Genomic DNA, 71449 nt, shown 5'->3' with positions numbered 1-71449 from the left:
GAGGGAAGCTTTGGGGACAGGCTCAACCCGTGGCATCTATAGTCCCTGCAACATAAAGAGGCTTTCCTTTTGCTTTGTTCCAGGAGGGAAAGTTTTAACTTGGCTTATTCATTTAAATATGAGTCTCTATTCTGCACAGAATCAATCAGAGGGTAGGAGTTTTGTGTGTGTGCGTAGTTTTCTTTTTTTCTTTTTTTTTTTTTAAGCTCCTCCTTGTCCCTCATCCCAGCCCTAGAGATGTGTGGCATAGAATGGAATAACTCTCCATTTGTTCTAATTTATTCCCTGGGTCCTAGGCAAATATAAAAACATCTCCTTCGAAAGTGATGCTGTTTTCAATAACACCTCAGTTCTAGATAGGACAGAAAAGAATATTAAAGGTATGTATTATGAATATAGTTCCCAAACAAAAGCTGACAGAAGATGGACTCCCCCAAAGGCACAGTTACGTTAATGAGAATGATAAAAGAAGTCCACTCAGTTCAAGGGTTGGGGGGATGGACTTGTTTAAAGAGATTTGTTTCTACTAAGAAAACATGGCACCCATTAATAGCTTTTGACGGACATGAACCATTGCTAACTCATGTCTGAAGACAGGTTGCTTCGTGAATACTCAATTGGCAGAGGCTGTGATTTTTATTTTGACCGTCAATCACTTGGGTGATAGGTCATTGGTTTGCATACTACAATATTTGTTTACAAATTTATTACCTGTCTTCCCCGCTAGAATGTAAGCCCCATGAGGACAAGGACTTTTCGAGTTCACTGATGGCTCTCCAGGCCTTAGAACAATTCCTAGACACACTAAGCACTCCTATTTGTTGAACAAAAATGTGGGAGCATTTTGTAAACATTCACCTCTTAAGACATGTCATGAAAAAAGGTTTTAAGTTTGGCAAAACTGCACAGTAAATGACCCTCCACTGTATGTTCATGACATGCTACTGTATTCAATCTCTGGGGAAGCCCTATGTTCTGACAACAACCAAACTTGTTTAACCTTATTTAATGCAGTATTGCCCAAAATGTATATCACACAACAGTAGTTACACAAGATAACAGCGGTTTTCCTTTTAAGTTCCTTGATCAAAACAGTTTATATTTGAGGTTTGTAACGTAGACTGGGAGCTTACAGGTTCAGAGAAGGAGCACATAGCTATTAATATCCCCAGAAGTGGCTTTCTGGGTTAGGTGACCATTTAGCTTATTGTTGAAACTGGAACATTTTTGAGAATGAAGTGGGACACTTAAAAATTATCCCGGGACAACATGAGCAAACCCAGGCTGTCTTTGGCAAACTAGGACATGCGGTCACCCTATTTTTAAAGAATATACTTTGGAACATGCCAAACTGAAAATCCATCCTTCCGTTTCTTTATCACTTAGGTGTGTGCACAATAATGATAAAGGGGGTTGCGTTGGGCTCTTTCTGGTGATAGGAGAGTCTCTCAAGGTAGGGGCAGGCCCTTAGGATCTAGACTGTAAAGGGCGTTTTCAGTGTGGCTCAGGAGCCTTGGTAGTTGAAGGGGTCCCTGGGCCATACCTCACGTCCCCACCACTGTCCCCACGTGAGCCATCGGTTCTTTCTACAGCTTGTGCAGGGAGGACCCATTCCTTGTATTGGGTCCCTCGTCTCGTTCCCAGAGCCTACTGCCTGTTGAGGGTGTGGTGTTTTTCTGCACAGGATAACAGACATCTAGGCTGGGGCTGCTACCTCTTCATGGTCACCTGCGGAGTCACTCTGAACAGCCTGTTGCTGGAGCTGCTCAGTGGGCAGGTTCTCTCACTCACTGGTGGAGCATGTTCTGGAATTCTGCTGCTCTCCACTCTGTCTCCAGGTCCTGCTACCTGATATCCTTTGATATTTTAATGGTCCCAACCGAGGTGGGCACAATTTCTCACATGGATAAACACTCAAAAAATGTTGAATAAATGAATAAATCTCTTGCCTTACATTGATGTCATTCTCTTTCTCCAAAATTATGTCTTAGTCTGCTACTAAAGGTAATGTATAGTGTGATGACAAAAATCAGACACAGAAAAGCTTGACTTTAAATCCCAGATCTGCCACTCCTAGCTCTGTAAATTGACCTTTCCCAAACCTGTTTTCTCATCTGTGAAATGGACTGAACAATGTACCTCTGTTTGAAGGCTTTGAGAAGATTGGATGTTTGGAGAGCACTCAGCACACTGTGCCTGCTCTATAGTAAAGTACTCAGTACATGGTAGTGAATTTGACTTCTGCTGTTGGAGGCTGATGAGAATCTTCTCTTCTCTTGGTGGAGGATTTTGCCAACACATGAGAGTGTCCTGGTGCTGTTTGCCATTCGGCCTCAAGTGTCTTCCTCCTAATTGTCAGCTTGTTGTAGCATGCCCGTTACCCTCACAGCCACGGTTATTGGACATCTTCATGTATACCTTCTTGCAGGTCCTCAGCTATGTAACCAACTGCTACCTTTAAAGTGTTTTCAGCCCATGGGGAGGAAATGAAACCAGAAGTAAAACATCACAGTTTCCAGGTCTCTTTTTGGCCTCAGATCCAGGTCACATAAGACAGAATTGAACACATTTCTACCTGGTGAGTTCAGTTGCTAGTGATAACATTGGCAAACCTGAAGTCATAGGTTCCAGGCCCTTGGGAACCACTTGCAAGGCTGCAAACTTACAATCCTATACAACCATGCCATGAGTGAGTGTCCTGGGTCATACAAGGACAGGCAGACAGCATGCCCTTCCAAACATGACTTCATAACATCTTCTGAAGGTGGTCATTATACAGCATAAGCATCATCGTCCTTACACAACTGTGGCTTGCCATTTTGGTGAGGGGTATTTGGATGGGAGGCCAGCTCTTGCTAATGTTGGCCATTTCACCTGGAGTGAGCAATGGTTTGTGACCTTGGTTAGCCAGACATTCTAATCTATTACCATGTAGACCTTTAGAATGATTTTTTTTTTAAGGCAAGCGTGTATGCCATGGAGAAGTGGTCATTGTTATCCTGTGATTTGATTTACAGCAAAGATCTCCAAAACTCTTATTTCAGCAACGTGCTCTTTTAAAAGCATTCCACACTTTCGATGGGGTATTGTTGGCCATGTCACTTTGTCAGGTACCCAGTGCAGCCCTCACTATGGTGAAATGCTACTCTTAGTCCCTGTATTTTTTCCCTTATAATGGCATGATGTATTAGCTTCCTATTGCTCCTATAATAAATGACCACACACTGGTGACTTAGAACAACACATTTTTTTCCTCTCTCTCCAGGAGTCTGAAATGGGCCTCTGGGAGCTAAAATCAGAGTGTCAGTAGGACTGCAATCCTTCTAGAGGTTCTTGGGGTGGGGCAGGGGAGGAGGCGGGAATCAATTTCCTTGCCTTTTCCAGATTCTAGAGGCTGCCAGCATTCCTTGGCTTGTGGCCCCTTCTTCCTTCAAAGCCATCAGTGTGGCTTCCTAAAATCTCCCTCTGACCCTGACCTTCTGCCTCCTCCTTCCGTCTTTGATGGGTCTTGTAATTATCTTTGAACCACCCAGATCATCCTGGATAATTTCCTCATCTCAAAATCCTTAACTAACCATAATCATAGCTGCCCCTTTGTCGTTTAGGGTAATATAGTCACAGGTTTGAGGGATTAGGATGTCATTATCTTGGGGAGGCCATGATTGTGCCTATCATGGGGAGATGCCAGTATTGAAATACCCATCATTTTGGAAATATAAATAAAGCCTCCTTAAAATGCTCAGTAGAACTTCTTTGCCCCACACTAAACATTAAAGCAATTTTGCTACTAGTTCCAGTTGTTCATGGTGTCCTATTGTGATGATGACTGTGGTGGTGAGTTTTTTCAGAAACTGGGGAAAACTCCACAGTGAGCTACCTTAGGAGGTTATTTAAGGTTTTAGCTGCGGTGATGGAAATTCAGTCAGTCGTTCAATGGATATTTATTGAGTGCCTACCATGTGCCAACCACTCTCTTGAAGAGCTTGTGAAAATGTAGCAGCTGTGGCGACAGGATCTCCTTTCCATTTTGCTGGGATAGAGACTTCTTACTCCCGAGCAACAATGTCATCATGTGGTTAGAACTTCTTTGAAGCTATATGGAAATCCTTTGCTGGCAGGCAGACCGAACAGCCTTTCCGGGCTCTCAGCCTTCTTATTCCCATTGCTGATGGCAAACTTAATCTGATCTGAGTTTCACAAGCTTTTTCAAGGATAGCCCTGAATAAATAGTTCAACTTCAAGCAAATGCACCGGGAGCAGTCTGGGGTGCCTTGCAGTGTCTGTCACAGGGTCGGTATATAGTTGCTCCTTGCTGCTCTGGTTTGTTGAATAAAGATGAAACCCGGTGACCTCAGCTCCATCGTACACCATCTCAGGCCGTGGTTCCCGGATGCTGAGCTGTGGTCTGGTTTCGTGAGCATTACCTAGGGGGCTTGGACCAGCTACTCCTCTTCCAGAGGTCCCTGATTCAGTTTTTCTTTCTTTTTGTTTGGAGCAGGCTCCCCACCAAGTAGGGGGCCCAATGCGGGCCTCGATCCCAGGACCCTGGGATCATGACCTGAGCCAAAGGCAGACGCTTAACCGACTGAGCCACCCAGGTGCCCCCTGATTCAATTTTTCTGCACAGGGCTTTGAATCTTGGGATTTTTTAAAAAATATTTTATTTATTTGTCAGAGAGAGAGAGCACAAGCAGGGGGAGCAGCAGGCAGAGGGAGAGGGAGAAGCAGGCTCCCAGCTGAGCAGGGAGCCCGATGCGGGCCTCAATCTCAGGACCCTGAGATCATGACCTGAGCTGAAGGCAGACGCTTAACTGACCTCGCCACCCAGGTGCCCCAAGGATATTGGGATTTTTCAGTGCCCCTCAGATTATTCTGATGTACAGCCAGGGTAGGAGCGTAAAAAAATTAAGTCCCAGGTCCCACCGCTAGCAATTTTGATTCAGTAGGCCTAGAGCAGGGGAATTATTAAAGTTCCCAATTATTAAAGTTCCTCTGGTGATTCTAATACAGCCCCCAGGTTTGGGGGCTACAGTGTTAGTATCAATCTTCTGGCACTTTCAGATATCCTAATTCTGCTTCCCAGGAGGCCAAGATGCTAACCAGTCACTTGTTATGAATACAGATTCCTGGGCCCCATCTCCAGCCCAGGCTTCCTGACCCAGACTCTGGGGCCTGGGCCTAAAATGCTGCAGGTCCAGCGTGTACTCCAGATGAGGAGACACTGCATAGCCGTTTAGGATTCTGAGGCAAATGACTTCAAGCTGTGCCTTTACTTACATTGAGCAGTGTAGCCCACACACCTACCCTCCGTCCTGACATCTGGCTGATTTGCCCTTGGGGCCAATACTCCTGGGGTGGCTTGGTGGTGTACAAGGGATGGGGCATTCCCAAGTAGCACTGAGTACTTTGGTTCCTGAGTGATTATCCTGACTCTCTGTGGGTTGAGGGCTGCCTGGAAAGTGATGTTAGTTCCCTGTTAGGTCATGTGTTAAGTTATCAGTAAGAAAGGGGGAAGGGTGTTCCAAAGAGCTATGCATAGAAAGAGGCAAATCAGATGCAAATCCATCTGGATAAAAATAACCCAGAAGTACTTAAGAATGCACCAATCGAAATTTCCCTGAAGGAGACAAGATGTTGCCACTGAAGGTTTTAGTCTGTTCTGATTTTGCCAACCTGCACCCAGTATAAACTTTTAAAGTTTCTTTTATATAATCAAATTTGTTAGCAATTCTGGTATAAGAAGATAAAACAAAAAGAATAAAGTTATGAATGCATTATTTCCTCATGTCTTTGCTTAAGTAACCAAGGTCCAAAAATGGTTTCCCTGAAATTATTTCACCTTCTCCCTTCAGTGGCATATAGTAGCTTTGTTAGCCTCCATATGACTCACCGTTTGGATTTTCAGGTGCAAGAATTTTTGTCCAGAGACATCCAAGTCCTCTTTACGGGTGGTATTCAGCACATTACATAGTCAAATCATCAACCCATCGATCATGTCCTCACACCCAACTGATTTGTAAAAACTCAGAGTCATTTGCCATGCAAGGAGTCTCCATGGTCTGAGAGTTCCTTTAGGTCATAAGTCAACCCAGCAGAGATTTTGGCTTAGGTTTGGATATATTCTCTTCTGTGGACCAAAAGTGATAGTAAGCATGAATAGAATTTTATTTTAAGTCATTCTTTTTTTTTTTTTTTTTAAAGATTTTTTTAGAGAGCACAAGAGCGGGGAGGCGCAAAGGGAGAAGCAGACCTCAGTGGGGCTCCATCCCAAGACCCTGGGATCATGACCTGAGCCGAAGGCAGATGCTTAACTGACCGAGCCACCCAGGTGTCCCTAAGTCATTTTTCTTTCTTAGGATTCAAAGCCTTCTCTCCAAGGCTCATTACTGATGTTGCATGAAAATCCCTCATGACAATAAGCCCATTATATGGAAACAAATTTTTGCTGAACTGTTTAAATCGTCAGTATTTTCTCTTTCTTCAAAATGGAAGGCATCCATGCTAAGGGGCCACTGACTTAAAGATATTTAAAAAGAGTCATCAAGTATCTCCATCTGATAGGCTACACCTTGTAAGAAAGACATTTTCTCTAACATAGTGTCATTGCTACCTTCTTCCCTCAGCATTTCTTTATGAGGAAGATGGTTGGTTTCACCGCTTGAGGGTTCCCTATGTTGATCTAACTCTGGGTCAGCCCGTCAATTTCAGGTGGTAGCAAGTGGAGAGGAAGGTAGATTTCTTGAAAGGCATTAACATTAGATGTTGATTTTTTAAATCAACAACCAGGAGCAGTCTGGGGTGCCTTGCAGTGTCTGTCACAGGGTCGGTATATAGTTGCTCCTTGCTGCTCTGGTTTGTTGAATAAAGATGAAACCCGGTGACCTTTCTTTCAAGTGATTTGAATATCGGTGAAAAGAAATGATACATAGGATGGGAACCTGAATTGTGACAAACCTTGTGAAACCCATTCTCTTAATGGATTTCTCAACATGAGCAAAGTGCAAGGTATAGGCAAATTAATAGTTCTAGAATTTTCTTGTTTGTCTAAGGGCAGAGTGAAATGTAATCCTCCGCTGTGACAAATATACCTGCAGTTTGGAGGCTTTGCTTTTTCATCTTCCAATCTGGCTTTTTATTTTATGGGCCCCTGACCTTAAATATGGGTCTTTTTATTGTAAGCTGCTCTATTATTATTTCAACAGCATGGTATCAAATATAGTAAAACCAATAAATAATTGTTTGTTGTCCTGGCAAGTCCATCCTATGGTTTTTCTTTCCTCAGTGATTTTCCAGCCTGTGAACAGCCTCTGAGGTGCCAAGTTGAAGAAGAGGCTCAGTAGAGAGCTTAGAGCTAGAGGGGTGCTAGACAAGAAAATCAAAGGTTGCGGGATGGGGGTGTGGGGGATGAGAGAGTCACTGGAGAGGCCGGTATGGGGGTTTGCATGGAGTTCCACAGTATCAGGGAGGCATGAAACCAAGCCTGTACAGCAAGGCATTCTGGGAAGGAGGAGTGGCATAGACAAAGAACAGTTTTAGAACAAGTATGTGTAGCTCGGCATGACTCAAAGATAGGGGTCAGGGAGGGGGAAAGCAGGAGATGAAACTGGAGAAGGTGGCAGAGGCCAGATGATGGCAGTCCTTGTTGCCAGACCAAGAAACTTGGGCTTTATCCACTGGCTAGGTAGACAGCTATGGTGGGTGAGAACAGCATGAACAACTTCGCATTGTTAAGTAGGGTCCCATAATCCTGTCCTCCACAGTGTACATCCTACATGCCTGTGACTCCAAGTTTCTGTGCTCTCTTGACCCTTGTAGTGTGAACCTCTGCTACACACATCTCACACTTGTGTTAGTTACCTATTGCTGTGTAACAAAATAACCCCAACATTTAGCAGGTTCACACACCATGTATTTTTCAGTTTCTGTGGAATCTAGGTGTGGCCTAGCTGGGTCCTCTGGCTCAGGTCTGTCACAAGGCAGCAGTCAAGTTGCCGGCGAGGCCATAATTATATCAAGCTTCCACTTGGGTGTGATGTGCTTTCAAGTTCATTTAGTGGTTGTGGGAGGACTCACCATGCCTTACAGGCTGTTGGACTGAGGGCCTCAGTTCCTTGTTGGCTGGTGGCCAGATGATGCCCTCACTATCTTGCTGCATGGTCTTCCCTAACTGTGTGTCCACCCTGTAGGAGCTTACAGACTCTAGCATATATTGAGGTTGGCTTGTCTCATTTTCTATAAGCTTTCCTTTCCTACGAAGATGCCATCCAGTAAATGGTTTCAAAATATTTGCAAGTAACAACAACAAATTGTTGGAAAAAATTTATGTGGTCTTCTCTTCACTTGACTTTGGTGAAGTAAGGAATGATGGACTTTGATCCATGTCAAGAGCAAGGAGTGAGTGAAGGGGTGCCCGGCTGGCTTAGTTGGAAGAGCAAGCAACTCTCGATCTCTGGGTTGTGAGTTCAAGTCCCATGTGGGGTGTAGAGATCATTTAAGTAAATAAGAAAAAATTTAAAAAAAAAAGAGGAAGGAGAGGAGAACCTCAGAGGTGAGTTTGAAGGAAGTATGAGATCACACAGCAGGCCCCAAACCCGGCTCCCTCACTGGTTTCTTGTTATCTTCTATCTCTGCTTCCTCTTTTGGTCAAAACCACTTTCAAATGAATGAACCTAGAAAAAATATATCCCTCGAAGGCATTTGAGCGTGGAAAGGGGGGTCAGTACGCCCTTAGTACTGTTGGCATAGCTTCATGACCTTAGAGAAGTTCATTAGCTACCCTAAACTCCTTTTTCAACTGTAAAATGGAGGTAACAAGAATACTGCACTTCATCTATTTACTCAAGAATGTTTTATTGAGAACACTGTTCTAGACTGTGGCGATTTAGAAGTGAACAAAACAAAATCCCAACCTTGTGCAGCTACATTCTATCGGGGGGAGACAGTAAATATATAGGTAACAGGCTGTGGGTGGGGCTGGAATAGAGAACATGTAAACAGGGTCTGGAAGATAGGGTGGAGGTGGGCTACTATGGATATCTGATGGCCAAGGAAGGCCCCGTGGAGGCGGCGACATTTGAACAGAGACCAGGGACAGTCAGCAGGACAAGTGATGCGACAAGGGGACGGAGGAGCACCGTGAAGACCAGCACAGGTAGATTGGAGATACAGAAGGGTAGCTAGGTAGGCAACACGGTCAGACCACAGGGCCCTGACTATGGCTTGGAGCGAGGACTTGGCTTTTCCTCTGAGTGAAACAGGAAGCCACTGGAGAGTTCTGTACAGACGAGTGTCATCACCTGACTGCTATTTTAAAAAATCATTCTGGAGTTTGGGGTGGATTCAATGAGATAATCCAAGAAAACCCACACGAAACACATAAATGTTTGTTCCAGGGATGAGGGGCCTAGAATCTCAAAGCATCAGGTCTTTGGAAACATATTCATAAAGTTTGGGGTCTTCCAGATGAATGGCCCTAGATCTTAAGAAACTGAATTGTTCTTCTAAAGGTTGTTCACTCCATTCCAGTAGGGGTTATTCCCTTATAGGGGCAGGAAGGGGCATTCATTGTGGAGAAGACTTGGCTGCTTAGAAGTCGGTGGCTGAAAACGGTACCCGTTTAAGGATGCCTTGGGAGCCGCTCGGAACATGCCCACAGAAAGCTGAGGTGGTCCTGTGTGCATTCCTGCTGATGGCTTTGTAGAGATTGCATTCATTAAGTACCACCCCATCCGCTAAGCCCCACAGATTTTATGCTGAGAAACAGCAGATTAGCGCTTGCTCAAGAGGTTTGCTAGAATAAGTGCTTTTTAATGGATTAGGCACTAACTGGAAACTGAAAATGAATACGCAGGAAGAAGTGAGCTCAGGGCAGGGCAACCTGGCTGCTCAATCTCTGGCTTGGGAGGCAGCCACAGGGAGCAGGGGAGGAGAGGATTCTGGTCTGCAGTGTGAGTGACTTTTAAAAGCGGAGGATGGAGTGAATCTTGGCAGCTCACTCCTGTCCTAAGTGAACATCCCGAAGTGTTCATTAAAGGGAGCCCTTGAAAACGGTGGGTCCCGGGATCCACTATGTGCCTTGATGAAGAATTTCTCTGAAATGTAGGAAGTCAGGCAATGGGGTTCTTTTTCTCTGTGCGTAGAATAAAAAGGATCGGAAGGTATCAGAGCGCTGCGTTCTTCCCAGGCCATTTTTGTCTCTTAAGACAGCGTTTGCTACAGAGGCGGTTGGACACACACACTTAGGTGGGTTAGCAAATGTGCAGCGTTTTAAAGAGACAGAGCGTAAACCTGGCGCTCTCCACCGCCCCACTGTTCACTTACCCCTTCTTGCCCCTTCCATTTCCCATCACTTATTGTTCTCTTTTGCTTGCATTCTCCCCTGCCATTCTTTTATGCTAGATTTCTCTTCATTAATCACCTCTGTTAGGTGTTTGAAGCAGTGAGCGATGTGTGTATTCGCAGCTGCCGGTCCACGCCCTGGTCCTTGGCCATAGCGTTACGTTAGCATGAGGGCAGAGACGTGTAGAAGGCTTTGTCTGCCCTGGGGAAGGAGGGCGGCCTCCTGAAGGGGTCTGAGTGTGGAGCAAGAGACTGATAGGAATTCAGAAAGCAGGAATTTGCCTTCAAAGCTTTGGGAAGTTTGAGCGCAGGCTATTTATAATCCATCAGGGGATTAAAGAGAAAATAGGCAGGTTCTGGGATATTGCTATAGATCACCTAGACAAGATGAAAAGATAGAGCAGCTCAGGAAATGTGTTTACAGATAAGAGGCAAGTTGAAAAAGCCGGGCCACAATCATGGAGACTTTGACTGATTGCCCCTACTAAATAATGTATAAATGAATGTTATTCAACAACTACCGATATTGACCGGCAGCACAACGGTGGACAGATGGAGGCAGAAGCCCAAGCAATAAATCTCAGGAGCCTGCCCCTGCGCAGGGTACCCACAGCCCTGACCTTTCCCTCTCAGCCTCCAACCAGACTACTCCCAGCTAGCTCTGGGGGAATGGATTCTTCATTTGTTCACTCATTTATTGCCACACATTTGAGTACCTACTCTGTGTCCGATCGGATATATTTAGGAGACGCAGCCTCAGCCCCAAAGGACCTCATGGGAGGGAGACAGGAAACAGACCCAGCCAGTAAAAATCAGATCATGAAGTTGGCAAAGATCAAGACAAAATGTACTGAAGACCTCAGAGGCACACCTCAGTCTGGGAAGTGTCTTAGAATTAGGACCTGGTGTTTTTACTCTGGGATGAAAGGGTCCTGAGATATTCCTGCATGGTGGTGACGTCCCCCTTCCCCCTTTTATTATCAGGATTAAATTACAAGTATCAGGAGACAGCGTATATCCAAAGTTCACTGAGAAACTGGAAGTGAGTCTGGAAGGAATCCAATCCTCACCATTTCTTCTCCTGACCCATGACATAAGCATTTTTTAATATTCCTTGAGATAAAAAGATCCAAGCAGACCAGACACTCGACAGTTTCTTATTTGTTAGAATGAAAATGTGGCAAAATTTGGGAGTAGATTTTTCTGAAGTTGAAAATACGTTGATGACCAAGGCTGCACACATTGCTTCTATGAGTTAAGACTTTTAGGGTCAATAAACTTGAGGATAGCAGGTAGTACTTGGAAGATGGCAAGGACAACTGTGCCCCAGCGTCACACATACCCTCTCTCCTTTTGAAGTCAGTAAGACTCTCAGCCACTAACCTTCAGTGTTGTGGGAAATTCTTAGAACCCTCTCAGAACAGATTCAGAAAGAACAGCTGGTGCATCTTAGTCTCATTATAAATGTCAGACTTCCCGGGCTCCTGGGTTGCTCAGTTGGTTAAAGCATCCAACTCTTGATTTCGGCTCAGGTTACAATCTCAGGGTTGTGAGATTGAGCCCCTCTCTGGGCTTGGAACCTGCTTAAGATTCGCTCTCTCCCTCTCCTTTGCCCATCCCCACCCCCTCTCTAAAAATAAATAAAAATTTAAAAAATTTAAAAAGACTTGCATTTGTCAAAGTAGTTCCCCAATCTTCAGACATCCGTGTAGGGAATTGGAGATGACTAATTGTTAATTAGTATCAAGGAGGAAATGTAGGAGCTGCTGTTAATCGGGCTGGGAGATTGGTTATAAGCACTCACTTGCTAAAAATAATTAGCAGTGATTGGCTGAAATAGTAAGAAGTCTAGCAAACATTAAAACAACAACAAAAAAATACCACCACCATGGCCCACTCCAGCATAATTAAATCAGAATCTTGAGTGGTAGGGTGCCTGGTACCAGCACTTCTTCAAGCTTCTCAAGAGATTCTAATATGCAACTAGGACTAAGCAGCTCATGGGGGCTGCTAAACTTGGACATGGAGGGAACCCAGTACCCAAGATTCAACACGATTAATTAAGGTGATAGTTGTAAATGTTGCTCAGCGGAGGAAAAATGGGATTGGGTTACTCTAAATTTGCTAGAGCAAGGTCCACAAACAGCACAGGCCATCCTTTGGTGGTAGGGCGTTTGGACTGAAGCCTCCAGGTTGCTGGGGTCAAGAGTCCAAATGGAAAGCTCAAGAGCACAGGATGTGATCCCACCTCTGTGGTGCAAAGGAGTGAAGCTTTTGTTTCTGTTTTGAAAATCCAAAGTTGTTCTCTCAGAAAGACACGTGAAAGGAGTGGGAAGAAAATTTGGAGTGGAAGCCCAAATATTCATCCAGTGGAAGCCAAATATCCTTTCTCATGCACGAGCAAACCTAAGCCAGGTCTGTCTTCAACATGTGACAGAACCAGCTCCAGGGGAAAGGTCACAAATGAGGAGCACAAGCAGGAGCAAAAGCTTCAAAGCCCAAAGCTCTGGTTACCCAAGATGCCTCTCTGAGGTATGGAAGCACAGTGACTATGGTGGCTTAATCTTATGTGTCAGCCTGACCCGGGCTGAGGGAACCCAGAGAACTGTCAGTGAGGGTGTTTCCAGAAGAAATTAGCTTTACCCCGTCTGCTGATTAAGATGCTATCCTCCCTTAGACCAGTGTGGGTGGGCATCATCCAACTCTGTGAGCACCCAAAGAGAACAGAAAGTCAGAACAAGGCCAAAGTTTCATTTCCAACTTCTCCTGCCTTCAGATATTGGACACTGGAGCTCCTGGGTCTCACACCTTGGACTCAGGCTGAGTTATACCCACCAGCTTTCCTGGTTCTCTAGCTTATAGACTGCATATTGTGACAGAGCTCAGCCTCCATAGTCACATTACCCAAAGCTCATAATAAATCTCCTCTTAGATGTCGATCTATATCCTATTGGTCCTGTTTCTCTGGAGAACCCCAACTAGGTCTGGATTTCCCAGAGCGATTTAGATTTCTCTTCCATTATCCCTGTATTGCCTCAATGCCCAGTGCTTTGAAATCCCAGGAACTGATGTCCAGTCAACAGATACCAATGTTTGTTGATCTGAACTCAAGGCTGCGACCCACCCCCCACCGCCACCAAGTTGCCTCTCCTACACAGGACCAAACTAAAGCTACTGAAGACTGTAACCAGCCAAGGAGCTGAGGGCAGGGACGCCCAGGGATGAAGGTCTGTCACGGTGGTGTTCCCACGGGACGTGCAGCGTGGAATCCAGCTTCCTTCTGGTATATAAACCACTGCTGCCCCTGCCTTCTGAAAGCCCAGCTCTGGGTCCTCCTTTTTCCTTCTCTGGGCTTCCTTTTTGGGTCCTACACTTCTATCTGATGGCAAAGATCTGGCTTTGGCTCCCCCATTCGTGTGCATTTGCGGCACCGGCATCTGCTTTGAGATGCTGTGTCTAGCACCTGGCGGTCTCTGGCCCCACCCCGGGACCATCATTCTCCAGCTGTCTTGCCACCACCCCCGAGGGACACCAAAAGCACCTTGTCTGAGCACTTATTTGCATCATTCATCTGGAAGATGGGGTGCCTTGGTCACTCATCTATTTGGGGAGGCCAAGGCAACTGTTTTAAGCTAAACCAGTGGTTCTCAGCCCTGGCCGCACCCACGCCTGGGCGCCACTCCTAGACGTCCAATCGGGCCTTAACAAAACCCACAAGGTTCCTTCAGCTTAAGCTTTTGTCTCTGGTTGGAGACCCCAGGAGGCGTGTTTGTGCACTTCAGGTGGGATCATTAGCTCATACAAAGGTCACAGGGAGGGAGGGACCCCCACTCCTGGAAGGCAAGAGTGGAGATTGCCCCCCCCCCCGCCCCGCCCCAGGACTGTGGCTGGTGATTGCAAGGACCTCATGCAGAGAGCCCCCGAGCCTCAGAGCCACAGGGGACTTGGGTAAGTATCCCAGGCTCAAATGTTCTGCTCTGTTTTCCCTGGAATGGCTCCCGGGCATAAGGGTGCTTTGCTGGTAGTTTAGATTCTCTGTTATGACAGAGGATTCGGTCCAGCCAAGGCAAGCCAATGGTGGGGGTGGGGGGGGGGACGGGGGAGACTGATTGTCAGCACGAGGCAGCCGCTCTTGCTTTTTGTTTTTCTAACTTTTGAAAGTTTAGCCCCGACGGCTCAAGCCTCCAACGATTTCAATTCTCTTCTCTCCCATCTCATTTCACAGAGGGTTCAAGGTGGCCAAACTCCAAGTAATTTTATACCTGAAATGACCGTATTCAGAATATGACATCACACATGGATAAGAACAGCAGGAGTTTTTTTTTTTTTCTTCTTCTTCTTCTTCTAATCAAGATGCAAACTTGACTCTTTCAGTCTGGGTCACAACTCTCCCGCGGGTCGGCGTGTCTTCTCATGGCTCTGACGGGTCGGTTTTCTTCTGTACAGAGAACATCTTGGCTGGTGAAAGTCTGAACTGAAAATACACAGGATCTGTTAAGACAATCCTGTTAACCTGTCATTACACGCCAATTACATTGTTCCTTGTTTTAGAAATCCAGTTGAAAGAAACACACTAAGAAATCCATGAGGAGTAGCCAGCATGGGTTTTTATGGGTCGGGGTAGGGAATCTGCCTGTGGCAAGACATACCAGGGCTGGCATGCCTAGAAAATTCCACCTGGAAGAGGGAATAATTGGTACTTGGCAAAGTTGTCCTCTCGTCTTAATTGGCTAGTGTTGGTTTAAAAATGTACTTTATGTATTTTTTTTTTTTCAGGGAGACATTATGGTAAGCTTTTCAAAGACAGTACCCACTGAGATTGCTCTCTAGCCTGATTTCCTCTCAGGGTGAGGCTAACATTTATGGCGAGTCTCGAGGTGTGGCGGTGGGAGAAGACTTCACCCCTCTGGAGCGGAACAGTCTTCAAGACTGGGCCACCTGCTGGCCTTTCCTACCCAAATCTCCTGAAGCTTAGCCACCATCCAGCCAGTGCCCTTTGCCTCTTGGGCTGATCTAGTGTGTGACAAGAATGAGAAAGTGTGAAGCATGAGCAAACGTTCTCCCACTGTGCAGTGAGGTTTGGTTAGATCAGAAAAACCCACTCCGATTCCTTTTATTGCGCAGATAAGATTCAAAAAAATAAAAGGAGTATCTGTGACATAAATTTCTAGTTTTCCAACTCAGAGAAAGAGTGCGGGGGGGAGGGTCCGGGGGGAGGGGAAGGGACAGAGACAGTGAGCATGCGCAGCAGTATGAGCTACTCCAGGAAATGCTCAGCTGGGTGAGGGCCACTGGCAAAGCCTAATATCAGCGCTGGGCTCAGAGTCAGTGGTAGGGGCTCGGTAAGTATTTGTGGTATCATTAATTGATGTCAATAGGAAATTGCCTCTTTATCCACAGCTGTCAAATTCCTAAGGGTCCTAAGAAGCTTCACAGACGGGATGAATACAGGTTGCCCTAAAGCAAACCAACAAAAATAACATCGCTCTGAAAGATGCCTTTGGTACCTTAGTTACCACAGGTGCTCATTAGAGTTTTCTCTTTTCTTGAAGGTGTGCCTTTGGCTGAGAGTGTGTAAGTGGGCTACGGAGCCTAGCCAAATGCCTTCTTTCTTCTGTACTTGAAACCTATTCTCCCAGGCCAAAGAGTGGGTGACTACAGGGAAAATGTGACTCACTGCAAGTACTGTTATTAAATCACCTTGAAGTGTCTCTTGTAAAAGATAACTCCCTGCATGGTAGCAATGTCTTTGACAAGAGAGGATTAGGGTGAGATTGCAGTTACCTTGACATAAAGGAATGAATTAACTTTCCAACTTGCATTTTTTTTTGCAAGGCATAGATTCAAGCGGCTTGGAATATAAACATAGAATGCACTCATAATAGCTTGGGGCACTTGAAAATTCAAAGGATGGGCCAGGGAGCCCTGGGATGCGAGGCAACTTCAGAGGCGTTCCTCACCACGGAGGGGATGCCTGCCTGGACAGAAACCGCCCAAGTCGTCCCCTCCTGTGTGTCAGCGGGGTTTAGAGGACAGACGGGACTGATGCCTCCTGGGGCTGATGCCCGCAGGCCGTGGCTGCAGGAAGAAGAGAGGGGCCCTCCCAAGATTTGACTAGTTCCAGCAAATATTGATGGAGCACTTACTAGGTGTTGGGCTGTGAGGGGAGGCAGACAGCCTTGGCTGCCAGGGACCTGGGGAAGTCAGACATGCAACCGAGGGGCCATGAACCTCAGTCCACAATTCCTGTGCAAAAACACATTTCTGTTTATTTTCTTGAACTCAAAGCGGACTAAGCTCTCATCCTGCCAGAGCAGCAGGAAATTCCAGCTCGTAGGTTTGCCCTGAAAGCCCAGGGCTTTTAGGAGGATTCTGAGAACTCAGGGCCTCTGGTCCCAAGAGCCTGGGAGCTACTGCAGGCATCCCTATGGGCTCTCGGGCCTTCGATGGACAAGGGGGCTCAGGACGGCAGGCAGAGCAGGGAAGGCCATGAGTGGGTGCTGGCTTCCCAGGTACACCACTCAGCCATCACTCTGAGGTCTAGTCACAGCTCCCCGGGCACGGCCACACGGCCGCCTTCAGTCTCAGACACAGACAGACCACCCCTCCCCATGCGGGGCAGCACCTAAGGCTAAGGGCCCCGGCCACCCATGGGTGGTAGGGGAGGGGTTATCGTCCAGTCCATGATGTGTTTCAGACTCACCCCTAACATCTTTTGGTCTTATTCTTGGCAGAAGCCAGGCCAATATAGGGCTTAAGATGGTTAAAAAGGCCAAATTCTTAGAAAATGGGCTCGAGGGAACCATTGTACCACACTTGGCTACATTTATGTCTGGTTTTGCTAAGCTCAGCCACTGCCAACCATCATCCACTCTGCCATTCTCCAAGAGCTGCTTCTCTTGCTCTTCCTGTCACGGGAGGCATGGCTGTCCCCCTTCATTTCCCGCATAAAGGTTAGTGTTTTACATGAAGAGCAGGCCCTTCATTCAGCTTCTACTTCCCCTCTGGAAAAATCCCCAAGCAAAGGAGTATAAAGCCCGGAACCCGGTGGAAATAAAGACATGGAAAAACAGAAGAACACCACCCGTACATGAACACGGCTCATTAGGCTTCACCACCAGGCCCCGAATTTGAAAATGCATGAAGATTCTGCAAGAGGAACGATCCCAGCCAAGGGGACACACCAGGCTGCTTTGAGGGAAAGAGGGCCTCCTTGAGGAGTCATGATAGGGTTGAGAAGTCAAGGCTAAAAGAAGGTGTTAGGGGAAGCGTGGTTCAGATGTTTTCAGGTCTGGTCCAGAATGAGAGCGAGTGGAGCAGGCCTGGTCTCAGACCAGAGAAAAAGCCCGAAGTGCAGGAGGACAGCGTGGAGATGGTGATGGTGACCCAATGGGTGGCCGTCTGCCCTTTTCCTCCCCAAAGGTCTCCCCCTCCACTGGTTGCCTTACTGAGAGGGCTGTCTATGCGGGGGCAGTACAGAGGAGAGCGAATCCGTGCAGAGCCGGGAACAGTGGAAGAAAAGCAACTGGGGCCCCGGCAACAAGCCCGTGCGCAAACCCAAGAGGTGATGGGGCTCAGAGCTGGCGACCTGGAGCCAGCTGCTTAGGCTCCAGTTCTCACAGGCTCTTGGGAGGCTCTGGTTAGCAGGGCAGGCTCTGCTCGCCCTCTGCTCCACTCCTTCCCTTCCTGCTCGCTCACTCGCTCTGTGCGGCAAGGGCCATCCCGGTGGGCTCCGGCGTCTGCTGGCTCCCCAGCCGGCGGGGGCCTGGGTGGGAGATCAGAGGCGGCAGGAGGAGGACGGCCAGCTGTTTCTTCCCTTTCTCTCTTCTCTCTGGCGCCAGCTCCCTCAGGACAGGGCTGCCATGTCCTAGCTTCCACTTAGGGAGGGACCCAGCACCCAGGCGCCCCTAACACAGACCCTCACTCCCTGCCTTTGCCTTAGACGTGGTAGGAGCTCTCTGCTTTTGCTAATCTCTAGGGCAGTCACGGTTTCTTGTTTGTCTTCTCAGCATCTTCTATCTCCTCTTTGTGTGTGTGTGTGTGTGTGTTTTAAGATTTATTTGACAAAGAGAGAGAGAGAGAGAGAGAGAGAGCGCGAGCGCACAAGCAGGGAGAGGGGGAGAGGGAGAAGCAGGCTTCCCGCTGAGCAGGGAGCCCGATGTGGGGCTCGATCCCAGGACCCTGGGACCATGCCCTGAGCTGAAGGCAGATGCTTAACGACCGAGCCCCCCAGGTGCTCCATCCCCTCTGCTTTAAACACCTAGTGGTTTGGGTTTTCCTGCCTAGACAGTAACCCACGCAGTGAGTAGCAGCACTGCTCTTCCGTGGACAGCTGCTGTGGGCTCAGCTGTGCTCCCCAAAAGATATGTTGAAGTTCTAACCTCCCCCCACCTATGCATGTGACCTTATTTGGAAGTAGGATCTTTACAGGTAGAACGAAGGTCAATAAGGGGGGGCCCTAATCCACTGACTGGTGTTGTTATAAAAAGGAAATTGGGCCACAGACCCAAGCGTAGGAGAATGTCAGGCGAAAGACAGACACACAGAGCTCGCCTTGTGGTGGCAGAGGCAAGTAAAGCAGCTCTACGTCACAGAATGCCTAGGATGGACAGGCACCCCCAGAAGCTGACAGGTCTCAAGAAGGACGTGGCTCTGCTGACAGGGATTTCAGACTTCTAGCCTCCAGAACTGTGACCCAGTAAACCTGTGTTGCTTTAATCCCCCCGCCCCAGACCCCCAGTTCTTGGTACTTGGTTAGCGCTCCTCTAGGAGACCAACACCCCAGCCAGGGCCGATACCCTGGGGAAGCCCCTTAGGTCTAGCTCTCCACACCCACCTTCAGCAGCCCAAAGTACCCCAGACAGACTGCCTTTCCCTGCACAGGGCTCGCCTTCCGGGGGAGGTGTCCCAGCTGGTCTCCAAGGGCACAGCCGCGGGTTGGGCTTGGCCCGTGTGACTCTGTAACCATCAAAGGGAGGTTGGGGTTTATCACTGTCAATGTCTGTATGGGTTTTCATGGTTTGGTTACATCCCCTCCCCCAACAACAGAAAAAAACAGAAACCAGGTTAACTTGGCCTCAAGAAAAAGGTTGGGGGGGGGGAGCGAGACACATAAATCTGAAGAACCCAGAGACACGTGACAAGTCACAAAAGCACTCATGCACCTGTGCCTCTAGAAGGGACTGGAACCGACAACTGGGCGCCCTCCGTCTTACAGAGCACTGGGTTCTGCTGCTGCTCTAGCCCACAGCTCCCACCCCAACTCGACACACCACCAGCCAGAGAGAGACAATGAGCGGATTCGCCTTTGGTTCGAGAGGCACGGTCACAAAGAAGAAAATCTGATTGGCTCAGCTTGGGTCAGGTGTTCAGGCTTTATCCAATCGGCTGTGCCCAAGGGGGCGGGAGCACACGCTCCTTTAAGTCCCGGCAAGGTGCAAGCCGGGCAGGGGTTTCCTACAGGCTCCGCTTGCCCCGGTGGAAAGGTGTGTGCTCTGGGCCGGATGCCCTCGGGGCCGAGGCTGGGCCGGGAACTACGGCTCCAGGCCAAGCTCCGGCTCGCCCCCACAGTCGGGACCCTCGGGACTCCCAGCTGGCCCTCACCAGACCCCGCCATCTGGATGTGCAACGCGAAAAGAGTAACCAGAGAATTCACTCTACCCTAGTTAAACCTGCAAAATCAAAACTCCCACCTCACTAAATGATGTGTGATCCTGTTATGTAATCTGTGGGTAATAATAGCTCACATTTACTGGACACTTAAAACGGGCCAGGCACTCTGCTAAGTGTTAAGAATATTCTCTCTGATGTTCATAATTCCGCAAGATCGGTTTCATCTCTGCGAACCATCCCTCTCCTCCCCCGCAGCACACTCTAGTCTCAAATCACAGAGTAAAACGACTACTGTCTTCATCCTTCTGATCCTTAACTGGTTTTTAAGAGGTAAGGCAGGCACATGGTTCAAAACTCAGAACCGGAAGGGTGGAAAGCTAGTCTCCCTCCCATTTCTGTATCCCAGCCATCCCATTTCCCTCCCTAAAGGCAACCACTGGTATTGGTCTCTTACATACAAAACAAAACACAGGCATTTATGCTTTGTGTATCTGTAAAAATGGCAAATTCCTTTTCACATTATTCTAAAACTGTCACACTCTGTCTTGGTAGTGGTTCCTACCGGCCTGGTTGATGGTTTGGTGTAAGAGGCGAGAGAGAAAGGAGTCCAGGTAACTCTAGTACCACTGGCTACGACAGGGATAGGTGGTGTGGGAGGGTCATCAGCAACAGATTTGGTGGCACAGGGAATCAAGAATTCTGTTTTAGACATGATACATGTGGTGGTGTGGCTTGAATTGCCATAAATCAAGTTGGCAGTTGAATGAACTTGCTCAATGGACAGGTCAGGGCAAGAGATATCAATTGGGGACCACTCCCTATAGAGAGTACTTAGTCATGGGGCCAAGAGAGATTATACACTGAGACTCAGTCAATGGATAGGTCCTTTATTAGATCAGTGCTCCCAGAAGTAGCTTGGCTGGTCCACGCCTTAGTAAGCTCTGAACAAGACACCTGATCTAAGGGGGCTCACAGCCTAAGGAAAGACACAGACGGTTACGAAACAACGTATTCTGTACTACATATAATGAAAGATGAGCTGGGTATTGTGGGACAGCAGAAGAGCAGAAGACTAATAGCCTGAGTCATAAGGAAGACTTCATGCTAAAGATTGAATTTGAAAGGGGCCATGAGGGTTAAGTACAGTTTTCCCAAGTAAAGGAGGGGAAATATGTACAAAGGCGTGAAGGCAGGCCGTATTGAGAAAGTTCCATGAAACCAAAAATATATATCCTCTTCTAAAAGCTGCAGTCATGGTTAATGGAAAGACACGAAAAACATTCCCATTAAAATTAGCAACCAACCAAGGACTTCCAAATTCACTAGCACCTTTCAAGAGGTGTGTCTAGAGACACAGGCCAGAACAACCAGAGAAGACAAGGGGCTAACGAGTTCCAAACTTGCCAGAAGGGTCGGAGTATGTGTAGATGATATGATCATATATTTAAGGGGGAAAAATAAGAAACTAATAGGAAAAAAATACAAAAATGAATAAGAAAATTCAAAAAGGCAGCTATAAACAAAATTTAGACTTAAATCAGTACCAAAGAAATAGCCCAAACTATGGGAACAGTGATCAGTTGTAAAATAGAGAAGAAAAGATCCTACTTATAGCAACCTGAGGAATAAAACTAGAATAAACCTAAGAAATTGGATTTCAATAACACTGGCAAATTTTTTTTTCAAATTATAAATTGCATATGAAAAATATATAGTAACAAGAATATCGCACTCTTCTGAGACCACCCAGGGGACAGTGTGGCCTGAAGGTGATAGGCAGTCAGCCATCATTCTGAAATCACATGCTGTTGGTAGGGTGCTATTTATTGGCAGTGAGGGAATTATATTATTGCCTGAATTCAAAACTCGCCAGTATGTCCTTCTGCTTAAAATTGTCTGATTTGAAAACAAATCACAATTTAAAATGGGGAAGAAAACAAAAACTCTTGTAAATGGCAAAATTTCTTGAACATTATATTGCAGCCAATTGGAGGTAAAATAAGCAAATTTACTTCTGTATACAAAGAGTATTAAATCCTTCCCCCCCCATATCCACTAAATAAATATCAAACAAAGAATATTCAATTCAAGTAGCACCAAATCATGAGGCTGCTCGGGATCCTGCAAAGACTGGCCTGCCCTCAGCTGGCCTCATCTGCCTTAGTTTTTTTCCCAAACCATCATGCCGAGCTCTTGATAAAAGCTGATGCTCACTTAAAGCTTATGAAATGGAAGAGGCAGGTGAGAGTCTTGAATTTTCCCTTGGCATCCAAAGAGCTGGGCTTTTTGCGTTCTCAGCACAGAATTCTCTAAAGGGAGCCATCCAATGTGGACAGTGTACTCCATTCCTTCTGGCCCCTTCGAGAGTTTGTTTCAAGAATCCTACCCAGAGCCCTGCCTTGTGTTTATATTACCCCAGACGACGGAACAGGGTGGCCAGACTCCATTCCGCCTTTTTCCCCCCAAAGCCTGAAATCTTCAAAACCTCTCTCGGGGTGTACTGGAAATCTCAGTGTAGACGCATTTACCATAATTAGATTCAGCCCGCCGTGGTAACTGTGGTACGTGTGATGTAATTAGCAAAGCAACCAGTTGAATGCATTTGTGCAGCTTCTAAGGCGTTCTTCAAAACAAACGGCCCCACTTGGGAGGAGGGGAGATGCTGACACACTCTGCAGAGACTGCATAGCTGCGAACTCTAGGTGGATTGTCAGAGGAACGCACGTTCTAATTAAGACCCTGAAACGGCTCCCCCTTCTCCAGCAGAGATGGTTGCAGAGCCCTTCTCCTTTGGAACTGAACCTTTCAGGGTTAGTCTCCATGCAAAGTGGGACTTAACTTTCTCCAAATCAACATTTCAGGGGGTTGGGTGTGGAGTTCTTCCTTCCAATGGAGGAGTTTTGTTTTGTTTTTGTTTGTTTTTTGGAGAGAGAGAGAGAGAGCGTGCGCGCAAGCAGGAGAGGCAGAGGGGAGAGAGAGAATCCTAAGCAGACTCCATGCCCAGCACAGAGCCCAATACGGGGCTTGATCTCACGACCCCGAGATCACGACCTGAGCTGAAACTGAGAGTCAGATGCTTAACCAACTGAGTTACCCAGGCACCCCCCCCTTTTTTTAAGAATTGAGCAAATAGAGTTAAAAAAATTAAGTATTATTAAGGATTTGTGCCTACCCAGGGGTGCTAAGAATATAAAGATTATTAAAGATTAAATCATCCCAAACTAGAAACACCTGGCTGAGTGTTTGGAGGCATGCGGGTGCTGATGATAGTGGTGACTTAGCAAGTGTGGTCTAAAATCTTCCATAGGGTGAAGTTGTTGCTAAGAAATGGCTGCTCAGGGAAAGACTGCATGTGGGAGACTGAATAATCCAGAAAAGAGATGTCCGCTTCCTAATACCCAGAAGTCGAGAATACGTTAGGTTACATGGCAAAGGGGAATGAAGGTGCTAAGTAGCTGTCCTTAAATTAGGGAGATGATCCTAGATTATGCTTTGGACAAAATGAAGAGAGCAAGGAGAAAGTAAGCCAAAGTTAGCAATGGCAAGAAGGGGTACACGGGAGGCTGGGAAGGTGGGAAGAAAGGGAACCTTCTGGGGGCAACGGGTATGCACTGTGAGCAATGGCTGGTCCATTGAAAATGTCACCGGCCAGGGGCCAGAAAATCGGCTTTCTAGTCCTGCTTCTATCCCTCCAGGCTGTAATCTTTCTGAGCATTTACAAAATAGGGATGAGAGACTTACCCTGCCTCCCAGGGTTGTTAGGATCAAGTGAGGAGCATGCATCAGTTCTTTGTAAAGTGTGATTTTGGTTACAGAACGTGGTGTGACGTCACAGGTGAAGTCTAAGCCTCTGAAGCAAGCTACTTGTCTCCCCCCCCCCCCCCCCCCGTCTAAAACTTCTCGAATGCAGGCTGACACAGTGGAGGCAAGCTTGGAGCTACCAGCGAACACCCCACATTTGGTGAAAACTCTGAATCTGATCTTGCTGGCTGCTCTGGGCACGCCTTCCATAGCATTTGGCGCAGTCAGCTTCTCTGGGACGTCATTAGGAAATATACCCCACCCTGGAGACATCAACTCCCTCCAGGAAGGGGCTCTCTACTTGGAAGAGTCTCCCTTCCCTCTCCAAAGCACTTGGTGTTGGGCCCGAAGTGCCTCTTTTTCCTGTAGGAACTCAGGTAAACCCCCATGAAGCTGGGAACTCGGACAAGGAGCACTCTTGGTCTCCAAGTCAGCCCATCTGCCATCTGTCCTGTGGGTGAACAGGAAAGGCTTTCTGAAAAGAGCCAATGGATGGTTACAGAGCTGAAGGACGAAGTCTCCGAGAGAGAGCGATTTCTATCAAGAAATGAAGCAACCCATCTCTGCAGCCTCATCTTATAACACCTACACTCCAGCCAATGTGACCTTCCTTTGTCTTCCTTTCCTGTACCGAGCTGGTCCCAGGTCATGGCTTTTGCCCCTCTGCCTAGTGAGCCTCTAGACCTATTGGTGACTGCCTCCTTCCTCAATCTGGGGTCTCGGCTTGAATGGCATTTCCTCAGGTCCACCATGCTGGGCCCCCCCTGCAAATGGTGCTGACTCCCACTCCTACAACTCTCTCATGGGATTCATTTTCTTCAGGATCCTTCTTACTACTGAAAGTTGGATTTTTTTTTTCTTTCTTTCTGCCTCACCCCTTGAATGTAAGCCCCATGAGAGCGGGACCCTGTCTGTCCTGCTCAGTGCTATACCCCTAGAGCCTGGAGCACAGCCTGGACACTGAAAGTACTCAATGCGTATTTACTGAATACACACCTTGACTTGGAACTTACCACATACCAGGTACCTGGTGAAGTGCTCTGCGGGCATTCTTATGGATTACTTCTGATAACTCTAGGAAGTAGATTTTGTTCTCTTGGTTTTACAAGCGAGCCACAGAGGCCCAGAGAGACTGGGTGACTTGCTTATGATCCCCCAGCTGGTAAGTAGGAGACCCTGGGTTAGAACCTGTGCCCCTAACAGGAGCAACATTCAGAGTGGTGGCTCCTCGCTCTGAGCATGAGAACCACACACCTGAAGGATCTGTAGCCTGAAGTCCAGGGTGATGTCCTGACTGCAGTCTTTTAAAGTCATGCTTCTCAAAAAGTAATGTGTGTTCGAATTACTTTGAGACTTTGTTCACCTGAAGCTTCTGATTCCATCCATCTGTGAGGTGGGACGCGGGTGTGGAGGGTGGAGTGCGGGGACATACTGCACTTCTGACAAGCTCCCGGGTGGGGTTGGTGACCCCCCTTTAAGAGCCAGGGTTCAAAGTGTCCTCTGATTTGAGAATTCGCTCAGCTATTTGTAAAACAAAAACAGGAAAGGAAGAAGCTGGTAAAGCCTGCGGTCAAATCATTTGCCACAGCTGAGCAAAGAGAACAGCAAGCGGTCCCTCCTTCCCTGGGAGAAGCGGATGTTATTCTAGCACCTTCTGCAGCCCTGTCAGAGGCAGAGTCCTGGAAACCTGGGTCTAGCATGTGTGTCTGAACCTACCTTTGGTTTCCCGCTGTGTAGTCCTTGGCTCAAGAACAACGAAGGGGCTGAGCCCACTATAGAAAGCCATCTCTCTAGCCATAAGCCTTCCTGCCCTCCCTCCTCCCCGACCTGGACCTTGTTCCTGGACCGCAAACACTGTTGTCCAACTCTGAACTCCAAAGAGGCGGCTTGCCTGGGGCTTAGGAGTATCTAAGAGTGCCTACCATTTGCTGGAATTTTCTCTCCATTGAAAACAAGTGTAAAATGTCTGCCCTGCTTATACAGAGGGTGGTTGTTAAGAGTGCTTTGAGAGGTAGAAAGCAGCATTTCCTGCATGTGAGTGGCATGAGTTTGGGATGGGACAAAGACCCAGAGAACATTGAGAAAGTTCTTCCCACCTTCAAGTGTGTTTTGACCCTCCAATTAACTTAGAAGAAAGTCTCACATCACTGGTAGTATTTCTCAATATTTATTTATTTTAGCAGAGAGAGGGGTAGTAAGCAACTGTATCTAGCTAGACTTTAGTGCTATTTTTCCTTGTGCTTTTTCTGTGGTTACCTTCTGCGGCAAAACTTACAGGTGTTCCATTTAAGACAGTTATAGAAGCCTTCTCTTAAAAGATACATTTAAATAAAACAAGAACGACTTTTTTTTTTAAAAGTAAATAACATCATAGGTTGAATGCAGATGTGGTAGAAATTGTGAAGTGAGTCCGTCTTGGCAAGCAGCATAAAGGATCGCAAAGTGGCATGGCTAGATTATTCACTGGAGAAGACAAAGGCCCTGGACAAAGCCATCCCCGTCCTGCCTACTCTGTGGACTTTCCGCGGGGCTGGCTGTGGCCTGGTCACCCCACCAGAGGGTCCTCAGGCAGGACATGGAGAGGAGCCTTGATCCCAGCCAAGAACGTGCAGCTCAGTCCAAGCCACTGGGCAACAGAGGTCTTCAGTCCTTTATCCTTGGAACATTGTGGGGAGAAATAAACAACATAATGATATAAAGGCTCCATCATCTTGCATAAGCCAGCAGTAGGGACAAATCGATTGTTGTACTTTGGGCCTTGAGTTTTTGTGTTTGTTATGGTTAAAAGAGCTGTAAGAATTATAAATAGACATTGTCTATTCTGTGGCTCCTTAAATCACATTGAAATGGGCCAAAGAAGTGAAGGAATCTTTCTGCAATTCCAAGGCAACACAGGGCTATGGAAACAAGACCAGCTTCCAGCATCACGGACTTGAAGCAGAGTCCTGGCTCAGCCACTTGTTCTGGGCCGAATTGTGCCCCCTCTTTGCCGGGTTGAAGTCCTTGCCCCCAGTACCTCAGCACAGGGTTGTATTTGGAGATGGGGTCATTCGGGTGGGCCCTGGTCAAATGGGACTGGTGAGTTGATAAGGAGAGAAGGTGCGGGCACACCGAGGGGTGACCATGTGAAGACAGAGAGATGATGGCCATCTAGAGGCCACGGAGAGAGGCCTCAGAAGAAAGGAGGCCTGCCCTTCCCTTGATCTCAGATTTCTAGGCTCCAGGGCTGGCAGAAATACATACTGCTTAAGCCCCCCAGTCTGTGGGGTTTACGTTCCAGCCGCCCCAGCAAACCAGTTCTAGCTTGCACTCACCATTGGGTGGTCTTGGAAAATTTGTTCAACAACCCCGAGTCTCCCTGTCCTCATCTATATATGGGGATGATAGTTTCGACCTCATAGAGGTGTTCTATGCTGATGCACGTAACACACAGCCGTAGATATGGGCATAATTGACAACGGTTTTACTTTGATTTACTTATTCAGGTGAATCCCTCTTCCTGTCCCATTTCCAAAGGGGTTAAGGCCCAAAGTGATAGCTGTGATTGCCACCTCTTGGCCCAAAACTTGCTAAGACATTAGCCGCTCTCATCATAGAGCCCTTAGCAGAGCTAGGTAGTCACCTACTGCAACTCTCGTAACTATTAATATGATGCCACTGTGCTTGTTAGGTCCCACTTTCTTTAAAAAGCCAATCTCTACCCAATGTTTTCCATAGCTAATCAGCTCTGCTGGGAGAGCGTAGGAAGGGGAGGGTCATTGAAGGGATGTGAGCAGGGGCACAGTGTGCCCGTAAGGCTGGCTGTGGGGCGGTGGGCCCTGCACCAGGCAACGAGGATGCTGGCCACTTCCCACAGTGACCCGGGGCGGGGGAGGAGATGCTAGAATCAGTAGGCACGGTTGGTGTGGTGACTCTAGGATCACACCTGGGCCCACATCCGTGCTCCGCTGCTTTATCTCTGAGACTCTAGAAAGTTTTTTCTGCCCTTTAATTTGGTTTCCTCCTCTCTAATGTAGGAGGATGCAAATAGTGTGGTGTGCTCTCATTTTATGTAAGGATTGCGTTCCCGAAAACCTAGTACAATTCAAAATGTACATGATTAGAACAATTTATCTGTAAGAATATATAGCAACCCCGGCGTTTATTCTGACGGGTAAGGTAGGTTTTACATTATTTGCCCGCTTTCAATTTCCTACCTTTCTGAATGATCTCAACCTCCTAAACTTATACATGTATTTGATATAAAATATCAATGAGGATTATTTGGCTGGTGAGAATCTTTTTTTAAAAAAAAAGTTCTGCTCTATACCTCCTTATTTAAAAAAAAAACAAATTTTATATGTGTTTAGTACTGTGGACTCTTTCTAAAGATCTTTTCTCTTCAGAAAAAAAAAAAAAAGCCCTCAGGATGGATGGTCAGTTTTCCTGCATGCTTCCTAAGCCTTTGCAGAATGCACCCCTAGGACTGTGGGCTGGGGGTTAGAGGGCTGGGGAGGGAGCTGGCGTCCAGCAGTGAAATAGTTAATCTGCCTGTCACTCAAGCCCAGAGACCCAGCTTGAGGCACTGCCTTATGAGGCAGCAAGATATCCAAGCCAGGCCTTCAGAGTGGAAACTTCAGCTAGCTTCTCCAATTGGGTATTTCAGAGTCATCCCACAGAAAACCTGAGACCGACAAATTCATACCTGGAATGATCTTTAACAGCCAGGTCATGAAGTGCAGCGGAGGTTCTCAGGGGACCTCGGGCTGGCCGTCTTGTGTGGCCACTGTCAGTTAAGGATGATGAGGCTGAAGGTCTTCCCAAGTCTTGCGCTATCTGAACTCCCAGAGCAGAAGGAGCTCAGCACACCCACACCCACACCCACACACACTGAGCTGAGAGCCTACCTCCCCTTTTTCGCATTAGCTTCAGGCGGGAGGCAAAGGCCAGGAGCCCTTGAGATCACACCCCAAGGCTCCCCCTACTTGGGAAAAGCATTGGCTGGATCTCTAACCATGAGAAAATGGATTCTTCTGATAGCAGAGCTCAATTACCTATCAAGATAGGGCTGCAGGCAGGTAGAGGAAAGGCTTCAACCCTTGTAGGAGGGAATCACTGGGCAGCTAAGTGCTGGAAGATCTCCAGGGCTTTGGTGCAAACCTCCCTTTGCTGGATTGTTGTAGCAAACCTCCACTTACTCGAACTCACCCAGGCTCTGTGGGCTGGGGGCTATCATTTTTAGTGGACTCCAAACCACGCTGTCAGAATGTGGGAACTCCATTACTTCATTCTGCTCCTGGGAAAGGGAACAGACTTGTGGGATTTTCAATGAATGCATTAAATTTGATTATCAAAAGGGAAAAGTAAAGAAAAATAAACACTCTTCCAAGATCTTGGCTGCAGCACAGGGGCCAGAGTGGAAATCCCTGCTCTCAACCATGTTAGATTTTGTAAGAGACCTTCAGAGTTCCCTTCCAAATCCCTCAGGTTGGCGCGGGGCGGGGGGGGGAGACACCTCTCTTTAGCGGGCATCTGGAATGCATGAAAAGGGGCATCAGCCTCATGATGGTTCAAAGCAGGTTTTCTGCTTTAAAAAATCACGTAGCGGGGCACCTGGGTGGCTCAGTCTTGAAGCATCTGCCTTGGGCTCAGGTCATGATCCCGGGGCCCTCTCCCTCTGCCCGCCACTCCCCCTACTTGTGCTCACTCTCTCTCTCTCTCTGTCAAATTAATGGATGGAATCTTAAAAAAAAAAGAAAGAAAGAAGGAAAGAAAATCATGTAGCCGTATCGAACTTAGTCAAAGTGGAAAAGAAAAGGGGGGTGGCGAGGTAGATATTCTCCCATGCTGGTAAGGGAACAGAGCAGTATGGCCTTTTGGGAGAGATTTTGCTAAACCTATGTCAATACTTTGACAATCCCCATAGACGGATTCAGTCATTCGCTTTCTGGGAGTCGATGTGAAAGAGCTACAACCCAAAGACTGAGGTATGAAGATGCTCTCATCACATTGTTTACAGCCCTGAAGAACTCGGAGGACCTCCGTGTTGGCCGTATAGGAAATCATTGGTTATATTCATGTTGGTCTAGCCCTCCCCGGCATCTTCCTTGATAATTAAAAATAAATGACAGAGGGAAACGCTCAGGGTGTCGTACGAAGAGAAAAGAGGCGGGAAATAAAGTTTAAATTGGTGGTAACGCTTTTGGGAAACCACACACTCACAAGAAGCAAAATGCATCCGTCAACTCCAGGGGCTGGGGTTAGGATTAAATCTTCACTGTCTTTTTCATCTTTTCCTGGATGTTCCCAAGATGTCAAAATTGGGCCTGCCCAGTTTTTGTAAGCAGGAAAAAAAAAAAAAAAAAAGGCTAGCCAGCGTTTGTGGTTCTTCAGCACCTGAGACAAAGTGGGCGACCTGTGGGCTGGTCTGCTGGGGAGGCGCCACTGTGCACTGGGGCCCCCTTCCCTGCCCCAGGCTGAGAAGCCCAGAAGATGCTGGAGGAAGACTGAGCCGAATGAGTGCTTTGTGTTTTGGCTCTTGTTTGCTTTGCTTAGGACCTCTTCAGGGGAGAGAGGAGGTAAAGGAAGCGCTCATCCAGTTTTTAATCCCCTCAGCTAATTACCAGACCTTTCTTGTGGTTTTACCGGGACTCTTTTTACTAAGTGGGTGGATTTACACTGTTTGTGTTTGTATGTTGTACTTGGATTATGCCTTAATGTGTCGCTGTGATGACAAAGAGGTTTGCAAGCAGCGGGCAGGCCAGCTTCCCTGCTTTTAATGGAAAGCACATTCCAACACTTTCTCTGTAACACATAGAGCTGCTTAGAACAAAGCGTTGCCCCTAAGACATGGTCCCCGAGAGTCTTTAATAAGGACCAGACCCCTGTGAAGGTATTAATTAAATATTTGAAGCCGAATGGCTTGAGCTGGCTGGGGCATTTTTATAAGGTGAGGGAGTGTCTTTAAAGTCAGGACTGTTGCTGTAACAGGAACCGGTTTTGAAGGGAATGTTCTTGGGTGGGACTCTCCGGGTACCAGGCTGTCAAACCTCTGGGCCAACTTGATGTCAAAAACAGACGTTCTGAATGTTTCAGACAATGTTTGTGGAGCTTGGATACAATTCTAGGGTAGTTTTAATGCCGAGGAGAATTAGTGAGAGTCTGTGAGGGTAGTGGGCGCGCTCAGAGACGGGGTTCGCACAATGGTCCCGGGAGGAGAGGCTCGGACAAGGCCATTTTACAGAGAAGCTAATTAAGTGGCTGCTTTCCAAGGTCACGAAGTGTGGTGGAGGAGCTAAGCTCCACAGCTCCGTGTAAAGTCCACCAGTCTGTCTGTCTGTCACCTATCTCTAATTCAGAATACTGCACTCTCAGAAAGGAGAAGGAACAAAGATGAATTTATAGAGCAGATCCCGGTCCAAAGGACAGGCTTTTCCCTAAATTCAAAGTGACCGGAGTTACTGAACACAGGGTTTAGTTTACTGTGGAGGCCCAGAGTTAGCGGATTTTGCTGGAAGGCAGCACAGTGTGGTGAGAAGAGAAATGTACTTGGGGCCAGAGGTCCAGGTTTGGATGCTGGCTCCACCCCCTGGGGCACAGAACAACTCCCAACCTGAGCACGTGTCTTGTCTTCAAAATTAAAATAATATTCAGCATCATCTAGGTGCTCAGTGAAGGGGAGTTACAGCTGAATTTGGTTCTAGTCGTGGGGTGAGAAGTAGGGAGGGAGTGGTCTTTCCTTCCCCTGTGGACCATTTTGGGTCTTCAGGGATCATCGTTTCAGTGAGCTTGTCAGGAGCTTCCCCATCCCGGCCAGTGACGGCCAAGTTGACAAACTAAAGTGGAGACATGCCTGCGTCCGATACTGGACACCCCCCATGGGGGTAATCCCGTTCCAGTGAGTGTGAGGCATGTGGCTACTTCTGGCTTTCATTTGATTCATTCCAGATCCATCGGCCTACTTCCTGGCTCTGATGGCGCCCTCGTGGGACCACCCTCCATACGTGCCCACCTGCTCCAGAACCCCATCCTTCCCTGTTCCCTAGCTACTTTCTCAGAGGTTATGTTGCCTTACACATAAAACCTTTGAATCTTCTCCAAATAAAATATGTGTTCATGTCCGTGAAGGTTCTTTGTGATCTGGGACCAAGGGGTACCCACAAGGATGGGCTATTTTTTATTGTCCCTTTGATGCGCCTGCCCAGCACATTCTATGGGTCTTCAGAAACTTCCAAGTTTCCCATGTAGCCATTCTTGTGTCTTTAGTTCAAGAGCCCCCTGCCCCAAACTTTTCTTTCTCTTCCTTCCTTAGGGGGCAACGTTCTGAGGGCAGTTTATGTACACCCCAACCCCCAAACTATATCTCAGATACTCCATGACCGCACATCCTCTCGAGAAAGACGTGAAATCCTATGGGCCTGGGTTTGCCCCAAATGGCCGACTGGCCTCCAGCCAGGCAAAGGGCAAAGGAAACGTGGAATTCAAGGGATAGCTCGCTCTCTGCTCATCTTCTCGTGTCTGGCTAACCTCTGTGCCTCCCTTCATCTTTAAGATGAAGATCCCAATCACATCTTGCTCGGTGCTCTTTGGAAGGATCACATGACCCAGTACCTACAAAGCACTTAGCATAGTGTCTAGTCCACACACTGCTAAAACCTAACGATTAGAGGTAGAACAGTCCACATTAGAAAGAACACATCTGATTTTGAATCTCTGCGCCCTCATTCACTGGAATATTTGGGCAAACCAACCCCGTGGAGCCTCTTCCCTCATCCTGACAATGGACCTGACAGTTGTTCGCTCCCAGGGCGGTGGGGATGTCGAGGCCCCTAGGACGCTGCCCAGCGCAAACCAGGCGTCATGGGTATCACTCACCTAGCGTTGCAGCAGTCTCACCTGCCATCGCTGAATGTTCCAAGGTGTTGGGGGGGCTGCTGTTGCTCTGGGGACTTGGCCTCCACTGGCCCTTGGAACAGGGAGGTATGCAGGGCAAGCAGATGGGGGCTCAGGTCGAGGAATATTGTGTACTTGAACTGACAGGGATTCACAACACATCTGTGCGGATTGCTCAGAATGCAAGACATTTGCCAAAGGGAGGGAGATGGGGGAGCTGTGAGCAAAGGATGTTCCATCCCTGGGAGTATAAACACAGCACCGTCTGTGACCTAAAAAGGCTTGGTTGGGAGGGCCCTTGAAGTCTGTTGTCCGTTGTTTGGACGGTGCTCAGCCTCCCCAAGGAAACACCCAGGGAACTACCTGTGTTGTGTCTGAGAGCTGTCAGAGACCAGGGCCGGAGCTGTTGGATCCAGTACGGTACCTCAGGCAGCTGCCTGGGCTGGGCCCAGCACTGCTCTTGCTTGGCTCCGTGGCTCTCCATGCTGCAGACGGACATGTGCCAGGGAGGCGCCAGCCACTTGAAGGGCCTGGGTCTGTCCCAGACCTGCCACTGTCCCAGGGGGCACATGCGCTCCCGTCGCCGACACACACTCCTTGATGTCAGGGATGGGGTCTTATTTACCTGCATCCTTTAGGTCTGAAACCGAATACCTGTCCAGCAAACATTTATTGGATTAAACTGCAGCTCTTGTGTAGTGACCAGATTCTCTTTCAATTAATACACACTTTTTTAAGAAAATCAGTAAGTGATTTCTGATGTCTATAAATAGAACTCCAGGGACTATACTCAGGTTTTCCTCTTCACACGGACTTGTTTTTCAACATATATCTTAAGATAGTATTGGTGTCTCAGGCCCCCCAAAACGGGCTTTGAGGGGAAGGTTTGAATCGATTTCAGAGACAAGGAAGAGCTCTAGGTTTTTCCCCAGAATGCAGAACATCCATTCAGGCTGGTCAGCCGGGGGCAGCAAGGTAGAATGCTTCACTTCGTAGGGCGCTGTGAAGCAACAATCTGTCCTTTTGAAATAACTTCTTCCAGGATGACTGATGTCTTTATAAGAAGATGACCACGTGAAGACAGAGGGACACAGGGAGAATGCCATGCTCCAAACAAGGCAGAGATGGACACTGCATTTAGAAGTCAAGGAACACCAAAGATTGCCAGCAAAGTACCAGGAGCTAGAAAGAGGCTTCAACTTTGAATCCACCTGACATTCTTTTCTTATTTCTCTTCTGGTTTTTCTCTTCTACTCGCCTGTATTTTCCACATTCATATGCTAGTGTTGTTCCTACTTGATGACTTGAGGGCGGCATTTTTCACTCATCTTGTCTCCCTGCTGCTTCTGATAGTGACTTCCTTAGGCTGCCACCTTTGAACTCTTCCCCTGGCCAGAGCTTGTGCGTATGGTTGCGCATGTTGCTCACTGCACAAGGAATCCTGGCCAAGGGGAAAGTAGGGCAAAAGTCCAGCCTTTGCTATGCTTGCCAGGCTATGTATTCTGGTGTAGGACCATAGCCACATTGGGGGAGGCTTTTAAAAAAGTTCTTACGACGATGCCGAATGGTGCAGTGTTGGCTGGCCTAGTTCTTAGACACGTCCTCTGGCCTCAACGTCTCCAGTGGCCTCTGTGGACTCTGTCCCTTGCCCAGCAAAGCCTGTCTTGATCTCTGCCTCCGCTCTTTCCCCCAGAATCCCCTAATAGCATGCTCACTGGTCTTCTAGAGCTTTCAGAATGTTTTCCATGGTAGCTCTTTCTATGGCAGCTGGTGGGCATCTCAAGAGTGGCTCTCTGTAGCCCCCCAACTTATCTGTCCCCATTCTTCCCTCTCACCCCGCAGCACCCGCCCGTGGGTGGTGGCATCACCATGGCTTTGTATCCAAGAGATTCATTCCAGCCGCGAAAGCGCTAAGCTTTCCCTGTGATCACACATTTTTGCACCATCCAGAGCTCACACATGCCTCTACAGACCCACGGCCAAAGGCATGTGGATCTCAGGGACTGTGTAGAGACGCTGGCCAAGGCCACCCGACGAGGGAGGGCCCCGATGACGTGCAAGAAGAGATCTATTTGAAACAACTGACAAGAAACTGTACGTCGGAAATCAGAACAGCTGTGGGCTCCTCGATGCAGCAGATGGGCATGCGGGGAATGCTCCGCGGCTTTAATCACATTTAACACGCCTGTCAGAGAATTGGGTCCATCTCAGTATGAATTCGGGTTTTAGACATTGTTTGTTTGACAGAGTGGGGCCTTACCGGGCGTGCTGCGCTCCGCACCGCCAGGAGGAACCTGGTTTCTGTGCCTTGTTTTCAGCAGAGAGTGCCGAGGGCAGCTCTGCTGGGCTGGGAAAGCGGCGGGGTTCACACCAGGGGCCAGCGCGGGGTGGAGGGGGCACTGTGTGCCTCCCTAGAGGGCAGAGCTCGGCCGAGGCTGAGGCAATCATGCTCCAGCCCCGACTTGCGATCACTGTGTGGAGGCCAGTGTGTGTGTGTTTGTGTGTGCTTCAATTCTGAATTTTTGCGTGCGTCTATGAATGCAAGATTCATGGAAGCAGAGGAAACACTTTCAGTTATTATTCCAGGGCCAAGCCTGCACACAGTTTCTGGCCAGGAAAGGCAGCTCTGCTGGTCCCAAGCCCTAGGAGCGGCAGCATGATGGAGCGGCAGCAGAGGTTTGGGCGTCACGAGACCTGAGTTCAAGTCCTGCTGTTGCCTCCTTCATTCGTTCGTTTATTTCACCCACCAACATCCATGGAGCACCAACTCTGTCCCAGGCGTGTTCTCTGCACTCACTGTAGACGAGAAAAGCAACCCTTCGTTTGCTCTAGCCAGGCTGGCTTGGGTGCCAACCAGACCTATTCCTGACGGATACAGAGCTACCTGGGGTCAAGGTCATGCGGATACAGGAGATAGGGCACAAAAAGCACACAGCACATTGCAGGCAAAGGGGGATCAGCACAGGATGGTCGGCAACAATAAAACGGTTTCCTCTTCCTTCCCAGGAAGCGGATGTTTGTTTCCCGCACGTCAACAGGGCATGTTGTCTTCTGCCCATCCTACTAGCTCTGGCTTATAGTCTGGGTCCTACTGGCCTGGTAGTCAACAACCGTAGGTGCTCCTTGGACTATAGACCATTTCAAAACTGCAAACGGAATGCAGTTTTGTTTGTTTGCATTGCAAAGGCATAATAAAAAAAAGCTGGTTCCCAAACAATACCACTGTAGATTTTATGACCCTCAAACTCCCTGTAAGGCATTAAAAATAGGAACCAAATGCCTGTAAACGTATACGTGCTGTCCTCAGGAAAACCAGTCCTCTTGTTTCTATTTCATGGGTCCTTGGGGGGGGGGTGGATGAGACACAGGAGGGGCTGAGGAGCCCAACGTGCTGTACTTTTCATCTGACCCTCAAAAGCCAGCACTGGACGGCACGCTATTTTGCTTCGTTCTATAGTGGTATCCTTAGTTTCATGGCTTCTACAGAAGGTTTTGAACACGTCAAAAGAAAAATTTTAGCTTCTGCTTTTAAAATCCGTTCTTTTGCTATCTCGTCAGTATCCTGCTGGGCCCAGATGCTAAATCCTCAGTCACTGACTTGACTCTGCCACCAAAAATGTGTTCTAAACTTACTCACAAGGACAGATTTGAACTATCACATCCTCACAGGTCTATCTGCAGCCATGAATGTACCTGAAAGCACATTTTGAGATTATATGGCTGAACAAGAGCTTCATGTGAGGATAACCGGCTGATTTTGACTCATCAAAGAACCAAATCTTTGGCCATTCGTTTGCTGCTACTAAGTATGGAAGGGACAGAGGTGAGATGGAGGGGGGCAATGGTTATCCAAATCTAATAGCATGTGAATTGCCAACAGAGCACAAACAAAATAAGATTCCCCTCTCAGGCCCCACCCCAGCATCTGATTAATAGTCTGGGTTGGGACTCAGGAATCTGCCTATTTAGGATACACTTCGGCATTCTAATGCTGGTAATCCAGAGACCATTCCAGGAGGAACACTGATGTCCAAAAGGAGAAATACACATGATCAGTAATTAGATGCTCAAAACCAGTATTGTTTAAAGAAATGTAAATTAAAATAGGATTTGTAAGCCTATCCAAGTGGCAAATATTTTTCCTACGTGGCAATACCCAGTACAGACAGACACTCAGCAGGTGGCCATTCTCCCCAGCTACGGGAGTGGGAACTGTGACCAGTCTCAGGGGCATGGGGAGAAGTGTGCGGGGTGGGGAGGGGGCGTGGAGATTTGGCCATGGGTATTAAAGAGGCTGAACAGGTTCTAACCCAGGAGAGTAGGTCAAGAAGGGATTTATCATAAAGGAGTAATCACAAGTATGTGCAAAGTTGTAACGATACAGATGTATGGTTCACTGTAGAATTATCTGTTATGTGAAAAATAGTCGAAGTATCCAACATGACAGGTTTTTGGTTAAAAAATTATGGCAGATTAACTGATGAGCTAATATGCAGATGTTAGAACGGTGTTGAATAGGGAAAGTCATGAGGACGTGATCACGAAGTGGTATTAAGTGAAAAAAATTTAGAAAAATCTTTGTTTATCGAAATTTTGAAAAATATAGAGAAGTATAATGAACAGGTCTTTAATTGTTGGAAAGTTACTAATTAAGGTTTCTTTTAAGAAGGGGGGGAATTACATTTGGCATCTGTCAGGGCTGGATTTGCATTTCCATCACCAATGGAGTGTGATTTAGGGCTTTCATCTCTCCACGTTTCAGATTCCTCAACTGTAAAATCGAGTAAATGCTAACGGCATATGGGTTTGTCATGAGAATTAAAAGAGATAATTATGTAAATGCACTTGACACTATGTAATAGAGTATATAAATGTTGGATTTCATCTCCCTTTTCAAATTTTGAAATCAGAAAAAGAACTAACCTCTGACCAATGATCAAAAGAGTTCATTTCTTTTACATAAACTATAGAATTTCAAGTTGTTTCTTTTGGATACTTTTTCTGGAAAGGGGTTCTTAGGGCATATTAGATACTGTTGGAAGTGAACACTGGAATGTCACTGACATCCTAATTGGCTAATTACAGCCTCTGGCCCTATTTGTTTTGCCTTTTGTCAGCTTTAACAGTTTGGAATATTTAAATAATTTTCCTTCCACAATTTTAATAAAAGAAAAATCTTATGATTCTTATCTAGAGAGGCAGGAAAGCTCAGACTATTTAAATTTTCCAACTCCTTAAAATCCCACCCAGTCCCAATACCATTTATGATAGCATCAAAAATGTAATACACCTAGGAATAAATCTAATGAAAAATGTGCCAGACTTCAACAAAGAAAACTACAAAACATTGAGAGAAAATTTAAAAACACCTAAATAAAGGAAGGGATATACCATATTCATATTGTGGAATACTTAATGCTGGAGAGAGGTCAGTTTCCCCCAGATTATATCTTTCAGCAAATATACATATAGACTAAAATAGAATGCTGATAGCAGCCCTATTTGTAATAGTCCCAGGTTGACAACAACCCAAATCCCCATCATCACTACAATGGGTACATCAATTAGCGTATATTCCCCAAATGGAATGCTATACACCAATGATAATGAGCAATCTACCACTACAAGCAATATGGATAAATCTCATCAACATTATGTGGCACAAAAGGAGATGCAAAAGAATACATATTGTATAACTCCCTTTATACAATGTTCAGAAAAGGCAAAAATCTATGTAATTAGAAGTCAGCATCGTGGTTTTCCTTGTGGGGGAGTAATGATTGGGAAGGAACATGAAGGAAGTTTGTGGGGTGCTGGTAATATTCTGTTTCTTGGTCTGGAAGCTAGTGAAATGGGTGTTTTTGGTTTGTAAAAATTCATCAAGCTCTATACTAAGGAGTCAATACACTAATGCATATCTTTGAATATATTTGATACTTCAATAAAACGTGTAAACACTTGGTTTCCTTAGGTTTCCACTACTGGGTATTTACCCAAAGAAAATGAAAACACTCATTTGAAAAGATACATGCACCCCAAAGAAAATGAAAACACTCATTTGAAAAGATACATGCACCCCTATGTTTATTGCAGCATTATTTACAATGGCAAAGATATGAAACAACCTAAGTGTCCATCAATATACAAATGGATAAGGAAGATGTGGTATATATACATACAGTGAGATATTATGTGGCCTAAAAAAAGGAGGTATCTTGGGGCGCCTGGGTGGTTCAATTGGTTAAGTGTCCAACTCTTGATTTCAGCTCAGGTCATGATCTCAGGGTCATGTTGAACTCCGTGCTCAGTGGGGAGTCTGCTTAAGAGTCTCTTTCCCTCTCCCTCTGCCCTGCCCCCTGCTCACACATGCACTCGTAAAAAAAAAAAAAAAAAAAAAAAAAAAAAAAAGGATGATCATGCCATTTGCAACAACATAGTTGGACCTACAGCATATTATGCTAAGTGAAGTCAGATTGAGAAAAACAAATACCATATGATTTCACTCATATGTGGAATCTAAAAAACAAACCAAACAAACAAAGCAGAACCAGACCTATAAATGCAGAGAACAAATTGGTGGTTGAGAGAAGGAAGGGGTGTGGGGGATGGGCAAAAATGGGTGAAGGGGAGTGGGAGATGCAGGCTTCTGGTCGGGCATAGGGAATATAGTCAATGATACTACAGTGGTGTTGTAATGGGAGTTACCCTTGTGGTGAACACAATATAAGGTATAAACTTGTTGAATCACTATGTTGTACACCTGACTCACTAGGTCGTACACCTGAGTATAACATTGTCAATTATACTAAAAAAATGAAGTTGAAGTCTCTCATTAAAGTTATATTTTATTGAAGACTTCATGTTTGGCCTTATTGCAATCCTTGGAGGTAAAGCCTATGTACCTATGGAGGTACGCCCCAAAGGACTTTGAGAGAGGAAATGAGCAGTGATTATTAGCATTGAGGTTTCCACAGTGGAAAGGCAGAGTAAGAAACTACTTCAAAAAGGTTTTGCTTAGGAGCTAATATAGTTAGGAGAAGAGAGACAGGAAAGGAAGATTTATTGAACATCTGCTTTGTGTCAATTCATGCTTATCCATGCGCTTCTCCCCCGACCCCCGCCGCGCCCCCCCATCTCTTCATTTACATGACAAAATAGGAAACGATTACTCACCCTCTTTTACATGTTAGAAAACCGAGGCTCTGAGTAGTTCGTTAACTTGGTCAAGACCAGACAGAGGTGATATCTGTAAGAAATCACCACAAACTGGGTGGCTTAACACAAAGGAAGTTTATTCTCTCACAGTTCCTAGAAGTCCCAAATCCAGGAGTTGGCAGGCCTGCACTCCCTCCAAAGGCTCTAGGGAAGAAGACTCCATTCCTCACCTCTTCTGGTTTCTACTAGCTCTAGGCAGTCCTTGGCTTTTGATTGCAGAACCCTAATCTGTCTCTGTCTTCACAGGGCTATCTCCTTAGGGCTGTGTCTGCTCTTCCGTTTTTTTTTTTAAAGATTTTATTTATTTGACACAGAGAGAGGGAACACAAGCAGGGGAAGTGGGAGAGGGAGAAGCAGGCTCCCCACCAAGCAGGGAGCCCGATGCAGGGCTCTATCCCAGGACCCTGGGGTCATGACCTGAGCCGAAGGCAGACGCTTAACTGACTGAGCCACCCAGGTGCCCCTTCTCTTCTGTCTCTTATAAGGACACTTGGCATTGGATTTAGGGCCCAGCTGGATAATCCATGATCTTACCTTGGGATCCTTAATTATATCTGCAAAGCTCCGCCCCCCCCTTTTTTCTCTAATAAGCTTACGTTCACAAGTTCTGGGGTTTAGGATGTGGACCTAGCTTCTGGAAGGGACACCATTCAACCCATTATAGGGGCTGGAGTTTACAAATGAAAACAAAGACAAAGAGTCAAAACCCTAAATCTAAGATCTGATGTAGCTTCAGTACTAGAGAGGTCTTCTCTTTGTTAACCATGCTCACAGCTGGTCCAATCTTCAGGGCAACTTCTGAAGTGCCCCAAAGTGTCTCCTTGGAATATGCCAGAGTTTAATGAAGAGGCAAAATGCCTTGGAAATTTGCTGCTCATTTCCACTCGCTGCTTGTAGAGGTTGCTGTCAGTGCCTGGCCCAGACTTTCACCAGGTGGACACACCCTGTGGTCTAGGACTTTGGTGCCTGCTAACAGCTCCCAGCCACTAGCTTCTTCAGAAAATTGCCCTTGGTGAGATGGACTCTGTCTCAATCTGGAGGTTATGCACTCCCCACCACAGGCCAGTGACTGACAAGAGGTACAAGGCCTAAGGATGGGATCCTTTGCCTAAGGATGGGATCAACTTTATGTTGGAGTTTGTGTTCCATTAGGGGACCACATTGGAACCACATCCTTGCTTAACTTTGCCCTATTCTGCTTTTCTTGCTTCCTTTCCCCTAAGCACACTCCCTCAATAAATCCCTTTTTCCAGGAACCCTGGTCTCAGACTCTGCTTCTTGAGAATCCTAAGACAATGCCATTGCCAATGCCCGCCAGACTCTGCTGCTTAGAACCTTTTGTTTGGCAGGTGCACACATGTGAAGATTTTAAGGCTGGGGCCATTTAGTAAGCTGAATTCCAAAGTCTTGACCCTTGATGGTTTTACTGACAAATTTTATAAATACCCAGCTTGGAAGATCAACATCATCATTGATGTCAACGAGAGTGAGTCCCTGAGGCCTGGAGACCTGCTTAGGACCAGCGACACAAACCACTGGAAGGAACACTTGTTTTTTTTGCATGTGTGTGCGTGCATGCGCGTGTGTGCGTGTGTGTGTGTGTGTGTGTGTGTGTTGGGGGGGATGAAATAATCATTAATCTGAGCAAAGATTTTCCTGTCCTTTAAAGTGTGATTTTTATCTTCTAAATTATACTTTCCAGAAAATAAGAATATAGAACTCCTTGCCATTTAATTTTATTAGCCAAGTAAGCTAGTAGTGTGGAAGGAGGATTGTCCAAACATCTTGGTTAGAAATGGATCAATGAGCTGCTGATGGACCTACCAAATCATCTATATTATCTCTTTTAAAGATAGATAGCCTTCATTTTAATTAAACAATATGCACAGTATTTTAAAGATTTAGCACTACAGACATATCTCCAACACAAGCTTAGAGTAGAACAACCCTGACTCTAAACTTGGCCTGGATAGAGCAGCATTAGAAAAAGCTTTTGAGGATCCATAATCAGCTGGGAAGCAAGTGGGGTTTTAAGAAGGATGATGTGTGGTGCTATCTTAGGTGTGATCTTCTTGGTGGTGGGATGGAGGCCAGACTTGCTGAGCTTTAAGGCCTGAACATCTAGAAGGAGACGTCACTGTCTCGTTCTGTGATCCTCACTCATGGCCTCTTTGCTTTACTCTGTGTGTCTGCTCCCTCACCACTTATTGGCCATAAGCCTTGATCCAACCCTGGGTCTAGGTTTCCTTTTAGCTTCAGATCCCTCTGCCGAGAACCTCTTTCTGTTGGTGTTTCTCAGCTGGGATTCCAGAAAGGGAACTTGATTGGTCATCCTCAGCTGTTTATGCCAGGCTACATGGCCCTAGCTTCCTGGCTAGCCTTCAGATGTGTTGCCTTGGATCAGGAGTCCGGCCCTGATCCTACCATCCAGGGATGAGGGTCAAGGGAGAAAGTCATGTGCCATAAAACATGGCTGCATGAGGGCTGCCTCTTCATCTGGATGGTGGCTAGGGCAGGAACAGTGACTGATCCATCTGGGACCAAGTGTCTGCACCGTGCGCTAATATGGCCTAGACCTCCCTGCACCGTCTATCCCCTCACCTCCTCTCTAGTCTCACCTCGCACTTCATTCTCCTCACCCCACGCCAGCAACAGGCCCCCTTGCTGGTCTTTAAATGTGTGCTCCTGCATTTTACACTTGCTGTCCCCTTGGCTGGGAATACTCTCCCCCGGATAGCCACATGGTCCCTCCACAACAACTCCGTATAGGATAGCAGCTCCCAGCGCTCCCCAGCCCACTTCCCTGTTCTAGTTAAACCCATAATCCTTGAGGCCATAACAACTGTCATCTTTATCTACTCATTTGCTCATTGTCTACCCCTACCCCACAACCCACACGCTAGAACAGAAGCCTCAGGAGAACAGAAACTTTGGTCTGCTCGCTGTCCTATCCTCAAGTGTTCAGAGCAGTGTCTAGCACACATCTGTTGAATGAGTAGAGATGTAAGTGCATAGGTCTTGGGAACAAGCGTCAACTTTTTGGCTGTCCACATCCTCTGTTCTGTGTGGTATTGGTTGGACACACACCCTGTGTCCCACTGTAGAAGTCCCAAAGGGTCGATTCTCTTCATCCCACCTACTGGCAGACAGGGGGTGGGCATAGGACTGACGCTTGGCCAATCAGATCCCAGCTTGGGACGGTGGCTCAGGGGTACAATGCTGATGGCTCTTCATCTTCATCCACAACACCTGCGGCATGCCCAGGGCATCACTGTGGGGCTCCGGGGCAAGTCTACTGCCTTTTCGGTGGGCTCCAGCTTCTCGTGTATTCCCGGCCCTGGATAATCTTCTGATAAACATCTCTTCTGCTGAACAGAACCAGGGTAAATTTCTAGAGCTTGCCACCAAGAACCCAGACTGGAACAAGAGGTATCATTAATTTTGGCTTCCTCAGAGGCAGCTGCAATGCTTTTTCTTCTTTTCATTGTTTTGAAGCACCTGCTCAGTTTATTGGTTTATTACAAAGGCTACTTTATAGGCTTATGGGAGAGAAAGGAGACAGTTTGGTGTTTTATTTGATCAATTTACCAACTTGCTTTAGAGGGGACTGTGGCCTTATTAGAAGATCTGCTCCTTGAGAGAGGGATGGGGTCCTGGTCAGCTTTACAACTCCCAGGGTACCAGGGCAGGGTCTGGAACACTATCAGGTGACTGCAGCTCACATTGGTGGGACTGGAATGAAAACTGGGGAGTCTGAGCCAGACAGACTTATCCACGTGAAGGGATAGGTCAAACCATGAGACTCCCAGCAGCAATTCTCCCTGGAGGACATTAAGAATAGTCACAGCAATCTCCTTAGGTCCATGAGATGGTCTCGATGTGTGTCCCTTTTAGAAGGTCTCAGAAGGACATTGTTTTCTGGTCTCAGTGCCAGTGCTTCCTTCAAATTACTGGCTTGTTTGTGAATTTTGGATTCTGTGAATCCTACAAGCTGGTCCAAGGTGTGTAGCCGGCATTTTGGACGGGACAATTCTGCAACGTAGGACTGTGCTATGCACCGCAGGATATGTAGCCTTGCTGACCTCATCCACTAAATGCAGAAGCAGCCCCAAATCATGATGAGAAAAGAAATGTGCTCTTCCACCCTCCCCACTCCAGAGAGGTGACTTCTGAAGCTGACAGGTTTTCCTCTTTGCTTTGGCCATTAGAAAGCTCCGGGAGATGTCTGGCAAGAGTTCTCAAGAACTACAACAAAGGGTATCATAACTGGCAAGTTTTCTATTATCCTTGCAAAAGGGTATTTCGTCTTTCCTTATTTCCTTTTCAGTTGAATTTCCTTATCACTTTGTTTTGTTTTGTTTTACATATTTTATGCATTTTTGTAAGCCTCTTCAAATCTTTAAGATGGAGTCCCAGTAACTAAAATAGTATAAAAATTATTTGGTGCTTTTGAAGCTTTTCTTCTATATAAGACATTTGTGCCAGTCTCTTGTTTGAGCTTTTCTTTCCTAAGATGCTTTGGGAATAAAAGCTCTTGTAGAAATACATCGAAGGCATTTGTCTGTTGTATCTCGTAGCACTGTGAGAGAGGCCTTCCGTGTGCCGATAATCTCAGTCGGTTGTAAAGCTACTCTTCAAAGATGATCTGTTGGATAGGAGCAGGAGAAATAAAAAAAGGAAATCCCATAAAAGAAACAGCAGCTTATATCTGGTGAAACCCACTAGCCCAGGAGGGGGAAGAATAAAGACACACAGTCTAACTGTTGAAACTGCAGGAGTGCATATTCTGGGTAGGATGTTAACTCCCCAGACATCTGTTGGTGACATCTCCAGTCAGACATGCATCATTGGAGGGATCTGTAAATTATATGGTGGGACAGTTTAATGACCTACAAAGCAGCACACCCACCCAGCACAGAGAGCATCTTCAAAATAGGGCACATAAATGAATTTAGGTGGGAGAAGAGGGAGATTGGAGAGGTGGATGGGTGGGCAGAAGTGCTTACAGGAACAACTCCTTGGGAATAACCACCTTGAAGGCCAGAGGGGACCAAGTGAGGGGGGTTGTGCTGCTTTGTGCATTGCAGAGAGGGTTAAGCAGTGGACAGGAGGAGGCTAGTATCACCTAGGGGAACAGAGGAGGAAATGGTCTTTCCAAAAAGGAGGAGAATAAAAAAGAAAACTGGGGTTTCAAGAACAGAACCAAGTTCCCCCTCTATCCCCTATTCCATTTAAGAAGGATAAGCAGCAATAGTAACAACCCATGGTGGTCAGCTTAATGCTTTCTTAAAAATATTCTAAGACCTCAGCTTTCCAGTTTATATTGTGTTGACAACTTTTTATTTTCTAAATGTAGTTTATGCAGAGTTCTGATAGAAGGTCAATCTCCATAACAGGGACTTTGGACCTGCTGTTCACTCTTGCAACCCCAGGTTCTGTCACCGAGGAGGCACTCAATATTTGTTAAATGGATGAATGAATGAATGAGTGAATGAATGAGCAGGTATGTAGTTGGGCTGAGAAGGATCATTACCTTTCCAGCAGATACCGGAGTTCCTTAGGGAAAGAACCTTATCTTAGTGGCATACCTTGATAAGTCACTTGAAGGCAACCAGGACACAACTCAAGGCTTTGTAGAAGTAATAAACTTGAATTAATGGTGGGAAGATGGGTAGCAAAGAGAGGGGAGGGAGAGGGACAGAGAGGCTGAGGGCTTGTTTTAAATCCTCATGACTAATACTCTTGAATTATAGGCTGTGTGGGACTATGCAGAAACTTCTTACTATGACCCCCAACTCCCCAGTAAAAATATAGTCCAGAAATCTTCCTTTATGGGTGAGAATGGGAAGGATATCAAGAGGAAGGGGGCTGCATTCTTATTTTGGGTCAATACGAAGAAGATGAACAAACAAAACATAAAGCTCTATGGCCCAGATTGACAAATTCAGTAAAACCAAAAAAAAAAAAAAAAAAATGGGATCACGGTGACTAGAAAAAGGTAGGGCTCTAAGTAGTTGAGGAAATCCTGATGGGGGTTGTATTTCCTTCTTCTGGTTGTGGAAGGGAGGTTGGGGCTCCCCTGGTACGGACACTGAAGTGCAGCTGAGATTAGGAATACACAGAAAGCAGAAGCAGCAGAGCTACTGGGGATGAAGAGAGGCACCCAGAATCCTGCTCTCTCCTGGCCTCTTCTAAATGGCCCCTACCTCCCTTTGAAACTTTTAAGAGCTGAGAGCAGAGCAAAGAGAGGGAAGTTTGGGAGGGTTAGGGGTCGGAGCAGGGAGAGAAACAGAGGAATGGGGCCCTGGGGTGGGATCCAGGACCAAAGTACAGGGGGAATATTTCGGAGACAGTTCTAGCCCCAATTCTCCAAATCATGGGTGTAGCTCATTCCCTTATCAGTACAACCGGGATAATACATCTACCCTCTAGGGTGGTTAAAAGGGTCACACCTATTTGTATTAAGGGAGAGAGAGCTATAGGAGTGTTGAGATTTAGGTGGGGTCGAGACTGCTCCCGGGCTAAGACTCCTCCCTCCACACCAGACTGGATTTGTGGAGCATGGAGATTCATGTCTCAGGCAAAGTAAAGGGCTCTCCTCCCCTCATGGCCCACTGGGGTCACTTGCAAATGGTCAAAGCAACAAATTTTAAATCCTTAGCAGCAAAATTGTACCTAAAACAAACAACAACAAAATCCCCTAACTGAAAAGGGTCCATAGTGAGTCCCACTCTTGCCAGCTAATTGTTGGAGGTGATGTCCCAGAATGGCACTCCCCTAAGAGGACTCTTTTCTCTTCCTAACCGCCCCCCCCCCGAAACACCTAGCACCCATTTCTGGTAGTTAAGGGCAGGTGAGAGAATATTTTAACTAAGTATCTTCAGATCGGCATTCTTCCAGGGCCTGAATCCTTTACAGGAGAGTGTAGATCCTGAAGAGTTGGGATAGGCTGTTGTAAAGTCTCTGGGGCTACTACCCTCTACACCAAGGCAGCTCTCTCTCCTCCTTCCTCCCTCCCCTCCCCTCCTTCAGTTTCCAAGTGTGGCCTCTGCTTACGTTATTTACAGTCTCACCTGAGTGTGAGAGGGAGCCAATCCCCAAGCCCTGCTTCCCACCTTAGTGGGAATTTTCTCAAGCAAATGAGGTGAAAGTGGTTGGTTTGCGCTTCAGGCCGGTGACTCCCCATTCCCTCTGTCTGGCACAGGAGCTTAATAGCAAAGAACCTGGCTGATGGGAAGGTGGTGGAAATGGCCCTGGGGGAGGAACAGAAATGAGGGATCAGGCGCCCCCAGCGGGATAGGGAGCTTTGAGTAATTGGAAGAGGGTTGGGTGCTCTAGTTCCATTTCTTGGCAGCCAGAAGAAGGGACCAAGAAGAAACTCAAGGTCATTCACTGATTTCATTCACTCTGTCACACACTTATTTGTTAAGTCCACGAACCAGGCCCATTACCGATATTAGGCACACAAAATGAAAAGAAATCCTATTTCCCCTCGAGGAGCTCATGGAGAGGCAATGATTCTCCCATCAATAGAACACTGAATTGCACTAGGCACGTTGCAGGACACTCATCCATCACCTACCATGAAGCAGACACTGTTCTAGCCTCTGGGAATGTGCATCAAAATCTTGTTACAAGAGCCTCTGGGAAGGTGGGGCCTCTAACTCCTCACCTCAGAGTCTCCCCTGACTACCTACTCTAGGCCCCTTTAAAGGATGGAGCCCCTTTATTTGACAGAATGTGATTTTTTCCCCCCTTCACCAACAAACGCTAGGAAAAGTAGAGCTGTGGGATGGTGGAGGCCTAGAAGGGGGTCTGCCTGTGCAGTGGGCTAAGAGAGCCACCACTCTGGCCACCACAAGGCCCATGGACCTTGAGGGGGCAGTTCCCAACAGGATATGGACAAGCAGCTGCCATATTGTTATTCCAAACTTAACACGAGACCTAATCAAGTTTGAAGTGGGTGTGTGTGTTGGGGGAGGGGGGTGGTCATGATGGTGAAAACTAGAATTGTAACATCTCGAAAATATCTTTATGGTTAAAAAGGCCATTTAATTTCATTTCCATTTAAAAATACTATAGGTTATATTTTCCAAACTGGGTCTGAAGAACACTTGTATCTCCACAGAAGTTTTTTTTTAAAGGGGCTCTATGTTTTAGGTTAATTTTTGATTTGTCCATTAAAGCAAATCAAGCTAGTTTTCTATTAAATCAGAACTGTTCACCGCCTTGGTCTATGATAAAGCATACTGTGATTTTTTTTTAAGGATGCAGAGTTGTCAAACTTGCTTGTGTAGGACCTACTGAACTTGGTGAGACTCTTGGTGATCAGAAGGATATAGGTTGTAGGGCACCTGGGTGGCTTAGTTGGTTAAGCGTCTGCCTTTGGCTCAGGTCATGATATCAGGATCCTGGGACTGAGCCCTGCTTTGAGCTCCCTGCTCAGTGGGGAGTCCGCTTCTCCCTCTCCCCTTGCCCCTCCCCCCTGCTCGTGCTCGCTCTAATAAGTAAAATGTTAAAAAAGAAAAAAAAGAATATAGGTTGTGAAATGTAGCTCTGATGATTCGGGAAGTTTTGGGTTCCATGGTTTATGATGGCATTTGTCTCTTGAATTGTCCTGGAAAGAAACGTGAATTAGGTGCTTCGTAGATGTACAAAACAAGGCAACCTGGGCCTCTGTGGAACCTAAAAAAGGAGTTATCTGAGGGCAGGGACTGGGTGACTTTTCTTCAGCTTTCTTTTAGAGTTGGCAAAAATCCAGAACAATTGATTCCCTGCCTTTGCCCAGAATCCACACATGGATGGCAGGGTCTGTTCAGCCCTCTGCCAGAAGCCGTGTCTGACCTTTCTGCTCTAATCCTTTCATGACTGAGGAAGGTCATTAGTGGTACAGCCATTTATGCGGGTCTCCTGTTGGAGCCTGCTACGAGAGCAGGGACATGCCCCAGGACATTTGCAGGCTGCCGCTTCTCTGGCTGGCCTGGAAATAACCCTCAAGTGGTGAGAACCCTGTGCTGATGGACCCAAGGTTGGGGTTATGGGCTGAGTCCTAGACCTCCATGCTCACTGCTGGACTGGCAAAAAAAAAAATGGCACATTCTCATTAAGAAGATACTCTAACAATGGTGACTCCATAGGTCACCAAGGAGGGTGTCCTTACATACCTATATATATACCTATATAGGTATATAAATATACCTATTAAATATACTATTTAATAGGTATATTTATATTTAATATACCTATTAAATATAAATAGGTATATTTACCTATTTTACATATATAATTTTACACTTTTACATATTTTAGAACTGATAGGCCCTGGGAGGCCATTGAGCCCAACCTTTCTATTTTACAGGAGTGACAGTTTATAGAGTTTAGGGGACTTGCTAACCTCTCTAAGCCTCGGTCGTCTAGGAAATGAAGACTTTAGGGATGGGAAGAACAAATACCGAGCACTTCCATTTTGTCACAGGTAAATGATCTTCCACATCATCTCATTTAATCTTTACAAGGAGCCTGTGAAATAGCGATTACTGATGGCTTCCATCTTCCAGAGAAGGAATTCAAAATGGAAACTTGCCTCTCACCCGAATTTCCATAGTGGTAAGCTAGTCAGTGACGGATACAGGGTTTGAGGTCTATTGTGTCTCATACTTCCACTCACGTTTGCTCACTCCACCATTCCACAAAGAAGAGACTGGTTTTAGAAATTCTTCACTTGGTGTCTTCAGGCAAATCTTTGAGCCAGGACATGTTTCCTCTGTAGTAGGTGAACCAGCGCTGACTGCCCTGACTTATTGTTTTGCTGGTCCTGCCCACTGTGGAGGAGATAACTGAATTATCTGAGAAATAATAGCCGATGATTCTTGATTATCCAGAGCTTAGGCTTTGTTCAAAAGCCCTTTCAATGAGGAGGAACACATTTAAATTATCTCAATGACCCCGTGAAGTAGATCTCATTATCCTTATTTTACAGGTGTGGGAGCCACGGCTGGGTGGTTTATGGGACTTGCCCCATTCAGTTGCTCAGCTTCCATCAGAGCAGGGATCTGAATGGCACCATTGTCACTTCAGTGCCCCTGCTCTTGACTGCCTTTGTTATACCTCAACTCCTCGAGGTCTCTTGCATTATTTATTGGGCCCTGACAGTTTGCCTTGTGTTGCTGGAGTTGGGGGCCCTCGGGGCTGACAGTGATAGAAGTAAGACTGGCAGGAGGAAGTGGTATCTGGGTCTCTCTTGTCAAAAGTTAGTCATTCCAGACACCTGACCAGCCCAGAAGTGCAGAGCAAGGAGGAGACCAGTAAGAGCCCCGGGCGAGAGAGGAGATCTGTATCTCTCAGCCATATTTGAAGTTTACTCAGAGCCCTCATTGTCCAGGGTCTTGAAGGAGCACATCCAGGAGGGCACAAGGAGAGAAGAGGAGCAGGTTTACTCCCTACAACAATGGAAGTATTCAGGATTGGCTTTGCCATAGTGGCAGCAAGGAACATTGCCAAAGTCTTCATAAGGGGACACATGTTATAGAGCAAAACTAGGGCTGGACTCCGCACTGCTCCAGAGGGCATCATTCCTTCACATAGAAATGTAGGGCATGGTGATTAAGGGCTGCCATGTTCATGGAGCCCATCCTGAAGGAGGTCTCTGGAATGTTGGAAGTGTTCTAGTTTCTCACTAGAAAGCATGAGAGCTGAACTATGAAGAATCCTTCACCTCAGTTTCCCCCACCCAGGTCTTAAACTGTCATTGGCTAGTAGGCCCCCCAGGTTAACCTCAGAATGAATCAGTAGTGAAGGAAGGAAAACTACATGTGAATTCTAGAATTCTTCATGAGCTGGAGAATGGGTGGGGTCTCGGGTTATGGAGAGGACCCAGTGTTACCAGAAGTGCAGACTCCAACTGAGTGGAAGCAATCCATGAAACTACTCCTTCTATTTATCCACCCATTTACTCAACTCTTACTTATTCACTCAGTGAACATTAATTGACATCTACTAAGGGCTACTCTGCCAGGCACCGGGGGAGAGGATAAAAAGGTTATAGTTTCTGTTCTCAATATCAGAAAAAAATTAAAACCAACTCTGTTGAGTAGAGAGACACATGACAGTAGAGAAATGTACAAACTCCACCGTGGACACCAAGGAGGGTGTAATGGAGTAGGGAGCGGGAGGAGGATGGGGAGAACATTCCAGTGGAGGGAGTCCATTAAGGGGAGGCCAGAGTGTAACATCCACATGGTAGATTTTTTTTTTTTTTTTTTAAGATTTTTATTTGAGAGAGAGAGAAAGAGAGCACAAGCCAGGGGGAGAGGCAGAGGGAAAAGCAGATTTCCCACTGAGCAGGGACCCCAATGTGAGGCTTGATCCCAGGACCCTGGGATCATGACCTGAGCCAAAGGCAGACGCTTATCCGACTGAGCCACCCAGGCACCCCATGTAGTGGATTCTAAACAAATCTAGCTTGGTGGTTTCCATTTTATATGGGCTGATGCCCAAATATGAAATAAGAGAATGCCTGTGATAGGGCTTTATAAATGGAAGACAGCCAGTTTCCAGCTTTAGGGATTAGATGACTATTTCTGGGCTGTGCTGAGGTAAAGGTCCTTTTTTGGTAGACGGCAGAGTTACAAGTGGCTCAGGACCCGTGGCCAGCAAAGCCATCAGGAATCCCGGAAGATCCCAGTTGACAAATTCCTGAAAAATTACTTTTGATCCAGCAATGACCACTTTCCTTTATTAAGCAATGTACTAAATGCTTTACATAAGTTATCTCCGACCCTCACAAAAAGGCAAGGGGGCTTTATTCACAGATGAGGAAATGGAGCCTGCTGGAAAGAGCTGATTTACACAGGTAGGAAGAGCCAAAACCAAAATTCAACTATGTGCGTCTGACCCCAGCGGGACCCTTCTCTGGGAGGGTCAGTTTTACTTCCCTGTAAGGAAAATTGAGTAAGCTGGGAGAAAGCTTGGTCAGAGAATAATGGTACTACATGGTTATTTGTCCTTTTCCTATCAGTTTAGAGGAAATGTAATCTGAACAATGCTGTCTTTTGTTGATGGGGCTTTCAAAGGATTTGGTGTTTTCTGCGTTTTCCCAAATGGCCAGGCTTTACTAGACCAACAGAAAATAGTAAACTTTACATCAAAAAGAAAATACAATTATGATAGTATTTTAATCCTGACCTGTCTTATAAGTTTCTAAAAAAATGAAACTGAGAATTGATATCTAATTGTATTTAGCTACCCAGAAGCCAAAGATCTCTAGTGTAATAGAAGATGCCCCTCCCCAACTCCCAACCTTAAAAATTTATCAATTTCCCCTTTAATTCTCTCAATGAGAAAGCTTTCTTTTGAATGGGGACGCTAAGATTTTATAATTACTTGAGATGAAGTTCCAGGTACGGTTTCTGGTGACTTCCCAAACAGTAGGCATAAGACTCACTGATCTGCTGGGGAGCATCCAGGGGTTTTCTTCAATTCCCACTCACCCCCCACCTTGGGGAGGGGGCATTGTGGATATATTAAAAGTTTCATTGAAACAAATTTTTTGATTGAGGATATTTTCATCCTCCTACAGTAGTAGTATCCTTAGAATTTTCTCTGGGGCTTCGGTGGTTACTTTGTCAAACTAGTCATAGTAAGTATCCATAGGTATTGGTCTTCTACTGCTGTTACATCAAAATATCACGATACCACAAATTTATTGACTTAGAACACAAAACTATTTTACAGTTCTGGAGGTCTGAAATCTAAAATGGGGTCATATTGGGCTAAAATCAAGGTGTCTGCAGAGTTGTGATTCCTTCTAGAGGTTCTAGGAGAAAATCCATTCTTACCTTTCCCAGTTCTTAGAGGTCACCCACATTCCTTGGCTCATGTTGTGGTCTTTGAAGATGGAGGAAGGGGGACATTGTAGCTCTCAGACCATTCTTCATTGGTCACATGTCCCTCTAACTCTGACTCTTCTTGCACTTTCTAGGGCACTTGTGATTATGTTGAGACCACCCAGATAAGCTAGGGTAATTGTCCCATCTCATGGTCCTTAAATCAATCACCTCTGCGAAGTACCTTTTGCCATGTAAGGGTAACATAGCCATATGTTCTTGGGATTAGGACATGGACAACTTTGGGGGACTATTATTGTGCCTACCACATTGTGTGTGTGTGCGTGTGTGCGTGTGTGTGTGTGTGTGTGTGTGTGGTAGGGGAGGGAATTGGGGAGACAGAAATTATAATGTAAAATTTTAAGGCACAAAAACAATGGACTTATTCTCAGTACTCAACCTGCTCTTCCAAGTTAGTTCTTGAGGATCTTTCTGGATGTACCCCTTAATTACTCATAACCAGACTATGAACTGAGGGCCCATGCCAGGGTCATAATGGACACCATTTCTCTGTGGTGATCTAGATCCATTGGGCCTACTCATTTTAGGAAAAGAGGCCCAGGGGGACTCAACCATCATTAAGAGTTTGTTATGTGCCAGGTTATTTTTGTATATTATTTTACTCAAATTGTAACAAACTGATGAAGTGAGCACTTTGGCTCTCATTTTACAGATGAGGGAAAGACAGTGGAAAATGTTAAGTGAACCAGTCAAGTTAAAAAAAAGCCAGTAAGTGGCAGAGTGGGGATTCAAACTCCATTCAGTTGGTTTTAAATTTGGCTCTCTTTCCATACTTAGGTACATGCCGTCTCCCAGAGGCCAAGTTCACACTGCTAGTTTGAGCAGGAACTTAATTCTAACAGCAGTGCTTTTCTTGTCTGCTGTATGAATGCATCTGGCATGTTTGGAAGGCTTTGGACCACTGGTGTAGAGTAAGCCAGCTAAAGAACTATGCAAGACTCTTCAGCTTGGCTAACAACTATAACGAGGTAGGTTTTAATCTCAGGAGCTTAACATTTCTAAAGATTAGGCGAGTGTTGCTTCTATTTTTGTCTGTTTATAAATTTCTGAGCTTTGAAAAATCTAGCCATCCTTAAAATTAACAAGTCAGGAAACAACAGATGTCAGAGAGGATGTGGAGAAAGGGGAACCCTCCTATACTGTTGGTGGGAATGCAAGCTGCTGCAGCCACTCTGGAAAACAGGATGGAGGTTCCTCAAAAAGTTGAAGATAGAGCTACCTTATGACCCACCAATTGCACTACTGGGTATTTACCCCAAAGATACAAATGTAGTGCTCCGAAGGGGCACGTGCACCCCAATGTTTACAGCAGCAACGTCCACAATAGCCAAACTATGGAAAGAGCCTAGATGTCCATCAATAGATGAATGGATAAAGACATAATACACACACACACACACACACACACACACACACACACACACACACTGGAATATTAAGGAGCCATAAAAAACCCGAAATCTTGCCATTTGCAACGATGTGGATGGAACTAGAGGGTATTATGTTAAGCGAAATAAATCAATCAGAAAGATAAGTATCAGATGATCTCACCGATATGAGGACTTTGAGAAACAAGACAGAGGATCACAGGGAAAGGGAGGGAAAAATGAAACAAGATGAAACCAGAGAGAGAGACAAACCATAAGAGACTCTTAAACTCAGGAAACAAACTGAGGGCTGCTGGAGTCATGGGGGGGTGGGAGGGATGGGGTGGCTGGGTGATGGACATTGGGGAGGTATGTGCTATGGTGAGCGCTGTGAATTGTCTAAGACAGATGAATCACAGACCTGTACCCCTGAAACAAATATTACATTAATAAAAAAAGTTTTTAAAAAATAATTTATCTATACTATGTATTTATTACTAATTGCAATTAGGATCAAATCAGTCTGGTCGTGTACATGACAGACCAGGAGACTTGGGAGAATTTCTAGGTATTGGGTAGAGGCTGAAACAATAGGTCTCAGAAAACCCACAACACCAAGTTTAAATCCAGGTTGATAGAGCCTCTAATTTATACTAGCCGAAAGTGCTGAATCCTCTGATAATATAAAATCATTAAGCTTTTGGTAACCGAAGGCAAATAGAAGAATATTTTTATGATGCAAAGAGAATAATAGTGCTGTACACACACTTGTGCACTTTAGGGAAGTGTGTGTGTGTGTGTGTGTGTGTGTGTGTATCTTAGGGTTTTATTTTTTCCATTTCTTTTCTTTCTTCCCTTGGGAGCCATTTCATGCTTAATGGGCACGACAGGAGCAAATAAAAATAAAAAGAGCCACAAGCCTGTTTGGAATTCACTGACACCAAGGGTTGCCTTTATGCCTGGGTAAGGTAGAGGAATCATCAACAGGGTCATCAGAAAGCCCTCCCTGATGGGTGGCTGGGTGGCTCAGGTAGTTAAGCGTCTGCCTTCAGCTCAGGTCATGGTCCCAGAGTCCTGGGATCGAGTCCTGTATCGGGCTCCCTGCTCCTTGGGAGCCTGCTTCTCCCTCTGCCTCTCTCTGTCTGTCATGAATAAATAAATAAAATCTTAAAAAAAAAAAAAAAAAAGAAAGCCCTCCCTGAATGCACAGCTCTAGAAAATCGGAGCCTAGTCTCTCCCCTGCATATATAAATGACTGGAAGTTGGATTCGCCAAACCACAGAATTTATAATGCCTGATAACAGAGTCTGTAAGGGTAGGAAAAGTGATGAGAAACCTTGGGTGAGCAGAGAAGCCAAAAGGTGGGGGTTGGGCAGAAGACACACTAGGGAAATTGTAGGGCTCAGTGGGTAAGGGAGAGAGAGAGAAAGTTATGAAGTACAGGAGCAGACACCCTACTTCCTGGAATGATGGCAAAGGCTTGGCAGGACTCTAGGCCTTCACTGTGTAGCCTTTGAAGTTCTTGAGAATGTACCAGAGCAGAGGCTTAGCAGGTAGGTCACAGCAGAGCAGAGTCGACTGCAACAGTAAGTCTCACATTCTAAATCATTTTTCCTCCCAAGCCATCTGTCTTGACCTTTCCCTCACTCTTTCATCATAAGGTTAGCCAACAACTGAAGTTTGAGTTCAACCTGCTTCCCGAAATACAAGAACAGTATGGCAGATTAATAGGATATGACAATAGTGACCTTGCATCAGTTTCTAGGACCAGGTCTTAAGAGCCTTGTACTTGCCATCATCTCTTGGGACCCAGTTACTATGCTCTGAGGAAAGCCAAGTTGCCCCTTACAAAGGCTCACAATGGAAGGGAAATGAGGCTCCTGGCTGATAGCCCCAGCTGAGCTCCCCGCCCAGAGGCAGGACCACCCAGCCAGCCATGCGAGCGAGCCATCCTAAAAGTGAATCCTCCAGGCTCAAATGAGCTGCCCCACTGATGCTGTGCAGATCAGATGTGAATCAGACGGTCTCCTCCCAGCTCTTCCCAGATTGCAGACTCATAAGAAAGATAAAGAACTGCCATTTGAAGCCACTGGTTAAAGGACTGGTGTTGGCAGTGGTTTGTTGGACAGCAATAGACGACAAGAACAGAGACTGTGCTAAGTGAGGGACAGCAACTCTCTTCTTTAATGCCCCCTCCCATGGCAGTCATTACCAATGGATCAGAGAGGACCTGAAAAGTGAAACTCTTGGTCATTTCTGGGCTAAGTGGTGAATGGCTGAGAAATAGGGTTTGATGTGCTAAACCCTGAACTTGGGAGTTTTTGGTCACATTCCATTCCAGAGAGACAGTAATAGTCCCTCCCTGGCCCCCCCATCCAGGAGCCTGCTTAGAACCTCACTGCATCATGAGACCAAAAGTTGCCATTTCTGCCTGTTTCATGGCTCACTGGCTGGAGGTCACTATCGACTTAGCCCAGGGGCCCCTGGAGTCGAGGATGAATGCATTTGCCATTCTCCTCCATTCACCACCTGAAACAGACTAATGGATGTCTGAGGGGTTATGCCCATGTGACCCTTCAAGTCATCGTCTGTATCATCTTCTAGGGATACCCCACCTCCTTCGCACCTTGCAGGGGGCCTGACATGCTGACATGAATATATTTGTCAAATGGATGTGGCCAAGGGATGGGGTCAACACTCTTCGTCTCCTCCCACCCTCCAGCTCTTAGGACAGAGCCTGGCACACAATGGTGCTAGATAAATGCTCATTACATTGATTTTGATGGCATTATTTCCAAAATAGTTGCTTGATGAACAAGTGGAATCTCTCTCCTTAAAAAATATCGACTCCAAACAGAAGCATAATAGAGCCAGAGCTCAAAGCAAAATTATTCACAAATTCCAAGTGCCTCAATCCGTGGGTTTTAATGAAAGTCATTCTGCAGTGGAGAATGTTGTAGTAATTACAGGCAAGCTAATGTCTCCGCCATATGGTTTGAAAGCAGGTCTGCATTTTGAAAGCCACTATCAGCAGTTTTATTTTCTGCCGCTGCTTCTCTGTGCCCCACCCCCCTGCCTGCCTTTGTCTCTTTTTTTTTTTGCTTTTAGCTCTTTCAACCTCATATTCCCTCTCTCCTACACGCTGCTCCCTCACCAGCCTCCCTTCTTCAAGCGCAAGTCACATTTTATGGCCTTTGATAGGAAACTTCCAGTAGTTCTGAGAATTGCAGTGCCCAGAATGGGTCATGACATAGCATTGGCTGCGCTGACCCACTTGCCGAGTAGGAGGACCAAGGATGTTCTGACCCCTTGTGAATGGACCATTGTCACTCCGTCCCTCAAGTGTGGTTGCGTGATTGAAGGAAAAAAGACTCCAATTCATCTCTCTGCTACCGGATCACCCCAGTGCAGTGGTTCTCAACCCTGGCTGCTCAGAGAATCACCTGAGGAGCAATTGAGAGTGCAGATGCCTGGAGCCCACCTCTTAATTGGCTCGGAATAGAGTCCAGACTGTTAGACGAGCCAGCATCTCCCCAGCTGATTCTGACATAGAGCCAGGGTGAAGGGCCCTACCCCAGAACCTTAGACTGGGATAAATAGCAGTGGGAACCCATCTTTCTGCTTTTGTCTTCCTGTTACACTCAGAAGGGAGACAGCGTAAGCAACCAATGTCAGAGTAATGCCCAATTAAAAGGCATCCACTCAGAGGCAGCGATGAAATTGAATAACTACACATCTATTGGACCCCAATCTTATTCACAAATGGTTTGATAACATTTTATAAAGACTCTTCCAAGTGGGCTGAGCTGGAGTTAATCTATTTTTGCAAATGGGACCTTAGGTACTCGGATCGTAGAGTAGGCATGCCTACGCTCAGGTCAAGGCTCTTTCCGGCTGTCTCACACTATTCCCTTTGCCGGCCTCTAGGACCATGACAGGAGTGATGGCTCCCACCTCAACTCCAAGGGGCAAGACTTCCCTCTACCCTACCCTAAAGTGCTCACTGGAGGGATGACTGCCTTGGGATAGACTACCAAAGTGGGTGCCTTTTCTCTAGAATGCTGCTGTTCTTCCCTAGAAGGCCAGGAAGCTGGAGTCTTTCCTCAGCCGATTTGTTGGTAAGATTAGCTGATGATCCCATTGGAAGGTCAGAGAGCCTTGAGGCGACCATGAAGGGAAAGCTCCAGGAGCTCACGGGGGGCTCATGCTGAGTCAGGCGCAACAGAAGGCCAATGGAGCCTGGAGCCGGAAGGGGCTCTAGGGTGTCAACAGTTGGAATGGGGTCTCATATTTGGGAGGCATCCTTGCCAATTTAGGACCAGGTACTGAGAGACAGCTAGGGATATGGAAAAAGGAAAAAAAAAAACCTACCATCTGGTAGTAAAAAATGAAACAAATGAAAATTGGTTTAACTCACCCAAACCTGAGTTTGTTTTCTTTTTGTTTCGTTTTGTTTTTTTTTTTTTGGCACTATCAGCCTGCTTGGTCCTCAATATCCTGTATCTGTTTAAAAACAAAAAAAAAAAGGTAATTCCACCTTTGCTGGAGGTCTCACAGTGTTGTTCTGAGAAGGAAATGAGGTTATAGATGAGTGTACTTGTGGGAAGCAGGTGCTGTGCCCCCGTTAGGCATTTTTCTGGAGAGAGGGATACGGTGTATTAGAAGGATATGTGAACTAGCAGTCAAAAGCCCGGTCACCATGTCCCCACTCAATGTCTGGCTAGTCATTTGACAAGAGACAAAATGATCAACCGCTTGCTTTTCTGGAAGATGGAATAATGGTTGCAGTGCTATCCCTAGAGGTAGGACACCCCAATGGAGAAACTGGTGAGAAAAGTACAAACTATTAATTACTACATAAATGTAAAGTGATATTAGAATTACAACCCACATGCATTTCCCGACTCACGCTTTTGACTGAATATTGTCTTGTTTGTAGACTTTGAGCTCTTTAAAATGACTTTTAAAATGATCTTATTGTTCATAGCAGTTTTTAAGATTTGAGAGATGGAGTGTGCACGAGCGGGGGAAAGGGTGGGGGGAGAGGGAGAAGCAGGCTCCCCACTGAGCAAGGAGCCCGATGCAGGACTCGATCCCAGGACCCTGGGATCATGACCTCAGCCAAAGGCACGACTGAGCCACCCAGGCGCCCCCTTAGCAGTCTACTTTTATTTATAGTGTGAACACAGTATCTTGTAGTCCTTGTGGCTGGCTTCCCAATATCTGTTCCATCAGAAATAATTTGCCTAAGCTATTTATGGCAATGTCCTTCTCTTTGCCAATGACTGATCTAAGAACGGCCAGCTGATCGAAGTCCTGGTCAGTGAAGCATGTGGCAAAGTCAGCTGGGGGCTTCTGGGAAAGATGTCCTTGCTCCCAGGCGACTGAGAGAACAGAACACCACTCTACCTCTGGGCAAAGTGGTGCACGGCTGGGATGCCTGGGACCACAGCAGCATCTTGAGTCTATGTGGGAAGCTGCCTTCTAGCACAACTGATACACTGTGGGTGGCAGAGGGAAGACAGCAAGAACCCTTTGAGAATCACTGAGCTGGAACCATCTCTGGAGCCATCCCACCTCTAGACGTTTATTTAAAAAAAAAATAAAGTTTTTTTTTTTTTCTTGTCAGTCTGAGAAGATTTTAAAAATTGCTATCGCCCTAGGGGCACCTGGGTGGCTCAGTTGGTTAAGCGTCTGACTCTTGAGTTTGGCTCAGGTCCTGATCTCAGTGTTGTGGGATCGAGCCCAGCATCGGGCTCCACACGCAGCTTAAGATTCTTTCTCTGCCCCGCCCCAACCTCTTAAAAAAAAAAAATTTTTTTTGCTGTGGCCCAAGGTATCTTAACTGATAAATCTTACAGTTGTGATTATAATAATGTAGTATAATGTAGTAAAGTTAAATTCTTGATACTTTTCCTTAATATTTTCTTTGTGAAAAATAACTTTCCTCCCTATTATAACAATGCTGATTGTTAATGACCATAGAGTTGGCAAATATGCAAGTGTTTAATGAATATAAATTGTAATAGCTTTCTGTTGGAGAAAGCCTCAGCTAACATTTTGATCAATTTCTCCTTGTTTACATTAACCTATTTTCCTTGCTGAAACAGATTGGAGAGGGAGGGAGGAAACTCACAACAGAGTTTACTGGACTCATGTCCTTCTGGAAGGGATGCTGAAAAAGGGATAAGGGTGGAAATCCAGGAAACCTTGTTGGGAGGAAATACTGAAGAGTAGCAGAGGTTTGGGAAGAGAGGAAAGTGGAGAGGAAATTCTCAAAATGTAACCTTCAAGATTTTCCCAAAGGTTGGTTGTGCCTCTCTCCCCGGCTTTCCTCGCCATGTTATAGAAGAGGGCTCTTTCCTTTTCCACTCTTTTTCCTTCCCTGTGGGCTAAGCCTGGCAGAAACTAACCCCGACCCCTCTGTCTGGAGGAGGCAAACACCGGAGCCAGCTGGTGCCTTGCATATTTTGAGCAGCTCTTCCAGATGCATCTTAGTGATCTCATTAATCGAGGTGAGAGCTGAGCTTCCAGGAATCAGGGCACGGAGCTTGAACGGATGCTCAGAATTTAGAGAAAGGCAAGGATCACAAGACTTGATTTATGTCAGAAGTTGCAAACTGATGGCCTCCGAGCTGTGCATGACCCAGACGTGCATTTTATTTGGGCTGCCTAGTATTGAAGAGTTGGGAGATTTTACATGTATGCCCAGATTTAAGGTTTTTTAAAATATGAAGATAGGGCAGTGTTGAACTAGCACTTCACCATAGGAAGACATTGAGCTAAAGGTGACTTGGCTTCTCCTTCATCCAAGACCTATGCTTGTGTGTTCAGCACACTCACGTGAGATGTGTGTGCATACACCGTTTCTATGACCTGACGGGTCCCTGCTGGAGGGATTGGAGTTTTCATTCTTTAAGATTTTGTGCCTGGGTGATGGAAAAGTTTCTCCTGACCTGACAGATTTGATCCAGTGGTGATGGGTCCCAAAGGGCTGTGCTGAAAAGATTCTGGGGTTCATTAGAAAAGAGCTACTATTGATCGGTGCTGTCTGCTAGGGGCACCAGGTGGGAGCTTGTCACCTGTGGTCCAAAAGGTCAACCACTAAACATTTGAGCAGATGGCTTACAGAGCCGTGGGCCAGGCTACCTGTGTTAATATTTTATTCATTTATTGATTGAGAGAGAGAGAGAGAGAGAAAGAGCGGGGGAGGAGCAAATGGGGAGGGGGAGGGAGGGAGGATCTCAAGCGGACTCTCTACCGAGGGAGGAGCTCGAGGTCGATCACAAGCTCACGACCCTGAGATCATGACCTGAGCCAAAACCAAGAGCTGGAGGCTCCACCGACTGAGCCATCCAGGTGCCCTGGGCTACCTGTGTTCTAATTCTGATTCCGCCCCTCCCTAGCCAGAGCAGAAGGATTTTTCCAGTTCCCACTTTTCTCACCTGCAAAATGGGGTTAGTGATCATTTCTCTGGCTACAGGATAGGGTTATTCTGAGAACTAAGTAAGATGCTGCGCATGATAGGGCTGGGATAACCCTAACTGATCTGGCTTGAAATCCTTCCTGAAGTGTGCACATCATTGATCAAAACTGGGAAATGGGCCTTCACCCCAAACCACTTGTGGATGTAACTTTTCTTGGTTTTCGTTTGAGTCCCTAAGGAAATTCTGTAATACACATTTTCTTTCATTTAAATGTAGAGCTGAGTGGGGGGGAGGGGTGCAGGAATCTATATAGATAGGCCTAGATCTGTGTAAGGCCTATTTCCTGATTCCAAGAGTTTGGCATTGGGAGTCCGCTCAGGTGCTGTAACCACCCTTTCCTTACTGCCTATTAGATTTAATTATCATGCTTCTAGGATAATGGCAGCTATTTTCTCGGTGCCTACTAGTAGTAAAGACACTTCAGATGGATCATCTCATTTAACCTTTATGATAAACCTGGAAGGTGTCTCTTGTCCCCCAGATTACAGATGAGGAGGAAATGGAGGCTCAGGGATTTTAGGGAACGTGCTCACAGTTCATGGCTATAAAATGGCCAAGCAACAATTATAATCCTAGCTAATGTTTATTGAGCACTCACTTTGGGCCAGTTGACATGCACTATTTCATTCGATCTTTGAGGCTACCAGGTTAGGTAGATCCTTTATTATTCATCTATTTATGCCCTGAGAAAACGGAGGCTCAGAAGTTAAGCAACTTGCCCAAGGTCACACAGCTTGTAGGACTCCTAGGCAGGCAGGCTGACTCCAGGGTCCATGACCCTGTTGTCTTCACCTTGAGCACAGGACTGTGGGATCTCGGTCTGCTATGCTCCCTCACCTGGGCAGACTGTGGCTGTACATCGAACAGCTTCTATGGGGAGAAGAAGAGAGACGAAGAACAGGAGATCTGCCCAAGAACTATGGGCAGATCTCCGGAGGAAGTGACTGTTTAGAGGATCCCTTATTGTTTATAAAGGCTCTTTAGGAGCTCTGCCATATAGGTACCTCAGAAAAATAAATGCCAGAAATAGTTGTACATAGGACTGGGGTTGGGTAGTTCATTTGTCCCTGATAAGAGGGGGAAGCCCTTTGCGGCAGAGCCAGAGAAACGCTCTTTCCTTTTTGGGATTTTTCTTCTATACCTATTAGGGCCCTGAGGCAAGCAGCAGTCTTGAGCTACGAGAGCCGAACTGTGGCCCGGAGGGAGCCGAACTGTGGCCCGGAGGGAGCCGAACTGTGGCCCGGAGGAAACTCCCACAGGGGTCCGCGGCATCACCGCTGGTCCCAGCCACAGCCATCTCCCTAGAAGAAGCTGCTTGGAACAATCCATTTTGGCTCTGATTCTTGAGCCGGGGTCTCCGAGAGGTTGAATTTCTCAAGAACACACACCTAGTTGGTGTGAGATCTGGGTCTAGAATCCAGATTTTCTGGGGTTCTTCCCTTCATATGTGTGTCGATCTGGTCAAGTGGTATTTGTTGAATGCTTCCCAGGGGCCTACACTATCTAAGCACTTGGTGTGTAATAACTGGATGCTCATGGGTATGTTAGGAGGCACTGTTATTCCCATTTTACAGACGAAGAAGCTACGGCTCACAGAGATTGGAAATTTGCACAGGAAGGGAGTTTGGCTTCAATCCCGTGCTCTTACCCATTATCCTACGTGGCCTCTTGGTTTTGGTGGACAGTCACCTGAAAAGCCCCTAACTGGAACACAGTTGAAGTATGGAGTGAGGCGGGAGAAGCCAGACTGACTGTACAATCTTAGAGCTGCTGATGAAGTTCTGGAAGGCCAAAGTGAGAATGATACCGCCATGGGATTTGCTCTAAAGGAAAACAATCTGTCGATTCTCCAAGTGGGCAAGTCGGTCCGTAATGGCTCTCAGCTAGAGTGTGGAATCATGGAAAAGCCTGGATTTTCAGGCCACTGCTGAAAAATATTTTCAATATTGAAATCTACGGAGATTTAATGGGAGGATAGCTGAAAGTCAGTTGAAGTACTTAGCAGAAGATGCTATTTAAGTTCAAGATATAAATGGTCTCAGATGTTTTTCTGTGCAAGGAATCTCATTGTATAATTATGCAGCACACTGTATAATGGTCATTTGGAGCAGAAAAATGGTACCAGAAAGTTGTGTTCTCTGGAAACAGACAGGGATCCTGGTGCTGCTCCCCTGCCCCTCCCCCTTTACAGGCTGAGCTGGAGCAGATTTCGCTCAGAGGCTGTACTGCGGGGGAGTGGCAGGTCTAGAAGGGTTTGGTCTGAATGCTGGGAACCCTCCAGGGCTCTCCTGCTGGGCCTGGACAGCTGAGGTGTGCTTGTGCAGATGGTACAACCGAGGCTGAGGGGCCAGGACGGGCCAAAACAAACATGGGCCCTGTTCCTGCCCTGCCAGTGTTCTTGAAGTTCAGGATTGAGTTTCTTCCCTCTCTTCCTGAGGGGGATCTGCATTCTGTTTGCTTAGAGGCATCCCTTCATTACTGTGGCCTTCCCGTTAAAGTCTATCAACATAACTGACGGAGATGTATTTATTTTATTATTTCCCGAGCCCAACACGTGCTGAATCGTTCATAAAGTTAAAAATGAACTCTTTCTTCCTGACTGAATTTTTATACATTTATAGGGTGTTTTGCTTTAAGGAAAGCCAGTATAATTCCAAAATTGCAAAAACAGGTACTTAAGGGGTAAATAATTTGTTTTATAGAAGGAGCTATCTCCAGATGATTTTAAAGGGCATGTGTTGAGCCGTGCGATGAAAATGATTTGCTTTACTAAAATTTGATACACGCACACTTTGCTTTGTGGGTGTTCAATAAACATTTTGGTGATGTCGTAACTCCGTCTCTGACACAGGACCAGGTACATCCATAGTAAGTGCTAAAGAAATATTTGTTGAAGGAATGAATCTCCAAGTGCCAACCCTATTTTTCCAACTCTTAATTGGCCGTCTGTCTTGGTATCCTGCTGCCATCTCAAAACTACGTATACACGTGATCTAACTTCTTTCCCTTAAATGCCCCATCTCCTTCTTTGTGGGCAGTATAATGTCTGGTCTCCCTGGACACTCACTACAAACTTTGAATCCTGGCTTCCTCATTTACTCATCTGTGACCTTAGGATAGTTACCAAAGCTCTCTTTGCCTCCTTTTCCTCCTCTGTGAAGTGGGTATAACAGTAGTGCCTCCCTTAGAGGGTTGTAGTGAGAATTAAGTTAGAATGGTGAGTGTGGATCTGGCACATAACGGCACACAGTAGATGTGAACTATTATTTCCTATTTTAGCCAAGCACCTGGTTAGGAACTTTGCTCTCAAGCTCACCTCCTACTCTCCAAATCCAAACGGACTTCATCTCTCCCTGTTTTTGTTCACCCCAGCTCTGCCATAGTTCAAGTGCTCCTTACTGGAAAATCTTGATCTTCTTCACCTTCCAACACAACCCATGAAGACCGGGGTATTCTTTCTCCATTGATTATTCCCCTCCCTCTAACTTGGGAGTCCACCTTGCTTAGCACAGCAATCCAAGCCTCTGACAAACTGCTATGTAGCTCTAGACCCACATTCCCAGCTGGTCTTCAGCCATTCCTCGCCCCTCCCAGTCTCCACCCTCTGGCCAAATTGGGCTCCTGCCTGCCCCCAGAGAATCTCACACTTCTACTCCTCTTGGCCTTTGTTCCGGTCTCTGGGCTTCCCTTCCCTTTCTTGTTTCACCAGAGTATCATCTAGGTGTAGTTTCCCCGGAAACATTTATAGTCCTCCAGAAACCATTGCTCCTCAGGTATACTCCGCACAACTTGATAACCCAGCTCGATAGTAACGTCCATCCTCCTGCCTCTCTCCACCTTCCTTACTTCCCTCATTAGGTAGGAGCTCCTTGGGGGCAGGAACCATGGACCACGAGATCTTTCTCCATCCATTTTTGTGTCACTAGGGCCTAATACAGGATTGCAGTTCAGTAACTTTTTTCAATCTTTCCTCTTATAAAAATACTCTCCTGGCAAAATTAAAAGCTCGATAGGAATAAATGGCCAAGGATGGGATTTCCCTGTAACCTCTGTGGCCGGTGCTAACTCCTGCCAACGCACATGGATATCATTTCAGATGTTTGCCTTGCGACCATTAACACTGCTCATGTTTTAAAATGGAATGGGGGTAAATAATCAGGATGACACCCTATCAAAAATAGAGGATTTTTTTTTTTTTTTTTTTAATTCCAGAGGTAAACCTGTGCTAGGTTTGATGGACTTCGGAGTAAATCGCACTTGTTTTAAAAAAAAAAAAAAAAATAGGGACTTGCTCCTATGAAGAAACGATACAGTTATTCTGTAATACCTTTTGTTTTTATAGAATGCCTCCTTCATTTCTCGTTTCCACTTGAAAAAGGAAAACACAAATGCACAGCAAGACGGTGGGGATATTAATTTCTCTTTTGAACCTAAGGGGAAAGCACATGCTTCTACCAAACTTCCATTTGGCTTTGAAGGCAGAACAATTTTTCATTGGGAACCCAAGCAGAATTTCAAGGATGTTCAGGGCTGGTGCCCACTCTGAGTCGCCACTCAAGGCAGGGCTTCAGCCTGGCAGGGTCTGAGGGCTGCCCGCCTGCATTTCTCAGGAGGGCAGTGCGCAGGGCGGGACGGGTCCTCTGGCTGGCCGGGGGGTGAGGGCCATCTGGCCTCCTTTATCCCTTACTGCTGGCTTAAAGGGCGCCCTTTACGGATGCTGCTCCCGCCTTTCTGCTGTTTCCAATGCTGAAATCCTCATCTGATTCTTCACTTGTTCCCACTTCCCTCCATTGTCTCCTTGGAAGCTCATAAAGATTCATTTTGGAGTCTGGCCCATTGCTGTTCAAAGGTACATGTTTTAACCGGATGCTTTTTTCTTTTCGCCCCGGAGTTCACTGTTCTGTGAAACGAACTTGACTGGACTGCTAGAGTCAGGGGTGCTCCTTGGAGGCTTGGAGCCTCTTAAAGGAATCCGTTCCAAGCTGTCCAGACTCCCCGAGTTAACGTAAACCCTCCTGCGTGGGCTGCCGGGCCCATGTGAGTGCACGTTCATGGGCTGGGAGGGCACAGGACGTCCTGCTTGAATTTAGAAATCCCAGCTTGGTCCTCCTTCTTCCCCTTCCCTGGTCCTTACTCCTCCCATCCACCAATAAAAAAACTAAAGAAACCTAAGAAATAATCTCCAAAAGGGGACACCTCAAGAGCCTTGAGGGCCACGCTGGCCTCAAGCCAAGTTTGAGCCTCTAAATGAGGCTGAGGGGAGTTCCTGGAAAGCAGTTACCCCCGCCCCCAATCTGCGGCCATTAACCATCCCTGCCACCAACAAACTCATTTCCTCTGCCTCCCTTTTCTTTTAAAGGAAAAACTAAGTCTTCTAAGACATGCTCTAGGCTAGTAAAATTCCAGAATTCCTTGGTCATATAGAGAACAAAACAGAGAATGGGTGTGCCCGCGGAGGGTGTGTGTGTGTGTGTGTGTGTGTGTGTGTGTGTGTGTGTGTGTGTAAACAGGTTTACAAGTTGGCTAGTAAAATTATCTTAGGTCAAAAGTCTCCTCACTTAACAGGAGATGTTTATCATTCCCAAGTATGTTTAAGTATTTTTTTTTTTAGATATTTATTTGAGAGAGAGAGAGAGAGAGAGAGAGAGAGAGATTGAGAGAGGAGCAGGGAAGAGACAGAGGAAGAGGGAGAAGCAGACTCCCTGCGGAGCAGGGAGCCTGACGTGGGGCTCGATCCCAGGACCCTGGGATCATGACCTGAGCTGAAGGCAGATGCTTAACTGACTAAGCCACCCAGGAGCCCCATGTTTAAATATTTTTATTACTCGTATATGTATGTGTCCACAGACAGTATCATGTACTACTTAGTATGCTATAAAAATTAGTAAGTAGTACCTCATTGTCTGTATCAAGTATTTCATAAATATAATCACAGAAAAAGGAAGCCAGTACATCAGCATTCTGCTTATGTACTTTTCCGATTATGACAGCCTAATGAAAAGGGGATTTTAATGCATTCTCACTTGAAATGCAGATGTCAGCCATAAGGGAATGAAGGTGCTAATTTATAGTTTTTAAAAACTGTGCAAAGAGAAAGTAAAAAGGATGTAAGTGCAAGCTTAGCAATAGGAGAAGTAAAAACAATATAGGGGTGGGAGCGGAGTCCCTTTGTCTAACCAAGGAGGTCCGTAAGAAACCACGGAAGCTGCTGCTAATTTGAAATTCCCCCAGCTGAGAACTACAACACTGCTGGGTTATTGAAGAAAAGTCTTGGCACCTTATGCACGGGAAATGAAACTTTTCATTTTGCAATTGGCTTGTAGATTTGTTCTAAGCCCCTCCCTCCCATCTTTCCAAGGCTTGAAGAACCGGCTGGAGTTAAGAGATGCGGTCTGCATATACTGCTTAGTTGACAGCGGATCAATAGTGAAAGACTAATTAAATGAAGGCCGCTAAGAAGTAAGGTTTTGGCAAATGACAAAGCCATTCATTGAGCAATGTTTACTTCCACTTTCTAACTTCTGTTTTTAATTAGCATCAGGATATTTCACTGCAGCCCTTTGGGGGTGGGCGGGGGTGGTTCTTTCCCTTGTCAGGTTGTTGCATCCGAGAGTCAGGACTGGTGAGACGAGGAAAACCAACACATCCACCCTTGCACCCGAATTCCCAGGCACCTCTCTCCCCGGCCCCCTCCCCTCCCCTCCCTGCACAGCAGTAGAGGTCGAGGCCCTATTGCAGGACAGCTGGCTTCTCCCGCTGGACCAGCCGCAGTTAGTTGACTTGGAGGGTAATTCTGAACATATGCAGCAGCTTTATCTTGCTGGAGTCCAAGCTCTGGATTTCCGCACTTCTAGTTGATTGATAACAATCATTCAACCTTGGATGTGATCAAACCAGCCTACTAACCCAGCGAAGTATTGAGTCAGATGCCCTTCCTCTTTTGCTGCCTATTTTTTTATTATTTTGAGAGAGAGAGCACGAGAGAGAGAGAGTGTGTGTGCATGAACGGGGGTGGAGAAGCAGAGGGAGAGGGAGAGAGAATCTCAAGCAGGCTCCATGCCCAGTGCTGAGCCCGACACAGGGCTCAAGCTCACGAACCTGAGATCATGATCTGAGCTGAAATCAAGAGTCAAATGCTTAACCAACTGAGCCACCCAGCTGCCCCTCGCTGCTTATTTGTAAGTAGTGTTTCTTCAGCCCCATTTCTCAAGATTTCGAGGGCTACAAATAGCCGACGAGTCTCCTTTTTATCTAAATGGAGAGCACGTGCTTCTATTTTATGGATAGGGAAAGTGAGGCAAAGAAGCATTTTAGCCAAGCCCATGTTGCAGGCTGTGGGGAGGGAGGACAAAGAAAGGCAAATCTGCAGTTGGGCTGCTAGCTGGAACCTTCTGGGTTGGGGTGCTTCAGTCCGTAGAATGGGGGAGGGGATAGGGTGCTCAAGGCAGAAGCTGTGTTTGGTGAAAGAGGCTGGTAGGTCATTAGAATTTAGATTAGACTTTATAGGAGAATGAAGAGGTGAGCTTTAGGAGTAGTAGCAACTAGATTCAATTTGGAGGGGATCTGGTATCGGTAGAAAGGAGAAAAGACAGCAATAAGTGTAGTGACCATGTTTTTAAGAAGCCATAACACTCGGTCTTGCCTCTGCTATTCTTGTTCCTTCTGGCTGCCAAATCCAGGCTAATAAGCGTTCAAGGCTTGGCTCGGTTACCCCATTCTCCTCCAGCTCCCCTCCACCCATCTCTACACTGGGTTTAGTGGCTTATGGCCCCATGTGACTGTTAATTTTATGTGTTAACTACTGGGTGAAGTTACACCCAGAGAGCCGGTAAAACATTTTCTGGGGATGTCTGTGACAGGGTTTCATTGGTAGGCTGGGTAAAGATTGATCTCATCAGTGGGGGCAGGCATCATCCAATGCACCCGAGGAGGACAAAAAGGCAGAAGGGTGAATTTGCTCTGTGCTTGAGCTGGGACATCCATCATCTCCTGCCTTCGGTCATCAGTGATCCCGGGTCTTTTTGTACCTTAGACTGGATCTTCTACCATTGGCTCCCATGGGTTGGGTTCTTGGGCCCTAGGACTTTGATCAGGACTCCTCTCATCAGCTACCCTGATTCTCAGGCCTTCAGGTTAGGGCTGGAATTACACCACTGGTCCTGCTGGGCCTCCAGCTTATGGATGGCAGATGGTGGGACTTCTCAGCCCTCATGATTACATGACATGAGCCAATCCCTCATAATCAATCTCCTATATATCTATATATATATCTATATATATATCCTGTTGGTGTTGTTTGTTTAGAGAACCTTGATATGCCCCCCAAATATGGTGGTGTACCCTACTCCCAAGACAGATGTCAATTTCCAGCTTTTATTCTTACTCAAGGTGGTAAGCCCAGAGACAAAGACTTTGAGGACAGAGACCATGTGATCATCTTTGTAGGCCCTGACCAGCTTATTGAACAATTACTTTGTGCCAGGCACTATGGATACTTGCCTTATATTATTTCAATTAATTCTTACAACAACACAATGAAGTAGTACTCTCAGTTCAGGTTACAAAGGAGCTAGGCTCAAAGGGATAAAAATAACTTCAAGGTCATACAACTAGTAGGTGGTGGAGTCCAGATGAAGTCACGGGTGCTGAGGTCAGAGCCCATGCTCTTAATCATTAGGCTACCCACTTCCCTAGCAGACCCTCAACAAACATTTGATAAATTGAGCTGGTAATTTGTATAGTGCTTATGATTTCCGAACTCATTCAAGTGGAAAAGTTGTGTATTCCTCTAAAGGTCATGTCTTAGATTCTAACATGAATAGGTGAATGAAAACCTCAGCATTACCACCAGGTGAGCAAAATGTTTGGATGTCTCTAAAGGTAGTGGTGAAGTCTGGAGACACATGGTTTTTCTTGGCTTAGGGATCTACATTTTTTTTTCCATATCATTTCTTATTGTAACTTAAAGGTGAAGAATCCCTTCTAGGAGGAGGGTGGATGTGAAGGGAGGAGGAGGGAAGAGAAGGCTCCACTTTTGGAGAAGGTAAAAGTCATGAATCTATGCCTTGACTTACATGTATATGGGCAGAAAGGCCACCAATGCAGTGGGCTTTCGGGGCAGAGACTGGACTTGGGAGACAACTCCACGGTTGTTTCCGTCCTTAGTCATTTCAAACCCTGCTATAATCTGTGAAAGAAATGAACCTGATTGTCTTAGAGTTCAAGATAATTCTATTCCCATTACATTTCCTGAATTAAAAAGGAAGTGGCTCAGTTTGGCTCTGAGCCAGTTGACCCTCAACCCCCCTCCACTCTACTTCTCCCTCTTGACTTTCATGCAGAAAGATGCCCTGAGTGGTGGTTAGCAGTGAAACTGAAATCCAGAGGATTCTTCGCTTTCATGAAGTTCCAAGTTCATTTACATCTTTCCTCCAACACTCATCACTTTGCCTTGGGGTGAGCTTGTTGGGCCCCCTTTGTGTGCAGCTCTGAGTTACAAATCACAGGGATTAAATTCTCATCCAAGGCAGACTTCTTCCAAGATGGAAGAGCAAGGTATGATGTATTAAGCAAGTAAGTACATCATAGCATCTCAGGCCAGGGAAAGTGGCCACTCTGCTCCCTCTCCTTCCCTACTTCCTTGAAGAAGATGGGGCCTCACCCTCCCATTAGGCCCCAGGGACAGGAATGAACAACAGTTGAGGGAGAGAAGGGGCAAGGGAGAGAAAGGGATATGGATTTCGTGGAGGTAAGAGTTCAAATCCTCACCTCTCCTGAGATACTCAAGCCCCAGTCTCTCTCCCTAAGCTTCACTGGCAGCTACTACTGAACAGAGTGACCCTTTCCCAACCCA

At 46.3% G+C, this 71449-nt stretch overlaps 1 protein-coding gene across 1 annotated transcript; it reads right to left on the bottom strand.

The window, feature by feature from the left end:
• Nucleotides 1–14639: 14639 nt before the first annotated feature.
• Nucleotides 14640–35070, bottom strand: LOC141370591 (uncharacterized). Its single transcript, XM_073880658.1, has 6 exons — nt 34883–35070; nt 32986–33218; nt 19503–19643; nt 19175–19296; nt 16485–16584; nt 14640–14812 (listed from the first exon to the last, which is right to left on the bottom strand). The coding sequence occupies exons 1-6, from the start codon at nt 35068–35070 to the stop codon at nt 14709–14711; spliced, it is 888 nt and encodes a 295-aa protein (XP_073736759.1). The 3' UTR covers nt 14640–14708.
• Between the last annotated feature and the right edge of the window lie 36379 nt (nt 35071–71449).

The sequence above is a fragment of the Callorhinus ursinus genome, unplaced genomic scaffold (genome assembly GCF_003265705.2).
Source record: "Callorhinus ursinus isolate GAN/ISIS: 27379988/994484 unplaced genomic scaffold, GSC_fseal_2.0 scaffold39, whole genome shotgun sequence".
Classification (NCBI taxonomy): Eukaryota; Metazoa; Chordata; class Mammalia; order Carnivora; family Otariidae; genus Callorhinus; species Callorhinus ursinus.
The sequence above is the reverse complement of the archived record's forward strand: the minus strand, read 5'-3'. Positions and strand labels throughout refer to the sequence as shown.

Coding starts and splice junctions, on each gene's coding strand:
- LOC141370591 (XM_073880658.1), bottom strand. CDS start 35,070: ATGATTGCCTCAGCCTCGGCCGAGCTCTGCCCTCTAGGGAGGCACACA. Junction 33,219..34,882: donor TGCGGAGCGCAGCACGCCCG/GTAAGGCCCCAC, acceptor CCTGACATCAAG/GAGTGTGTGTCGGCGACGGG. Junction 14,813..16,484: donor CCCTCACAGCCCAACACCTA/GTAAGTGCTCCA, acceptor GTGTATTTTCAG/TTCAGACTTTCACCAGCCAA.